This window comes from Phyllobates terribilis, unplaced genomic scaffold (assembly GCF_046119375.1).
Source record: "Phyllobates terribilis strain yellow unplaced genomic scaffold, ASM4611937v1 Scaffold_3__8_contigs__length_932513732, whole genome shotgun sequence".
Taxonomy (NCBI): Eukaryota; Metazoa; Chordata; class Amphibia; order Anura; family Dendrobatidae; genus Phyllobates; species Phyllobates terribilis.
Window position 1 is genome coordinate 922,878,276 of NW_027362763.1, and position 62,637 is coordinate 922,940,912.

Sequence of the window (62,637 nt, forward strand, 5' to 3'; positions counted from 1 at the left end):
CTCCCTGCATACCCTATAACTGTATAGCAGACCCTTTCCTTTCTAATGGGAACATGTCATACCTTGTTACTGTGGCCCTGCTCTATGTGTCTTTAACTTCTTAGTGTGGTTTTTCCTAAAATTGGTCACCCGTTGGACTCACTGCATACCCTATAACTGTATAGCAGACTCTCTCCTTTCTAAATGGAATTTGTCATTACTGTGGCCCTGCTCTATGTGTCTTTAAATTCTTAGTGGGTTTTTTCCTAAAATTGGTTAGCTGTTGGACTCACTGCATACCCTATCACTGTAAAGCATACCCTTTCCTTTCTAATGGGAACATGTCGTACCTTGTTACTGTGGCTCTGTTCTATGTGTCTTTAAATTCTTAGTGGGGTTTTTCCTAAAATTGGTCAACCGTTGGACTCACTGCATACCCTATAACTGTATAGCAGACCCTCTCCTTTCTATAGGGAACATGTACTTGTTATTCCGCCCCTGCCCTGTGTGTCTTTAAATTCTTAGCGGGGTTTTTCCTAAAATTGGTCAGCCATTGGATTCACTGAATACCCTATAACTGTATAGCAGACTCTCTCCTTTCTAAATGGAATTTGTCATTACTGTGGACCCTATAACTGTATAGCAGACTCTCTCCTTTTCAATGGAAACATGTCGTACCTTGTTACTGTGGCCCTGCTCCATGTGTCTTTAAATTTTTACTGGGGTTTTTCCTAAAATTGGTCAACCGTTGGACTCACTGCGTACCCTAAAACTGTATAGCAGACTCTCTCCATTCTAAATGGAATTTGTCATTACTGTGGCCCTGCCCTGTGTGTCTTTAAATTCTTAGTGGGGTTTTTCCTAAAATTGGTCAGCCGTTGGACTCACTGCATACACTATAACTGTATAGCAGACCATGTCCTTTCTAATGGGAACATGTCGTACCTTGTTACTGTGGCCCTGTCCTGTGTGTCTTTAAATTCTTAGTGGGGTTTTTCCTAAAATTGGTCAGCCGTTGGACTCACTGCATACCCTATAACTGTATAGCAGACTCTCTCCTTTCTAAATGGAATTTGTCGCTACTGTGGACCCTATAACTGTATAGCAGACTCTCTCCTTTTCAATGGAAACATGTCGTACCTTGTTACTGTGGCCCTGCTCCATGTGTCTTTAAATTCTTACTGGGGTTTTTCCTAAAATTGGCCAACCGTTGGACTCACTGCGTACCCTATAACTGTATAGCAGACCCTCTCCTTTCTATAGGGAACATGTCATACTTGTTACTGTGGCCCTGCCCTGTGTGTCTTTAAATTCTTAGTGGGGTTTTTCCTAAAATTGGTCAGCCGTTGGACTCACTGCATACCCTATAACTGTACAGCAGACTCTCTCCATTCTAAATGGAATTTGTCATTACTGTGGCCCTGCCCTGTGTGTCTTTAAATTCTTAGTGGGGTTTTTCCTAAAATTGGTCAGCCCTTGGACTCACTGCATACCCTAAAACTGTATAGCAGACCATCTCCTTTCTAATGGGAACATGTCGTACCTTGTTAATGTGGCCCTGCTCTATGTGTCTTTAAATTCTTAGTGGGGTTTTTCCTAAAATTGGTCAGCCGTTGGACTCACTGCATACCCTATAACTGTATAGCAGACTCTCTCCTTTTCAATGGAAATATGTCGTACCTTCTTACTGTGGCCCTGCTCCATGTGTCTTTAAATTCTGAGTGGGGTTTTCCTAAAATTGGTCAGCCGTTGGGCTCACTGCATACCCTATAACTGTATAGCAAACCCTCTCCTTTTTAATGGGAACATGTCTTACCTTGTTACTGTGGCCCTGCTCTATGTGTCTTTAAATTCTTAGTGGGGTTTTTCCTAAAATTGGTCAGTCATTGGACTCACTGCATATCCTATAAATGTATAGCAGACCCTCTCCTTTCTATAGGAAACATGTCGTACTTGTTACTGTGGCCCTGCTCTGTGTGTCTTTAAATTCTTAGTGGGGTTTTTCCTAAAATTGGTCAGACGTTGGACTCACTGCATACCCTATAACTGTATAGCAGACTCTCTCCTTTCTAAATGGAATTTGTCGTTACTGTGGACCCTATAACTGTATGGCAGACTCTCTCCTTTTCAATGGAAATATGTCGTACCTTGTTACTGTGGCCCTGCTCCATGTGTCTTTAAATTCTTAGTAGGGTTTTTCCTAAAATTCGTCAGCCGTTGGACTCACTGCCTACCCTATAACTGTATAGCAGACCCTCTCCTTTCTAATGGGAAACTTTCGTACCTTGTTACTGTGGCCCTGCTCTATGTGTCTTTAAATTCTTAGTGGGGTTTTTCCTAAAATTGGTCAGTCATTGGACTCACTGCATATCCTATAACTGTATAGCAGACCCTTTCCTTTCTATAGGGAACATGTCGTACTTGTTACTGTGGCCCTGCTCTGTGTGTCTTTAAATTCTTAGTGGGGTTTTTCCTAAAATTGGTCAGACGTTGGACTCACTGCATACCCTATAACTGTATAGCAGACTCTCTCCTTTCTAAATGGAATTTGTTGTTACTGTGGACCCTATAACTGTATGGCAGACTCTCTCCTTTTCAATGGGAACATGTCGTACCTTGTTACTGTGGCCCTGCTCCATGTGTCTTTAAATTCTTAGTAGGGTTTTTCCTAAAATTCGTCAGCCGTTGGACTCACTACCTACACTATAACTGTATAGCAGACCCTCTCCTTTCTAATGGGAAACTTTCGTACCTTGTTACTGTGGCCCTTCTCTATGTGTCTTTAAATTCTTAGTCGGATTTTTCCTAAAATTAATCAGCCATTGGACTCACTGCATACCCTATAACTGTATAGCAGACCCTCTCCGTTCTCATGGGAATATGTTGTACCTTGTTACTGTGGCCCTGGTCTGTGTGTCTTTAAATTCTTAGTGGGGTTTTTCCTATAATTGGTCAGCCGTTGGACTCACTGCATACCCTATAACTGTATAGCAGACTCTGTCCTTTCTAATGGGAACATGTCGTACCTTGTTACTGTGGCCCTGCTCTATGTGTCTTTAAATTCTTAGTGGGGTTTTTCCTAAAATTGTTCAGCCGTTAGACTCACTGCATACCCTATAACTGTATAGCAGACCCTCTCCTTTCTAATGGGAATATGTCGTACCTCGTTACTGTGGCCCTGCTCTATGAGTCTTTAAATTCTTAGTGGGGTTTTTCTTAAAATTGGTCAGTCGTTCGACTCACTGCATACCCTATAACTGTATAGCAGACCCTCGCCTTTCTAATGGGTACATGTCGTACCTTGTTACTGTGGCCCTGCTCTGTGTTTCTTTAAATTGTTAGTGGGGTTTTTCCTAAAATTGGTCTGCTGTTGGACTCATTGCATATCCTATAACTGTATAGCAGACCCTCTCATTTCTAATAGGAACATGTCGTACCTTGTTACTGTGGCCTGCTCTATGTGTCTTTAAATTCTTAGTGGGGTTTTACCTAAAATTGGTCAGCCGTTGGACTCACTGCATACCCTATAACTGTATAGCAGACTCTGTCCTTTCTAAAGGGAACATGTCGTACCTTGTTACTGTGGCCATGCTCTATGTGTCTTTAAATTCTTAGTGGGGTTTTTCCTAAAATTGTTCAGCCATTTGACTCACTGCATACCCTATAACTGTATAGCAGACCCTCTCCTTTCTAATGGGAGTATGTTGTACCTTGTTACTGTGGCCCTGCTCTGTGTGTCTTTAAATTCTTAGTGGGGTTTTTCCTATAATTGGTCAGCCGTTGGACTCACTGCATACCCTATAACTGTATAGCAGACTCTGTCCTTTCTAATGGGAACATGTCGTACCTTGTTACTGTGGCCCTGCTCTATGTGTCTTTAAATACTTAGTGGGGTTTTTCCTAAAATTGTTCAGCCGTTGGACTCACTGCATACCCTATAACTGTATAGCAGACCCTCTCCTTTCTAATGGGAATATGTCGTACCTCGTTACTGTGGCCCTGCTCTATGAGTCTTTAAATTCTTAGTGGGGTTTTTCCTAAAATTCGTCAGTCGTTGGACTCACTGCATACCCTATAACTGTATAGCAGACCCTCTCCTTTCGAATGGGTACATGTTGTACCTTGTTACTGTGGCCCTGCTCTGTGTTTCTTTAAATTCTTAGTGGGGTTTTTCCTAAAATTGGTCTGCTGTTTGACTCATTGCATATCCTATAACTGTATAGCAGACCCTCTCATTTCTAATAGGAACATGTCGTACCTTGTTACTGTTGCCTGCTCTATGTGTCTTTAAATTCTTAGTGGGGTTTTACCTAAAATTGGTCAGCCGTTGGATTCACTGCATACCCTATAACTGTATAGCAGACCCTCTCCTTTCTAATGGGAATATGTCGTGCCTTGTTCCTGTGGCCCTGCTCTGTGTGTCTTTAAATTCTTAGTGGGGTTTTTCCTATAATTGGTCAGCCGTTGGACTCACTGCATACCCTATAACTGTATAGCAGACTCTGTCCTTTCTAAAGGAAGCATGTCGGGGGGAGGGAGATTGGGAGGAAGAGAAAAGAGGGGGTTACAGAATTATTAGGTTTTCAGATTCATGTTGGGTGGGTTAGATTTTTAGTTATTTGGGAATGGGTTAGTCAGTGAGTTATCTTTTGAATCCGTACGTGAGCTTACATCAGGCGTTATTGTTTCCTAGAGGATTAACGTTCTTATAATTGGACATATGGTTTGCAAACATTGTTTCTGGTTAGAGGAGGGAAGCAACAACTGCGTCTTTAGTCAATAGCATTTTTGAAAGAAGCAGCGCCATGGGGACCATATCGCCATAAAGAGAGAGTGTTTCCTATTGTCCCAGGCTGTTAATTCCTCCAGTCTATATATCTGCTCCACCTTCTGTTTCCACCGGTCCAAATTAGGGGGATGGCTTGATTTCCACATTGTGGGTATCAACAGTCTAGCAAAAGCCAAAAGATGCCTTTAGTAGAAAGATTTCTTTTCTGGAGAGGTCATCAGACCCTCTCCTTTCTAATGGGAACATGTCGTACTTTGTTACTGGGGCCCTGCTCTATGTGTCTTTAAATTCTTAGTGAGGTTTTTCCCAAATTTTGGCAGCCCTTGCAGTCACAGCATGGGCATTACCACTATAGGAGACCCGCTCCTTTATAATGGGAACATTTTTTTACTGAGACCCTCCTCTATGTCTCTTCAAAGGGGTATTGGGTTGCGTCCAAATTTTTGGCAGCCCTTGCAGTCACTGGATACGCAATAACAGTATAGGAGAACCACTTGTTAGTAATGGGAACAACAAAGCATAGCCGGCTGATGGCTCCTTAACAATAGCGAGGGCCGACTGCTGGCCTTTTAAGAATAGTAAGGGCCGTCTGATGTCCCTATAAAAATAGGCTTTATGACTTTCAGAGTCTCTCCATCATAAATAAAACAGGATGTGTCTGATGATGTGTCACACACCACATTGCCAGATAAGGCACATTGGTGACGGAGAAATGACAGCCGGAGTAGATACGGTTACCCTCTATGCCAGTCCTTTCATCAAGCTAAATACAACTTTCAGCAAAAAAAGCTGTGGACTGGCTCCGTACCGTCCCTGGCCACATTCACCTGTCCACGTGTTTGTCGTTAGGCGGTCCTTCCCAGTAAGTGCACTGGGGAGGGCACGGGTAATGTTGTGGGACCCGTGCTTGTGGAAGGTGGAGACAATACCGGGAAATATAGTGGCGGCTGGGGACCTAGTATGGACACCCGGCCGCCACCGGCATGATGTTGTGAAAAGCTTCCGCCTCCACGAGCCTAAAAGGCTCGCCCAGGGGAATATGGGGAACTCGGTACCCGGGCCTTTACCTCCTTGGGATGTCACGGCAGTCGGCTCCCGGGCCCGTACTCTGGGGTCACTCTTTAAAAGGGGTTTGTTAACAGTTTTGTCTCGTGACACCACCTGTGGTTCCCGGTAATGGGTACCGGCGCTGCTGCAGACCTCCAGGGGGTGATGGGATGGCAGCTGGGATGTTTCTGCTCCCCACAGGCAGAGCGGACCCCCGGGGCAGGGTTGATGGCAGGGATGCAGGTGAGAGGTGGCCCGGTCAGGTCAGGGGAATGACGGACACGCACACAGGGGATTCGCTTCAGTACTTTTACTGGTGTAATGGCAGGTATGGTCCAGGGTACCTAGTAGGAAGGGTGCACTTCTGGACTCTCCCCAGTGAGCGGGTAATAGGCCTCCTGGTCCGTTTCTTCCTCTCTAAAGCTTCTGGCCAGCCTGGAACTAGGCCTATCTTCTACGCTGTTTCACTCTCTCACCTGTCTGCTTGGTAATAGAACTTTTCTCTGGCAACCACTATCCCTGGACGCTGGGGCCTTCGTGGTTCCTAGTTCTGTAAAATGATGGTAGCTTCAGGTTGACCAGGGATCTGGAATCCTCCTGGTATGCCGGTTGTCCCTACTGGGTGTGGAGGACCCTGTAGGCGAGGACCTGGTGTCCGGCTTGTGTCCTGGGGTGAGCTTCAGATGCTCCTCTGCCCCCTTAACTCCTCTCTCCTCTCTCCTTGCCTCGGCCACACTCGGGGCCCTCAACACAGCAGCAGACGTGCTGCTCCTTCACTGATCTAAAGTGTCAGCACACTCTGACTACCTAACTCCACCCTCCAGTATATATATCCCTAACAGGGCTCCCTCTGGTGGTATGAGGTGGAAGGGTGGAGGTGTCTGTTATGTAATGAGGGCCTCTGGTGGAGAAGTCCATCCATGCACCCTTTTGTAATAGCAGGGTGCCACATTCCCCCCTAGTACAACTCAGTACTCCTGGACTGAAGCATTTTTGTAAAACAAGTAACAATTACAATTATAATAACAATAATACATAGAAGATTTTCAAACAGCTTTTCAAAGTTACAGTGAGTCCCATAACCAGGTGTCCATCTCACTGGTGAAGGTGCAACATGAGGGACCCGTCTGAAACCCTCAACGTAGGCCCTTGGCGTGGCTACAGGGCATAAGTGATCCAGGTGTTGAACCACGTCTTCGGCCACGCCAAAAGGGTTTTTGTTCAGTGGTCTTTTGACATGAAACCAATAGAGGGCACTTTAATAAGTGCTACTATTTACAACGGACAGTTTTTGGCTGCTCACAGTCCTCAGCCTACAAGTCTTTATACCCTCCCGGGTAACTAAAGGCACACATATAAATTTTTCAGTTCATACACATGAACAAATTTAAAAAAAAATTTCTGTACCCTTACGGGTAACTATTTTACACTGTAGGCATTTTGCACCTTATTCCCTATACCTGGTAGGGATTTGGCCTTGTGTGCTGAGTGTGGATCTACGTAGCACTGGGGTGATACTGGTGTCTGTCTCTAACGTGCGTGCACTATCTGCTAACCTATCAGGTCTACGTGCGGGTAAGTTATAGAACTGCCTCAACATCTCTATAGGACTGGCAAGTGCACTGTTTACTGGACCCTCAGGCTCGGCTTCAACTGGTGATCCTCCTCTTACTGGGGATTCTTCCTGTTCCTGAGCAGGTTCTCCTAGGGTGTTCACAGGTTCTTCTTGTGGTGGAGGTTCTTCTGGTGGCTGACAGAAGTGTATCACTGGTATGATAACTGCTCCATTGAGTTGAGGCCAGTCCGCAGGGAAGTCTCCTAGAACTGTATGAATTACATCTTCCTTGGGTTTTTCCGGTATTATAAGAGGTACTTCTTCCTCCTGTGTCTTCAGTAGACCTGGGCACAATTTAAAGTGGTCTCTTGAGACTGTTGTGGTTGTCCTACCTCCATCCTTGCTGATCAGACAGGTTTTGGTGTTGTCAAATCTGGAATTTAACACTGTGTAGGGCTCTCTTTCCCACTGGTCATCGAGCTTGTGACCTCTTCTTTTCCGCTTTAGCACTATTTCTCCAGGTACCAAGGGTTCTGCTGGTGCATGCTTGTTATACTGGTCTTCTTGTCTTTCCCTGACTTTGTTTAGGCTGTCTTCAACACAGGCCTGTACTTTCCTGTACTGCTCTTGCCGATTTGTGTCCCAGTCTTCAGTGGACATATCTGCAGCAGGTTCTACCACTCTGAGCTCCAGGTCCATGGGCAATTTTCCAGGTCTTGCTCTCATGAGGTAAGCTGGGGTACAATTAGTAGAACTCACAGGTATGTGGTTATACAGGTCCACTAGGTTAGGTAGCTTTTCTGGCCACTGGTTCCTCTCTTCCAAAGGTAGGGTTTTTAATAGGTCAATGATGATGTTATTCATTTTCTCGCACATACCGTTGGTTTGAGGGTGATACAGTGTAGTCCGGATCTTCTTGCATCCGTACAGGTGACAGAATTCTTTAAACAGCTCAGCTTCAAAGGCAGGGCCTTGATCTGTTAGCACCTTGCCCTGGTATCCATGGGGCCTGCAGAAGTAGGCTTGGAATGTTCTTGCTGCAGTTTCTGCTGTCAGATCCTTGACAGGGGCTACCACCAGAAACTGGGAATAGTGATCCACCATGGTCAGGGCATAGGAATAGCCTGACCTGCTGGGCGACAGTTTGATGTGATCCAGAGTGACAATCTCCAGGGGTTGGGTTGTTTTGATGGACTGCAAGGGTGTTTTCTGGCTTCAGTAGTCTTTTCTTCTGAGGCTACAGGGCCCACAATTCCAGCACCACCTTTCTATGGAACTCCGCATTCCAACCCAATAGAACCAGTCCTTCAGCAGGGTTTCCAGCTTCTTCCAGCCAAAATGACCTGCTTGGTCATGGTAGGCCTCTAGCACCATCTGGATATCCGTCCTGGGCACTACAATCTGCCACACCATTTCATGAGTTCTAGGGTTGACATACCTCCTGCACAGCTTTTCTCTGTAGATGAACAGACGGCTTCTCTCATTCCACAGGTGTTTGGCTTGTGGAGGAGCATCCTTCTCCAGGTGAGAACCTTCTTGGGTTATCAGTCCTTTGATGAGGCTGACAACCGGGTCACTGTCCTGGGTCTACTTCCAGCTGTGATGAGGTAAAGGGTTTATCGTCTTACCATGACGTCTTCTGGAGGTGTGTTGCTTGTGGACCATTCCATTTCTGTGGAAAGCAGGTAATTCAATTTCTTCTAGGTCTTCCACTTCATCCTCGGTGTCCGACTGGTGGGGCATTCTTGACAAGGCATCAGCATTGGTGTTCTTGTGACCTGCCTGGTACTTGATTGTGAACTGGTAATTCGACAATCTGGCCACCCAACGCTGTTCCATGGCTCCCAACCTGGCTGTCTCCAGGTGTGTCAAGGGGTTATTGTCGGTAAAGGCTGTAAATTTAGTTGAGGCTAGGTAATGTTTGAATCTTTCAGTGATAGCCCAAACCAAGGCCAGGAACTCCAGCTTGAAGGAACTGTAATTCTCTGGGTTCCTCTCAGTAGGGCGAAGCTTCCTACTGGCATAGGCAATTACCTTTTCTCTGCCGTTTTGCTTCTGGGACAACACAGCTCCCAGTCCCTCATTGCTGGCGTCTGTGTATAACAGGAAAGGTTGGCTGTAGTCGGGGTAAGCCAGGATTTCCTCACCGGTTGGGGCTTCCTTCATCAATGCAAAGGACTCAGTCTGTTCTTTGCCCCACTGGAATGGGGGACTTTTACCTCTTGTGGACTGTCCTACTAGGAGATCTTGTAAAGGTGCTGCCTTTTTGGTGTAGTCCTTAATGAACCTCCTGTCGTACCCGACCAGTCCCAGAAATTGACGTACTTCTTTGATGTTCCTTGGTTCAGGCCACTTCTGGATGGCAATGACCTCTGGTTCTGGTGCTACCCCCTCTGAGCTGACTATGTGTCCCAGGTACTGAACCTTCCGTTTGAGCAGGTGGCACTTGGAAGGTTTTAGTTTCATCCCATACCGGGACAATGCTTCAAATACTTCCGCCAGGTGCTTTAGATGGTCTTCATACGTCCTCGAGTGCACAATAACGTCATCCAGGTATAGCAGCACTGTCTCAAAGTTCCGGTGTCCCAAGCAACACTCCATCAACCTCTGGAACGTTCCGGGTGTGTTGCAGAGTCCAAATGGCATGCTGTTGAATTCACATAATCCCATCGGGGTGGTGAAGGCTGTCTTCTCCCGGTCTTCCTCAGCAACAGAGACTTGCCAGTACCCGCTAGTGAGATCCAATGTAGAGAAATAATTGGCAGATTTTAGTGCGGCCAGGGACTCCTCTATACGGGGCAAAGGGTATGCATCTTTATGTGTTATTCGATTAATTTGTCTATAATCTACACACATCCTCATGCTACCGTCCTTCTTTCTGACCAAGACCAGGGGTGATGCCCAGGGGCTACAGCTATCCCTTACTACCCCTGCCTTTTTCATGTCATGCAACATTTCTTTTGCTTTTTGGTAATGTGCTGGTGGTATGGGTCTGTAACGCTCCTTAATCGGTGGATGGCTACCTGTGAGTATGTGGTGTTGTACCCCTTTGACCCTTCCAAAATCAAGTGGGTGTTTACTAAACACCTGTTCATATTCCTGAACCACTCTGTAAACACCGTGTTTTTGATGGACAGGAGTGGCGTCAGTTCCAACATGGAGCTGTTGACACCATTCCTCCAGCTGGATTTCGGAGTCATTGTCCTCCACTGTATCTGGTGGGGTCAAGGATTCCATGGTGTGTATGGCATTATTATTCACAGTATACAGTCTTGCAACAGTGGCGTATCTTGGCAATTTGACTTTCTCCTCCCCACAATTTAGGAGGCGTATGGGTACCCTCCCATTGCGCACATCAACTACCCTTTCTAGCAGTTAGGAGTGTAGGTCTGTGCTCTGAGTTTATGGGCTCTACTACTGCCTGGTAGTTCTGTCCCTTGAGACCTATTGCTGCCCTACACCAAATCAGCATTTCACTCATTGGGGAATCACAATGGGTATCGGGTCTGTCACCCGTACATTACCAATCTCACCACCTGTTAGTTTTACCTGTTGCTGGTACAGGAGAGCTCGAATGTCTCCCTGGAGCACCTTCCTCTGCCCTGGTTTGGCAGTGTCAGCAATCTGTTGGAGTAAAAACAACACTTCTCCCAAACAGTTACCAACAACATAACAACATTTGTGCCAAGTATCATATATGGGTTTGTATCACCATGGTTAGACTCTATTACAATCAGTCCTTGGTCCTTTAGTTCCACTCTTCCCACCTTCATTGTCACGTCCTTAACCCTGACTAGGTTAAGAGGAAGGCCATTGGAGGCATACACAGAGAGGTTTGGAGCTGGCGGGTGGAGTTCATCTATGGACCAGTACCTTTTGTAAAGGAAATCAGGTATGATGGCTACCTGTGAACCGGTGTCTAGTAGTGCGGGTGTTGCTATGCCATCCAGCACAATGGACAGGAAAGGCCTTCCTCCTACAAACCGGTCGGACCAGCTCGATAGCAGTATCTGATGTTTCCAGGGGCTGAAGGCCCTTAATAGCCATGTCCTTCAGGGCATCAAAGGTGGCATTTGGATGATCTAAGGCCCACCACCGTACAGTTCTGCTCTCCTCCTGGGAGCTTAACCCCCGGATGAATTGTTCTATCAGCATTTTGTCTTCATCATGTACGTATTCTGGCTGGACTAACCTGTTTCAGGGCCCGCAGGGCCTCTTGTAAACGCCAGGCATAGTCCTGGATACTGTCCTTAGGTTTCTGGGTACAGTGGTAGAACCTCATCCGAAGATCTGTCTCAGTGAGGTTTTCAAAGACAGTTTGCAGTCTCTTAAATATAACAGATACTGATTCCTGGTCTGCGGCTGGCCAGGTTTCAACTTCCCGCTTTGCGGCACCAGCCAATTGTCCCAACACAACAGCGACTCTCTGTTTACCAGTCATTGAGTACCTGTCCAATACACCGCATATTTTCCTTTTGAACCCAGACAGGGTGTCTTGGTTTGCCGTCATACTGGGGAAGCCATTTCGCTCCGGGGACGTACAGCAGGGACATGGGTATCACTGGAGTCACGACCCCTGCTGGTGGGGCGGCTTCTCCGGTCTGAGCAGCGCCGGGCGCGAGTTGAGCATCGAGAGTGTTAACCGGTGCTCCGGCGTCTTGGTGGTCGTCGGCCATGGTTGCACCCCCCTAGTAAACCGTGGCCTACCTTCTTTACTTTTATATGGTAGGCCGCAGCTCCGCAGATCACGGTCTCCTTCCAGGACCTGACGCTTCCTGGTGCTGCGTCAGAGTGCGAGGCGGGGCTTGAGCTTCGCGCGCTACCAACGGTCACGCCTCTCTGGTTCCCATGGTAACGCCCCTCTTCTTCCCGTGCGGCGACGCGGTAATGGCGGTGATGTTCACCACAGTTCAAACACAGTTCACATACGGCACACAGTACCCGGTGGCAACGGGCACGAAATCCTGTTCGTGACGCCAGGAAGAGCTGACTTGCCCAGGGGGGTATGGGGGACTCGGTACCTGGGCCTTTACCTCCTTGGGATGTCACGGCAGTCGGCTCCCTGACCCGTACTCTGGGGTCACTCTTTAAAAGCGGTTTGTTAACAGTTTTGTCTCGTGACGCCACCTGTGGTTCCCGGTAATGGGTACCGGCGCTGCAGCAGACCTCCGGGGGGTGATGGGATGGCAGCTGGGATGTTTCTGCTCCCCACAGGCAGAGCGGGCCCCCGAGGCAGGGTTGATGGAAGGGATGCAGGTGAGAGGTGGCCCGGTCGGGTCAGGGGAATGACGGACACGCACACAGGGGATTCGCTTCAGTACCTTTACTGGTGTAATGGCAGGTATGGTCCAGGGTACCTAGTAGGAAGGGTGCACTTCTGGACTCTCCCCAGTGAGCGGGTAATAGGCCTCCTGGTCCGTTGCTTCCTCTCTAAAGCTTCTGGCCAGCCTGGAATTAGGCCTAACTTCTACGCTGTTTCACTCTCTCACCTGTCTGCTTGGTAATAGAACTTTTCTCTGGCAATCACTATCCCTGGATGCTGGGGCCTTCGTGGTGCTGCTCCTTCACTGATCTAAAGTGTCAGCACACTCTGACTACCTAACTCCACCCTCCAGTATATATATCCCTAACAGGGCTCCCTCTGGTGGTATGAGGTGGAAGGGTGGAGGTGTCTGTTATGTAATGAGGGATTCTGGTGGAGAAGTCCATCCATGCACCCTTTTGGGTCCTGTGGTACCTATAATAGCAGGGTGCCACACAAGCAGCTGCCCAGAAATCTGGCAGTTTAGTGTTGCGGCCTGTGGGTGGATGGGTGGCTGCATACTTGCGCTTGCATTCCAAGTAACAGATAACTAAGCAGATGGTGGCTTCAATCATCATCATGGTCTCACCTCGGCACTATGAACTCTCCTGAAGGAGAAGCCAGGGCCCACCGGAGGAGTCTCCGGTTCACTGGTGGGCCCATACAACCCTGCCGAGAAGCAGCCCTGGCTAAGAAAAGTGTGTGGGAAGGTTCCCGGACACTCTATGGCTGCTTTTTCAATGTGGATCGGACATACTTATGCATGTTATTTCTTAAACCGTATTGCAGATCAGGCCATTGTCCGACTCTGTATTCATGAAATTAAATGCGGAAAGAAAGATGTTTGTGTGTCAAAGCATCGCCGACAAGTGCGAGTTGATGTTGGATGGGCTGCCATTGCTTCTGCAACAAGCTGCATTAGACGACTTCCTGGGAGAAATGACACCGAGGGTATATACGGTTTCCCTCTATGCCAGTCCTTTCACCGAGCTAAATACAATTCTCAGCAAAAAAAGCTGTAGACTGGCTCCATACCGTCCCTGGCCACATTCACCTGTCCACATGTTTGTGGTTAGGCGGTCCTTCCCAGTAAGTGCACTGGGGAGGGCATGGGTAATGTTGTGGGACCCGTGCTTGTGGAAGGCGGAGACGATACCGGGAGAAATAGTGGCGGCTGGGGACCAAGTATGGACACCCGGCTGCCGCCGGCATGAGGTTATGAAAAGCTTCCGCCTCCACGAGCCTAAAAGGCCACATTTCAAGTGAAAGCAGCTTTAGAGGACTTCATGGGAGAAATGACAGCTGGGTAGATATGGTTTCCCAAGTCCTTTCACCAATCTAAAGAATATGGCTCTAGTGAAATACAACTCAGCAAAAAAAGCTGTGGACTGGCTCCGTACCGTCCCTGGCCACATTCACCTGTCCACGTGTTTGCGGTTAGGTGGTCCTTCCCAGTAAGTGCACTGGGGAGGGCACGGGTAATGTTGTGGGACCCGTGCTTGTGGAAGGCGGAGACGACACCGGGAGAAACAGGGGCGGCTTGGGACCGAGTATGGACACCCGGCCGTCGCCGGCATTAGGTTATGAAAAGCTTCCGTCTCTACAAGCCTAAAAGGCCACAGAAGGAGAGGTGACTCTTGGTCTTCCTTCCCTGGGGCGGTCCTCATGTGAGCCAGTTTCTTTGAAGCGCTTGATGGTTTTTGCAACTGCACTTGGGGACACTTTCAAAGTTTTTCCAAATTTTCGCACTGACTGACCTTCATTTCTTAAAGTAATGATGGCCACTCGTTTTTCTTTACTTAGCTGCTTTTTTCTTGCCATAATACAAATTCTAACAGTCTATTCAGTGAGACTATCAGCTGTGTATTCAGCAGACTTCTGCACAACACAACTGATGGTCCCAACCCCATTTATAAGGCAAGAAATCCCACTTATTAAACCTAACAAGGCACACCTGTGAAGTGAAAACCATTTCCGGTGACTACCTCTTGAAGCTCATCAAAAGAATGCCAAGAGTGTGCAAAGCAGTCATCAAAGCAAAAGGTGGCTACTTTGAAGAACCTAGAATATAAGACATTTTCAGTTGTTTCACACTTTTTTGTTAAGTATATAATTCCACGTGTGTTAATTCATAGTTTTGATGCCTTCAGTGTCAATGTACAATTTTCATAGTCATGAAAATACAATACAGAAAAATCTTTAAATGAGGTGTGTCCAAACTTTTGGTCTGTACTGTACAAGTTATTACCCTGGAAAGAATGTTCCTTAATGTATTTCCCAGGAAAATCCATTTTGTTTTTGTTTTTGTATGTTTTATTGTGAATCCTTAAAAGTGGTGTAATACTCTGACAATGTTGTTGACAGCAGTGACCTGGGAGTCAGAAATGCTTACAGGGGTCTTCCCCATGCTGTTCCCATGTCATTTGAGCACTGTTCCCATCGATTTGGGCAATTCTTAGGCCCTCTACAGACCGTCGGGGGGAGCCGCCTGAAAAATGCTCGAGTTTCCCATAGACTTACCTTGGGCTCGTTGCTCGGGTCGAGCACCCAAGTATTCCAATTTGCTTGACCAGAGCAACGAGTACCCGAGCATTTTAATGCTCGCTCATCACTATTAATGAACAAATTATGGACGTTTTTTCTGAAAAGGATACCAAACAACTGAGAAAAACTTTTCATGAACTTGAGGATTCACTGTAAGAAGAGCTACATTATGGCTTGAATGCAAGATTTTTGGGAATTTATATGGATGAAAAACTATGCCCTAGAGGACTTAGGTTTGTGCAAAATTCACCTTTTCCCCATGACACTGACTTTACATTAGAGTGGGAAATCAACCTGAATATTTGCATGTACAATATGTTGGCCCATGGTCAGTGAGACAATGAATAAGGACATATCTCAAACCCCTAAAATAATTGATCCATCTACTTACAACACTAATAATGTGACTCATTTGGGATCTCTCAATAAAATCTCATCTGAATATATGGCCACCACAAAATTGACATAATTTTTAGATACAAAAAAGCAAATTTAGAATATCAGGAAACAAATCAACAAGATACATAGTGCAAGGAAAATTCTCCTTCAAACAAATAACACCACCACTTCTAGTGCTTTTCAGTATATACCTATTACATGGTAAGTTTTGTTTATATTGTATATTTAGAAGTGCTTATAACACGCTGCTAAAATAGGACATTCTTGATATAGATAATTCATCTGTAGGAACAAATGCCCTGGTTCCATTTTTTACTCCACGCACTCTGCCCCAAAAAGGGTCAAATAAATAATTGTATTTTTCCCTTAAAGCCAGGAAAAAGAAAAAATAATGCAGGGGATCCAGAGGAGGAAAAAAGGGAACAAAAGAAAGGGAAATAACGCTCTCTCCCAACCACAAATAGGTCAGCCTTCTAATATATATAATTTATCATAATATGAACTGTAGAATCCTCATTATTATCCCAAGGTCTCTCCTTTTGCCCCACTTTTCATCCTAAAGATTTTAACCTTTTCATTGACCTGCAAGTATTCGTTAGGAAAATGACGCTGAAACGACATTTTATTATTGATAGCGAAAAATATAAATCCACTCTTCCCACACCACAAGATAATACTGGTTATCATGTAGATATAAGTGGGAAGTCCCATTTTTATCCCACAGAGAATAAAGTTCATCATCTTAACACTTTCAATTACCTAGTCCTTAATAAATTCAAATCTATCACAGAAAGACCAAGGAACAAAATAAAAAACCTGACTAAAGGAGAAAGGGAAGGCCTCTGGTCATTAAGTAAAAACAATAATATTGTAATAAGATCGGCTGATACGGGTGGAGTTAGGCCTAGTACCCATGAAGCAGAAATGCTCTGGATTTTTTCTGCATCTCCCTGGCAGGAAAAACGCATGCGGTTTTTACATGCGTTTTCCCGCCAGGTAGAAGCGTTTGTCAAGCGTTTTTGCAGGCATTTCCGCGATTTTAGCATCGCTTGGAAAAGTGCTTGACAACTTGTTCACACTATATAAATCCATGCAACCGGCATGGATTTATATAGTGTGACCAAGTTAACAGTTAAAAAAAGAATAAAAATGGTAATATATATATATATATATATATATATATATATATATATTATACTCACCTTCTGATGGCCCCCGGTCTTCTCTCCGGTGCATCCGGTGTTTTGGGCGGATCGCGGTGGTGTAAAAGGATCTTCCATGACGTCATTTAGTCATGTATCAGATCACCCGACCGCCGACGTCAGCGGTCGCATGACCTGTCACATGACTAAATTACGTCATGGAAGATCCTTTTACACCATCGCGAGCCACTGGGGAGCCAGGACGCACCTTACAGGAGACCGGGGGCCATCAGAAGGTGAGTATAATGTATATTTTTTATTTTAAATTCTTTTTTTAACAGTTACTATGGTACCCGGGTCTGGATGAGAGTCTTCTCTTCTCCAGACCCAGGTACCATCCGCACATTGAATCGCTTCATATCCGCATGTGCACATGTAGTCATGCGGATATTAAGCGACTCAATGCAAGTCAATGGCGGCAATTACGCCGCGTATCCACAAATATAATGGACATGCTGCGGATTTTTCCGCAATGATAATCCGCAGCAGAAATTTCCGCAGCATGTGCACAGCACATGCGGATTATCATTGGGGACAATGGGGCACGTATTACCTAGCGTTTTTTAAGCGTTTTCACTGCGGAAATTCCGCGGCAAAAACGTTTGAAAAACGCATAGTGGGTACACAGCCTTAAGGTTATACAGAACCGTGATGATTATTGTGAGGAAGCACGGTGAATCCTCTCTGATAACAATTACTATGTCAAAATAACCTTTGACGCAATTACTAATGCAATCCCGCGATATAAAACTCTAATTTCTAAAGCCTTTGTGAATGGTGTATTAAATCAAGCAGAGAAGAAATTCCTATCTGTGAAAAATCCATCAACCCCCTTTTTTATCACCTACCCAAGATCCACAAAATCCTTAATAATCCCCCTGGGAGGCCAATTATTTCAGATATTGGATCCCTTACAAGTAATTTATCGGAATACCCCGATAAAATTATGCAAATCCATGTTCTTAACCTTGAAAATCATCTCAGGGATTCCTTTCATCTAATTCAAATATTGCAGGTTATTGAATGGAAACCCATTTATGTGGCCTAACTTTACTCAAATATACAACATGATACTGGTCTTATGTGTTTCAAGAAATATCTGAATAAGGATTTAAGACTTTCTGAACATCAGAAAGACTTTTTATATGAAAGTCTATTCTTTATCATGCATAATAATTTCTTTACATTCCAAGGAGAATTCAGCGACATGGAACTGCCATGGATTCAAAGGTCGAGCCCACGTACAAAAATTTATTCATGGGGATTTTTGAAAAAATATTCAGTTATAATATATTTTTTGAAAAAAAAAACATTATTTATAAAAGATTTATAGATGACCTGTTATTTATATGGGATAATTTTAGGGGGGGTATTCAATCCTTCATCCAGGACATTAATACCAATGATTGGGGACCTATCCTTTGCTCCCATCATCAATACTGAAAGCATTGACTTTTTGGACGTTACAATTTTTATTTTGGATAATCGCATCTGTACTCGTACATTTTTTAAGAAAGTGGACAGTAATAGTTACATACACTATATGAGTGGACATTGCACCAAGTGGTTAGACAATATTCCTCAGAATTAATTTATGAGAATTAAAAACAATTGTACATTAGATTCTGACTTCAATGTCCAGGCTAATGTCCTAAAAGAAAGATTTCAAAACCAGAAATATACAAAAAAATTATTAAAACGTGTTTTCATCAAAGTTAAGCGGCAGGATCAAGAATCCTTACTTACAACCAAAAACAAGACATCATGTGTCAAATATGAGTCCATTTTCATCACCACATTCAGTGCACACCATAAAGAAATACGGAAAACTATTCAGGACTATTGGTATATTCTCCTGAATGATCCTATCCTAGGAAAATATCTTCCCAGGAATCCAGCTTTGACTTTTCGCAGAACTCCAACTATTAAAAATATTTTAGCACCCAATAGATTAAAAAATAATATAAACATGATGAACCCCAAATATTGAGCATGCGGTATTTATGAATGTAATACCAAGAATTGCCTATGCTGTCAGTCTATATGTCATGGTTCCACCTGTGTTATTTCCAACAGCTCGAATGAATCAATTTCTATTTCTCAATCATTGACCTGCATGACTAGTTTTGTGATTTATATGATTGAGTATCCCTGTAACAAGCAGTATGTTGGCCGTACAACACAACCCTTACACAACGGGGTTAACCCCCACAGAGCTAACATACGTAAAGGCTTTCTTCTTCATGGGTTATCAAGACATTACACCCTAAAACACAACAATGGCAGCAATAAAATGCATATTAACCCCATTGAACACGTCCCTATGGAAACACAGAATCGTGTACAACAACTCAATAGAAAGGAAATATACTGGATAAACAAGCTAAATACATTAAAACCCAATAGACTCAACAAAATCATGGATGTTTTTCTTTGAGGGGATATGAAAATTGTTTTTAAAAATTTCTCCCCTATCAGTCCAGTATCACCTTGTTTTTCACAACAGAGAATAATTTTTAAGAATTAATTTATAATAATTTGGTTGTGCTACATTATATGCAACTGCTAATACCCTTTGCTGCTTTTATGCTTTTAAATACTTTGTTTTATACATTTTTTTTTTGCTTCTGGATATCTTGTCTCTCCATTGTTCACACGGGTCTTGAATGGTCATCTCCCTGTCGACACCCTTTGGTATATGAAGCAACTTCATTCTATCAAAATTTTCCTTTCCTTTTTTTTTCTTTTTTTTTTTCTTTTTTGTTTTTTTTGTTTTCCCCACCCCAAGATTTTTTAATGAAAATATTAATTAAAAATCATATATTTTCTAACTGGTTTTATAATGATTATAGTTTTGTATACATTTTATCTGTGTTTTATCTCCCTACACACAAAATTTTATGATTTATCTTTTAAATATTATATATTACAGACCTCTAATATATAGTAAAGGACTGTCATTATTATTTTTTTTTTGTTTATTTATTTTTTTATTCCAGATATCCTGTCTCTTCTCTTGAACGGGCATCTTCCTGTCCACACCCTTTGGTATATGAAGCAACTTCACTCCATCAAAACCTTCCTCTTTTTTTTTTTTTTCTTTTTCCTGTTTTTCTTATGTTTTTTCTTTCTCACCATGGGATGTTTTTCCACTCAGCTAAATCAAGGTACTAAAGGGAAGTATCATAAACCCCTTAAATTTATTAAAGTAATATGGCACATATTCAAAGATATTTATTTCACCACATAAAAATAGCCAATTAATTAATTACTATATGGGGCAGCACGGTGGCTCAGTGGTTAGCATTGCAGTGCTGGTGTCCTGGGTTCAAATCCCACCAAGGACAACATCTGCAAGGAGTTTGTATGTTCTCCCCATGTTTGCATGGGTTTCCTCCGGGGTCTCCAGTTTGCTCCCACACTCCAAATACATACTGATAGGGAATTTAGATTGTGAGCCCCAGTGCGGACAGTGCCCAAAGTAAAGCACTGTGGAATTAATGGCACTATATAAGTGAGATAAATAAGTGTATTTTATATTCTAATTCTTTTTTTATATATACACATTTTTTTCTGAAAAAAACGTTCCAATGAATTTTCTTTCACTTCACATGAGACTATGAATTTTTCTTTTTAATGTCATCTAACGTGGCTCTCTGAGTTCAGTGCAACATAAGATTAGAACATATTCCCCTTCTAAGTTTGAATCCATTTAATCTACACATGTATAATTTTTTTATTACTATTTAAATGCAAATTTTTTATTTTTTTCCTAATGAACTGTGATGAACTTTGACACATCATGTGTCCATCATGTGTCGATCATGTATAACATTTGAACTCTTATCACTATAAATGTAACTGTATTGTGGTGTGAGCTGTGCTCTTCTTGTCCTGATGAAGAAGTCTGTAGTACTTCGAAACTCATTGACTAAATAAAGAAAAACCGCATGTACTTTCGGTCTGGAGTTGGATTTATTATATGGGATACCAGCAGCGCAGATTATCTGTAAATCCTCCTTATCTGTGTTTTCCCGGTCTGTCGACCTGTTGGACCTGCAGCAGCTGAATTTATGAGTGATTACACAACTAAATCAGGTTAGTATAATATTATTTAAAACACCTTTATCTCCCGTGGATAAAACCCTATTGCGCTGTCTTTTTTTTCTAGTTTTATTATATTTTAAATTAAGGTGCTATGTTTGTGATACTTCCTGGTACAGTCATGTGCGGATCACACATGTTTTTAGGGCATTTCCACAGTAGAAACAAACTAAAAAGGCATGTGTGTTTAAATTTATAGATTTTAAGCACCTAATGAAATTCTATGGGGAAAATCTGCACATGAAAATCAGCATAACCACAAGAGAGATTGACATGTTGTGAAGATCAAAAACACACGGCAGGTCAGTTATGCAGCATAAAAAAGCACAGTGGACATGAAATTTCTATAAGGCTGTGTGCCCACTATGCGTTTTTAAGCGTTTCCGCAGCGGCAATTCCACTGCAGAAATGCTTAAAAAATGCTTGTTAGTAGGTCTGCTATGTTCCCCAATGATAATCCGCATGTGCTGTGCACATGCTGCGGAAATTTTCGCTGCGGATTATCATTGCAGAAAAATCCGCAGCATTACCAATTATTTTGCGCAATCGCTGCGTTTTCGCCGCCATTGACTTGCATTGAATCGCTTAATATCCGCATCACTACATGTACAAATGCGGATATTAAGCGATTCAATGTGCGGATGGTACCCGGGTCTGGAGAAGAGGAGACTCTCATTGAGATCCCAGTACCATAGTACATGTATAAAAAAAAAAAAGAATTTAAAATGAAAAAACACATTATATTCACCTTCTGATGTCCCCCGGTCTTCTATCCAGTACGTCTTGGCTCCCCGGTGACTCACGATGGAGTAAAAGGACCTTCCATGACTTCATTCAGTCATGTGACAGGTCACGCGACCGCTGACATCAGCGGTCGCGTGACCTGTTACATGACTAAATGACGTCATGGAAGGTCCTTTTACCCCACTGCGAGACACCGGGAAGACCGGATGCATCGGAGAAGGAGACCGGGGGCCATCGGAAGGTGAGTATAATGTTTTATTTTTATTTTTTACCATTTTTATTCTTTTTTTTAACCAACTTCGTCACACTATATAAAATCCATGACGGTTGCATGGATTTATATAGTGTGACCAGGTTGTCAAGCACTTTTCCAAGTGATGCTAAAATCACTTGGAAAGCGCTTGTCAACCTGCATGTGAAATCGTATGTGCAAAACGAGTGAAAAACGCTTGTCCCTGGCAGGAAAAATGCATGTACAATCAGCATGTACAATCTGCATGCATTTTTTCTGCCAGGAGATGCAGAAACGCTCAGGAAAAATCCGGAGCATTTCTGCATCGTGGGCACTTAGCCTAAAACCCATCCACTTTGCTGGAAATGTAAAATGCTGCCTTTTTGCACAGCAAAATTACACAGATTCAAAAACTTGTCATGGGAACTTAAAATGACAAGTCTCACTGCTAAATAAGTTGTTAGAACTGTAATTATTGAATGGTCTGTACCTAAAGAAGTGCAATTTTTCCCATCAATAATGCAGGAAAAGTGCATTGCAGTAGCACTCTGTGTGCACTAGGATGTATGGATAAAATAAATAGTAAGACGCTGCATTTTTTTCAAAAGCAAAAATACACAGTGTCAAAAGATCATCGTGAGAACTTAACCCCAAAATGTTACTTAGAATTGCTGACATGTGATCATGGTGTTATCATCTTCACCAACAGCTGTGAAAGGGGAAAACAGAAGGAGGAATACAAAGCCAGTAGATACAGAACAGCTATTCAAATGCTGATTCTCTTCCTTCAACCTGATACAGGAAGGTCTACCTTGTATGAGTGAAACACAAGATTGGGACATCTGCAAGGTGTGCTGCAAGCTGAAAAAGAGTACTTGTGATTTAATTAATCATGTGTGATAATTGTACTGGTTGTAATTAGATACAATTACACTGAATATACAGTTTACTTTTATTTCAGTGCACAAAGATAATGTTTGTCATGATCATGTGTCAGATTATAATTATTGGAAAACATTTGAATACTGAAGGTAGTTCATGATACATGTATGGTTGTAAGGATATACATGTATGTACACAATATCAAATATAAGCATTTCGTGAACATACAGCCTGACACTGACACTTCTGGATCTGAGAACAGCAGAATGTTAAGACAGCAGTTCCTTTTCAGACATGTCTACAAAAAGATATTACTTCCCCCTATATGACTACATTCACACAACTGTATTATCGGTCCGATAATATCCATGGAACAGATGACAGCACTCAGGCCAATGTGATTAAATTGGGCTGTACAGATGACAGTTTTATCTCATCACCAAATCTGCATTTGAAAAATATTGAAAACCTAAATTGGTCCTATGAGTTTAACGGGAGTCTAGTCAAGTGGTGAAAGAAAACTTCAGCGACTATCTGAACAGTCTCTGCACTTTATTGAGATAATATGCATTGTTTTGTGATTAACCCACATGGCTCCACTAGAGGGAGACATATACACATGAATTGATATCTGATCTTCATACATGGTACTTTTTTAGCTTTTTACATATGCACTAGACACTTTATATGAGTTTACAGGCACACTATACTGTACAATCCCGTCTGCATCTATTTGAGCCCCACTATGGGATTATACAGTAAAGTAGTTCTGTGATGTTATTTGACCTATATGCTTGCATATGACCTGTATTGATTTATATGTCTGTGTATGATGTTCTATTTCTCCATGTGGATTTACGGTTAGGTCCATATATATTTGGACAGAGACAACATTTTTCTAATTTTGGTTATAGACATTACCACAATGCATTTTAAACAAAACAATTCAGATGCAGTTGAAGTTCAGACTTTCAGCTTTCATTTGAGGGTATTCACATTAAAATTGGATGAAGGGTTTAGGAGTTTCAGCTCCTTAACATGTGCCACCCTGTTTTTAAAGGGACCAAAAGTAATTGGACAGATTAAATAATTGTAAATAAAATGTTCATTTCTAGTACTTGGTTGAAAACCCTTTGTTGGCAATGACTGCCTGAAGTCTTGAACTCATGGACATCACCAGACGCTGTGTTTCCTCCTTTTTGATGCTCTGCCAGGCCTTCACTGCGGTGGTTTTCAGTTGCTGTTTGTTTGTGGGCCTTTCTGTCTGAAGTTTAGTCTTTAACAAGTGAAATGCATGCTCAATTGGGTTGAGATCAGGTGACTGACTTGGCCATTCAAGAATATTCCACTTCTTTGCTTTAATAAACTCCTGGGTTGCTTTGGCTTTATGTTTTGGGTCATTGTCCATCTGTAGTATGAAACGACGACCAATCAGTTTGGCTGCATTTGGCTGGATCTGAGCACACAGTATGGCTCTGAATACATTAGAATTCATTTGGCTGCTTCTGTCCTGTGTCACATCATCAATAAACACTAGTGACCCAGTGCCACTGGCAGCCATGCATGCCCAAGCCATCACACTGCCTCCACCGTGTTTTACAGATGATGTGGTATGCTTTGGATCATGAGCTGTACCATGTCTTCGCCATACTTTTCTCTTTCCATCATTCTGGTAGAGGTTGATCTTGGTTTCATCTGTCCAAAGAATGTTCTTCCAGAGCTGTGCTGGCTTTTTTAGATGTTTTTTAGCAAAGTCCAGTCTAGCCTTTTTATTCTTGATGCTTATGAGTGTCTTGCACCGTGCAGTGAACCCTCTGTATTTACTTTCATGCAGTCATCTCTTTATGGTAGATTTGGATATTGATACGCCCACCTCCTGGAGAGTGTTGCTCACTTGGTTGGCTGTTGTGAAGGGGTTTCTCTTCACCATGGAGATTATTCTGCGATCATCCACCACTGTTGTCTACCGTGGGCGCCCAGGTCTTTTTGCATTGATGAGTTCACCAGTGCTTTCTTTCTCAGGATGTACCAAACTGTAGATTTTGCCACTCCTAATATTGTAGTAATTTCTCGGATGGGTTTTTTCTGTTTTTGCAGCTTAAGGATGGCTTGCTTCACCTGCATTGGGAGCTCCTTTGACCGCATGTTAACTTCACAGCAAAACCTTCCAAATGCAAGCACCACACCTCAAATCAACTCCAGACCTTTTATCTGCTTAATTGAGAATGACATAATGAAGGGATTGCCCACACATGTCCATGAAATAGCCTTGGAGTCAATTGTCCAATTACTTTTGGTCCCTTTAAAAACAGGGTGGCATATGTTAAGGAGCTCAAACTCCTAAACCCTTCATCCAATTTTAATGTGGATACCCTCAAATGAAAGCTGAAAGTCTGAACTTCAACTGCATCTGAATTGTTTTGTTTAAAATTCATTGTGGTAATGTGTAGAACCAAAATTAGAAAAATGTTGCCTCTGTCCAAATATATATGGACCTAACTGTATAAGACATTGGCTGCAGTGGTGGTGGGATTCAGGGGGAACTCCCCGGTTCTGTGGAAACGCTTGTTAAAATGGCAAGCAGTTGCTCAAACCAGCAAGAAGCGGCACCCCGATCTGTTTCCCTGGCCCGCAATTTTCAACTGATTGTGCATATGAGGACGCATATTCGGTTGAAATATATTGCTCTACAGAAGCCACCGGCTTCCTGCACGTCAACACTTAAAAGCCACCAGCCAATCACAGGCCGGCAGCTGAAATGAATGAGGGAGAGGACACTACTGGACCGCGGTCAGGTAAGGAGAATTTTTTTTTTACTTTTTTTTTGTACTGAAAGCCGCAATATGGGGACAGGATGGAGACACATGGGGCAGGATAAATTGCACATGGGGCAGGATGGGAGACACGTGGGGCAGGATGGGAGATCATATGGGGACAGGATGGAGACATATGGGTCAGGATGGGAGACACATGGAACAGGATAGGAGACACATAAGGCAGGATCGGAGAAACATGGGGCAGGATGGGAGATCATATGGGTTGTAAGGCGGCGGTGTTCACACCGTGCAGTAACTGAGGCAGTGACCCAAGCAAGTACAACATAAGCAGCTTTTATTCAGCACTCAACGGTAAAACAGAAAGTCCTCCAGTTCGCAGCCGGGTTAACATAAGTCCATAGCAACGGTGTCCGCGGGCAATGGCTGCGCCGGGCCGCTCAGAGCCTGATGGGTGCAGAGCCTTCCCAGGCGTAGGTTAAGCTACACACAGGCCCGCCAAACTTTCCTGCTATACTCCTAGCAGGTCCCAACACTCAACAACACTAATCCTTAATGCAGGATTTTTAAAGGACCTGTGGCAAGAGCCACTGGAAAACCCGAGTTGGAGAGAGGAGGCTGCCCCACTGCCTTCCTGTAGCCTCCTCCAAGAAATGAAGGCCCTGCCGGGTTTTACTAATCTGCCTTTGCCAGATAGCCTGACCAGGTCAATGCTCACCTTCATTCCTGCATTGCAGCCGCAAGTGTGTCTGTGACTGCAATGCACTTCAATGGGTTTAATAGGTCTCTGTACATATTCTGGGGGATATATACCGTCCCTCGTATAAGATCCCCGTCACTGCCTCACAGGGTCAAGATGGAGACAAATTGGGGCAGAATGGAGACACATGGGGCAGGATGGGAGATCATATGGTGCAGCATGTAGACACATGGGGCAGGATGGGAAATCATTTGGGGCAGGATAGAGACACATGGGGCAGGATGGGAGATCACATGGGGCAGCATGGCAGATCATATGGTGCAGGATAGAGACACATGGGTCAGGATGGAAGATAACATTGGGCAGGATGGAGACACATGGAGCAGAATGCAGACAAATGAGGGCAGGATGGGAGAACATATGGGGCCAGGAATGAGACACAATTGGGCCAGGATGTGGGACATTATTACTGTAGGGGCTAATTAAGGGATATTATTACTGCTGTGATGTATTTTATTTATGAGGATACTGTTTGCAGTGAGGAGGGGGGTCCTGCTACTGTGTAGGGCGGCACTTTTTTTTTATCTGGTGTAGTGCAGAAGTTGGGGAAAAGCTGGGGAATTTGCTCTGGAAGTGGTGCTCTAGATAACTGTGTGTTATTTTCTGCAGAGATGATTCCTGGCTGGAAGAAGTGATGGCAGTCTGTTCCAGATGAAGAAGAAAAGGAAAGATGAGCAAGTTCAGAGAAGAGCGACCAGAATGGTGACTGGTCTGCAAACCATGTCCTATGAGGAACGGTTGCAGGATTTGGGAATGTTTAGCTTGCAAAAAAGAAGACTGAGAGGAGACTTAATAGCTGTCTACAAATATGTCAAGGGCTGTCACATTGTAGAAGGATCATCTTTATTCTCATTTGCACAAGGAAAGACTAGAAGCAATGGGATGAAACTAAATGGGAGGAGACACAGATTAGATATTAGAAAAAACTTTTTGACAGTTAGGGTGATTAATGAGTGGAACAGGCTGCCACGAGAGGTGGTGAGTTCCCCTTCAATGGACGTCTTCAAACAGAGGCTGGACAGACATCTGTCTGAGATGATCTAGTGAATCCTGCTTTGAGCAGGGGGTTGGACCAGATGACCCAGGAGGTCCCTTCCAACTCTACCATTCTATGATTCTATGATTCTATGAAGGACAACAACTAGTGGTGAATCAGTGTATTATTTGTACACTTACACTATACACTTTATACAGAGCTCCTGTGTATAATGTCACTGGTGATCACTGTATAACCTGTACACTGACACTATATACAGAACTCCGGTGTATAATGTCACTGGTGATCCTTGTATTACCTGTACACTGACACTATATACAGAGCTCCTGTGTATAATGTCACTGGTGATCCTTGTATTACCTGTACACTGACACTATATACAGAGCTCCTGTGTATAATGTCACCGGTGATAACTGTATTACCTGTACACTATACACTATATACAGAGCTTGTGTGTATAATGTCACTGGTGCTCACTGTACTACCTGTACACTGACAGTATATACAGAACTCCTGTGTATAATGTCACTGGTGATCCCCGTATTACCTGTACACTGACACTATACACTGTATACTATGTACACAGCTCCTTTGTATAATGACACTCATGGTAATATTAGTGTTGTTTTTTTTATTAATGATCAGTATTGTAGTATTCAGTCACTATTTGGTGGTAATATGTGATCTGGTCATGGTATGGCAGTATTTATCCCCTGTATGTGGTATTATTCGGTCACTATGTGATGGTAATAGGTGGTCTGGTTATGGTGAAGTGGCATTTATTCCTTGTATGTGGTATTATTCGGTCAGTATGTGGTCATATGTTATTTGGTCATGGTGTGGCGGTATTTGTTCCTTGTATGTGGTTTTATTCGGTCACTATGTGGTGGTAATATGTAGTCTGGTCATGGTGTGATGGTATTCCTTGTATGTGGTTTTATTCGGTCACTATGTGGTGATAATATATATGGTCCGGCAATGGTGAGACAGTATTTGTCCCTTGTATGTGATATTATTGGCCATTTCAAAAAATGTATGTGACACATTCCAATAAAGAAAAATAACTAAAATAAAAATATACCTAAAAAGAGTATTGGATATTAGAAGAAATGTTTAATAGGTTACAGTAGAGTAGGGCCCGGCAAGAAGAGTCTACCGTGTTGTGGTGGCGGCTTAAAAAATCTTTTGACCAATAAAAAATCTGATGGCTTTGTATATGATATGTGTTACGGATCCGGGTGGTGGAACCTCTGTGCTGCGGTGCAAGGAGGGACAAGAGGGGCGTAACTAGGTATCAATTCATACTGACCAAGGTCACACGGCGGCTCAGTCGACTCCGTGAACCAGGGAAGGACCGAGCAGAGGGACCAGGTGCTACTCTGGGCCAGTCCTTGTATGAGAGCAGGTGACTCCCACGGGTCAGAAGGCAGGGACTGACCGGCACAGCAGATGAGCATGGCAAGCAGACTGACAGATGATCCGGGTAGACGGACGGGCAGACACCACAGGTAACTGGCAGGAGCCTCCAGGTAGGCTGGCTGGTAGGCACGGCCGGTAACTGGTACGTTCTCCGGGTAGGCAGGCAAGCCTGGCCCATAGACAGACTGGCGGGTTTGGACCGTAGGCAGACAGTCGGGCTGGAGAGTGCACTTGGCTGGCGAAGACAGGTAGTCAGGCTGGCGGACAGGACTGGTAGTCGGGCTGGCGGACTGGACTGGTAGTCAGGCTGGCGGATTGGACTGGTAGTCAAGCTGGCGGACTGGACTGGTAGTCAGGCTGGAGGACTGGACTGGTAGTGAGGCTGGCGAACTGGACTGGTAGTCAGACTAGCGGCGGGACCTGAGGGCTGAAGCAGAGTTTAGAACACAGAGCATCAACCTTACACACGCACCTCCATTTTGGAGGAGGTGCCTTTTATATGAGAAGTCCTCCGGCCATTGGCTGGGGACTCCTTAGGATGGCGCACGTGGCCCCTTTAAGAGGGAGGGAGCACGCATGCGCCTTAAGCAAAGTGGGCGGTAAGCTGAGCACGCCGGCAGCAGTAGCAGCAGGAGAGTTGGAAGACGCCGGGCCAGGAGAGCAGCGGTAAGGGGGACGGCGTCTCTGCCTGTCAGGGGGCAGAGAAGCCGATGCTACAGTACCCCCCCTTTACGCCCCCTCTTTTTTAGGCCTGAAAGAAATTTGTTAAGTGGAAGAGGGGCGTGGATGTTCTCCCTGGGTTCCCAAGTTCTCTCCTCTGGGCCAAACCCCTTCTAATCCACCATAAAAAAGGTTTTTCCTCTTACCCTCTTGGTGGCCAGAATGTTCTCTACCTCGTAGACATCCTCAGCGGAGACCGGAGCTGGGGAGGTACCTGGATCGTCGGAAAAAGAATTAAGAACAACTGGTTTGAGGAGAGATACGTGGAAGGAGTTGGGAATCCGTAAGGTGGCCGGGAGTTTTAACTTGTAGGCCACTGGATTGATTTGCTTGAGGACTTCAAATGGACCGATGAACCGTGGACCCAACATATAGGAGGGTATTTTGAGACGAATATGTTTGGAGGAGAGGCAAAGCTTGTCTCCCGGACAGAATTGAGGTGGGTCCAGACGTCTCTTGTCGGCATGTCTCTTCATCCACTCGGAGGATTGAAGAAGTGCGGATCTAGTGTCCTCCCAAATGGTGGAAAATTCGCTGACGAGAGACTCCGAGGCAGGGTTGTCCACTGAAGCGGAGACGGGAAACGGAATCCGGGGATGTTGACCGTAGACCAAAAAAAACGGGGACTTGGAAGAATATTCGCTCTCATGGTTGTTATAGGAGAACTCAGCCCATGGTAGGAGCTCTACCCAATTGGTATGGTGAGTATTGACGAAGTGCAGGAGGAAGCTGGTAAGGATCTGGTTGATACGTTCCACTTGGCCATTGGACTGTGGATGATAAGCAGAGGAGAAATCCAGGGAGACATCCAGCAGCTTACACGTAGCTCTCCAGAAGCGCGAAGTAAACTGGACCCCGCGATCAGACACAATGTGGAGGGATAGGCCGTGGAGACGAAAGATGTGATGGATGAAGTCCTTAGCCAGCACAGATGCAGATGGGAAACCAGGCAGAGGGATAAAGTGGGCCATTTTAGAAAAGCGGTCAGCGACCACCCAAATGACAGTACAACCGGCAGAAATAGGGAGATCAGTAATAAAGTCCATGGCAATGTGTTGCCACGGGGCAGCAGGTACGGGAAGAGGCAGGAGACGGCCGGCTGGAAGATGTCTGGGAACCTTGTTGTGGGCACAGGATGAACAGGCCGCGACAAAGTCTACAACATCCTTGCGCAGGAAGGCCACCAGTAATGCCGGTAATGAGCAGAGAGGTCTTCTTCTGGCCAGCATGGCCGGCTAGTTTAGATGAATGACCCCAGTGAAAAACCTTCTTACGATCCGGAACCGCTACAAACGACTCACCGGGTGGGAGATGAGACAGGTCCAAGGGAGCCACATTCATCACATTGGAGGGATCGATGATATGCTTAGGCTCCTCCTCTTGATCGGAAGACAGGAAGGATCGGGACAATGCATCGGCTTTAACGTTCTTGTCCGCAGGGCGGTAATATAGGGTAAAGTTAAAACGGGCGAAGAACAAAAAACACCGGGCCTGACGTGGATTGAGTCTTTGGGCATTTTGTAGATATGCCAGGTTTTTGTGGTCAGTGTAGATGACCACCGGGTGCAGAGCCCCCTCTAGCAGGTAACGCCACTCCTCCAGTGCCAATTTGATGGCTAGCAGTTCTCGGTCTCCTATGGAATAGTTGCGCTCGGACGAGAAGAGCTTGGAGAAGAAGCCGCAGGTTACCATTCTCCCGGACGGAGATTTCTGAGTGAGCACCGCTTCGGCTCCAGAAGAGGAAGCATCAACTTCCAGAAAGAACTGTTTGTTGCAATCCGGACGGTGCAGCACCAGGGCAGAAGAGAAGGCTTGTTTTAAGGACGTCCATTCCTTAGGATTTGCTCCCTTACGGGTGAGTGCAGAGATGGGTGCAGTCCGGGAATAGAAATGTGGGATGAAGAGACGGTAATAGTTAGCGAAGCCCAGGAATCGCTAAATCGCCTTCAACCCCTCCGGTCGGGGCCACTTTAAGACGGCAGAGACCTTCTCGGGATCCATCCGTAGACCAGTCTTAGAGAAAATATAGCCCAGGAACGGAAGAGATGTCTGCTCGAAGATGCATTTCTCAAAATTTGCGTATAGGTGATTCTGCCTGAGCCTAAGCAGCACCTGATAAACATCCCTCCGGTGTGTGGGAAGATCCGGAGAGGAGACCAAGATGTCGTCCAGGTACACCACCACGCATGAATATAAGAGGTCACGGAAGATATCGTTAACTAGTTCTTGGAAGACGGCTGGAGCATTACAGAGGCCGAAGGGCATCACACGATATTCATAGTGGCCATCCCGGGTATTGAATGCCGTCTTCCACTCGTCTCCTTGGCGGATGCGGACCAAGTTATATGCCCCACAAAGATCGAGCTTGGTGAAGATCTTCGCACCTTTAAGGCGGTAGAACAGCTCAGAGATGAGCGGCAGGGGGTATTTATTTTTGATAGTAATCTGGTTGAGTCCTCTATAATCGATACAGGGGCGTAGTGAACCGTCTTTCTTTTTTACAAAGAAGAATCCAGCTTCAGCTGGGAGGTAGATTTCTGGATGAATCCCCTAGCCAGATTTTCTTCGATGTACTCCGACATGGCCCGGGTTTCGGCTAGCGACAAGGGGTAGATACGCCCATGGAGTGGAGTGGCACCGGGTACCAGGTCGATAGGGCAATCATATGGCCTATGAGGTGGCAGTGTCTCTGCTTCCATCTTGTCGAAGACATCTGCATAGGACCAGTAAGGTGCCGGTAGACCAGGTAAATTAGCCAGAGTAGACGGAGGTCAAGCCGGGCGAACCGGAACCAGGCAGGTCTCATGGCAATCCTGCCCCCAATGGAGCACCTCACCGGATTGCCAATTCAGAACGGGTTCATGTCTCTGTAGCCAGGGTAGACCTAGCAAAAGGGAGCGAGAGAGTTTGAATAGCACATGGAAGGAGATCCTCTCTGAGTGCACATTCCCACCTGAAGGGTTACAGGCTCAGTGACGAGCAAGATGGTCACCGGAAGGAGTCTTCCATCCACGGAAGCAACTGCCAATGGTTCAGCCAGAGGTTTGGTAGGAATCTGATACTTCTCTACAAGGGACTGAGAAATGAGATTCCCAGCGGCTCCGGAATCCAGGTGGGCGGTTTCAAAGAAGCGGTTCTCTCCACAGGAAATAGAAATGGATAAAGTCAAGAACAGAGAGGATTTACTCTTGCCTAGGACGACCTCTCCGAGTGGTCCTAGACACTGGAGTTTCCCGGCTTCACCGGACAGGAATGGATCAGATGCTCCTTACTACCACATTAGAAACAGCTCCCCTCGGCTCGGCGTGTTTCATGGCAAGACTTGACCACCATGGTCTGGTCGATCTGCATAGGTTCGGGCGGACGTGCCCGGGGAGTTGCTGGTTTGGAGGCAGGTTTCTGGAAAACAGGAGCAATATGAGGAAATCTTCTCTCCCGGGTAGTCTTCTTAGCACGTTCCAGGAAACGGATGTCAATCCGGGTAGCAAGTGACACCAGGTCGTCCAGGGTGGTAGGAATGTCCCGGCCGGCTAGCTCGTCCTTAATCTGACCGGAAAGACCCTCCCAGAAGGTGGACACCAGGGCCTCGTTTTTCCAGGCAAGCTCAGTAGCGAGGGTACGGAACTGTATGGCATACTGACCCACGGTGAGACTCCCTTGGCGGAGACGGAGCAATGAGAAGGCAGTAGACGTCCTTCATCTGGGCTCATCGAAGACCCTCCGGAAGGCAGTGAGGAAAGCCAGAAGATCGGACACCAGGGGATCCCCTCTCTCCCATAGAGGGTTTAGCCATGCCAATGCTTCCCCAGTGAGGTGAGACATGATGAACGCCACCTTGGCCCGGTCGGAGAGAAACTGATGTGCCAGTAGTTCAAAGTGCCTTCACTGCCCTGCCTCCTATTTTACCTAGCCCCACACTACTAGATGCATTATGTAAAATAGGAGGTAGATCAGTGAAGGCACAGTGAGCTGTCATAAGAGCATACAGATGAATATGTAAGCAGAGCACCAGATAGAATGCCCTCACAGGCCCGCCCCGGAGCATGAGCATATCATTATCTCCAAACTGAAAGTAAAGATTACACAAGAACCACAGGATGGATGTCATCAACCAAGGTGTAATTTTAATCAGTGTAAACTGAAAGTAAAGATTACACAAGAACCACAAGATGGATTTCATCAACCAAGGTATCATTTTAATCAGTGTAAGGCTATGTGCGCACGTTCAGGATTTGAATGCAGAAATTTCTGCAGCGTTTCTGCATCTCTTGGCAGGAAAAACGCTGAGGAAAAAACTTGGGCTTTGCAGCGATATTGACGCATTTTTTATGCGTTTTTAATGTGTTTTTTATGCGTTTTTGGACATCAATGAATGCTTTTTGGAGCTAAATAAAGATATTTGAAAAAAGAAATGTGGGACATTTCTTCAACTCTTGGATTACCATCAGACCTGGGGTGAGTATATTGGTTAATTTAAATTATTAAAGAATGTGTCTGTTAGACTTTAGTCTGTGTCCATCACCTTAAGTGTGTCCATTGCTTAAGTATGAGAAATATGAATTAATCCTGAATTGAACCTGAAGTGAATTGAAGGTAACTGGATACTAAGTCACAGTAAACAATGTTTGCCTTTGTTTTCACTCTCACCCCCTTAATCCTTCACCTTTTCCACCCACCCCTAATCCCTAGTAATGCACTATTCATCTCTCCCTCTATCCTCCCCATTCATCTCACCTTCTCCTCAGAACTATTCCTCAACATTCAATCCTGGGTCTCCAAACACAGACAGCCACCTCATGCCCTCACCTGCTCCTGTCAATGTAAAATATATTATAGAAAATCAATTAGTTTCTTTTAATAGATTACCTAACCAGTGTGAATCAATATAGCGATGATGGAATAATCTATGTGTATGTATGTATGCAAATGTGTATATGCACATGGATTATGTTAATAGTTAATGAATATATAACTAACAGTTTCTATTCTTATTGTAGAAATCATTTCCTGGGAATGACGTATACATGTGCATGGCTGATAACAGAGAGATTCATGTCGAGTTGGTCAAGATGGCGCTGAGAGACGAACTCACCCCCTCCCATCGGAATTCCTAAGGTGTTACTCAGACCAAGAGATACATAAATGAGCAAATTACAGTGTGCCGAGTTATCAGAAAAGAGTAGTGTTGAGCGAACATGCTCGACACTGCTCGGTACTCGCCCGAGCATCACGCTACTCGGGATGTTTGGCGAGCACCGAGCATTTCCGGGTTACTCGGGCAGGAGCTCGGGTCTCCGCCCTGCATATTTGTCGCTCTTTACAGAGCCAATGAACATGCAGGGATTGCCAGCCAGTCACTATAATGCCGCAGCCATGTTGGTTGTGGGCATTACATTGATTGGCTGGCCGCACAGCGTCACCTCGAGTATTTAAAACCGGGCGCCGCCATCTTGGACACAGACGGCTGGGATCAGACAGTGTAGGGACAGCGCTGCTGATTTAGGGAGAGATATATACTGCGAAATAGTTAGTGTAGGGTCTGTAAAGGCTGCCAGATCAAACAAACAGTCCTTCTCAGGACTAATATCCATCCCAGATATTAGGCAGGCAGGCAGGCAGTATAGGAGATGCAGTGGTTATACCAGCAAACGCTGCATTACAGTCCTGTGTGCTCCTGTTGCTGAAATTGCTGGACTTGGCTCCAGGTCTAGGGGGCAAGGAAAAATCCTTTTTTTTTCATCTAAATCCTCTTTTTTTTTTCCTCCTTCACACTGTACAAATACCCATCTTATTAACCTTTTGGTGTCCCACCCCCCCCCCCCAAAAAAAAAAAAAAAAAGTGTGTCTGTGACAGTTCAGACACAAATATATTTTTTTAAAAGAGTCTGGTGTAGGCCAGAGAAACAGAAGTGTGGTTTTGCAGTTCCACGGTTCAAACCTCTGTATTATCCACTTTTGGGCCATTTTTACCTAAAAAAAAAACAATTTGAGTGTGTCGCTCACTGTTCAGCGGCAAATATATATATTTAAAAAAGTCTGGTATACACCAGTAAATTATAACTGTGGTTTTGCTGTTCCACGGTAAAAAATCTCTATTATCCTGCTTTTGGCATTTTTTGCCATAAAAAAAAACCTGTAATAGTGTCTCCCTGACTGTTCAGACACAAATATATTTGTTGAAAATAGTCTGGTGTAGGCCAGAGAAATAGGAGTGTGGTTTTGTAGTTCCACGGTTCAAACCTCTGTATTATCCACTTTTGGGCCATTTTTACCTAAAAAAAAAAGAGTTTGAGTGTGTCGCTCACTGTTCAGCCGCAAATATATCTATTTAAAAAAATTTGGTATACACCAGTAAATTATAACTGTGGTTTTGCCGTTCCACGGTAAAAAATCTCTATTATCCAGCTTTTGGTATTTTTTCTGTAAAGAAAAACAGTAATAGTATCTCCTGATTGTTCAGACACCAATATATCTGTTTAAAAGAGTCTGGTATACACCAGTAAATTATAACTGTGGTTTTGCCGTTCCACAGTGAAAAATCTCTATTATCCTGCTTTTGGCATTTCTTGCCGTAAAGAAAAACAGTAATAGTGTCTCCTGATTGTTCAGACACAAATATATCTGTTGAAAATAGTTGTAGCGCTGGCGTCCCTGCCCTCTGCTAGGCAGGGACGCTGCTCCCCTCACCGCTCTGCTCCGTGCCCGGCGTCCTCTCCCCGCTCTGCTGTCAGCGCGCGCTCCTTCCCGGCGTCCTCCTCCCGCTCTGCTCTCAGCGCGCGCTCCTTCCCGGCCCCTGTGCTTAGGGCGCGCGCGCTCCCCTCCTCTTAAAGGGGCCGCGCGCGCCGTCCTAAGGAGTCCCCGGCCAATGGCCGGAGGACTTCATCATATATAAGGCACCTCCTCCAAAATGGAGGTGCCCGAGCAATGTTGTTTGCACCTGTGTCTCACCTGTGCTTCAGCCCTCAGGTCCCGTTGCCAGTTTCCTGTCAGTTACCTGCCAGTTTCCTGCCAGTTACCTACCTGATTCCTGCCTGAATACTTGTTACCTGTCTGCCAGTCTGAGGTCCGACGGTCTGCCTTACTACTCCTGTCAGTCTGTCTAAAGGACCAGCCTGCCCGCTCACCTGGGAGCGCACATCAGCTACCTGCCTACTTTCCTGAGGTCCGACGGTCTGCCTTACAACTCCGGTCAGTCTGTCTATGGACCAGCTTGCCCGCTCTCCTGGGAGCGCTTCTCCGTTACCTGCCTGCTTGCCAGCCCGGAGGCTCCGTTGTAACGTGCTGTGACCATCAGCTACTTCAGACTCTTGTCCGCTCACCTGGGAGCGCTTCTCCGTTACCTGCCTGCTTGCCAGCCCGGAGGCTCCGTTGTCACGTGCTGTGACCATCAGCTACTTCAGACTCTTGTCCGCTCACCTGGGAGCGCTTCTCCGTTACCTGCCTGCTTGCCAGCCCGGAGGCTCCGTTGTCACGTGCTGTGACCATCAGCTACTTCAGAGACTCTTGCCCGCTCACCTGGGAGCGCTTCTCCGTTACCTGCCTGCTTGCCAGCCCGGAGGTTCCGCCGTCACGTGCCGTGACCACCTGTTATTCCAGAGACTCTCGCTTGCTCACCTGGGAGCACACATCTACCATCTGCCTGCTAGCCTACCCGGAGGCTCTGCCATCACAGGTCGTACCTACCCTTTACCCAGAGACTGCCCTGATCACTTGCCGTATCTCCCTGTCCGTTCATCCAGAGACTGCCACCCGCTCCCTTACAAGGGCTGCCCCCTTGTATAGTAGCTCAGAGGTTCCGCCTCCCAGACCCGTTACAGTTTGCTCGGGCCATGGAACCCGGTGGCACCCAAGCTCCCTCGCTCTCGGACCTCTGTCTTGAACTGTCCCGTCAGAGGTCCCAACAGGAGGCCATCCTGGGTCACCTGCGGAATGTTAATACTCGCCTGAACACTCTGTCTGATCCACCAACAACCTCCGCCAGTGCCATATCTTGCAATCCGGCAGCTCCGCTGCCCACTAATACCATGGTTTCCTACCCCGGACCCCGGCTTTCTGCACCTCCTCGCTTCGGAGGCGACTCCGTCCAGGCTCGGGGCTTCATAAATCAGTGCACCCTGCATTTTGAACTTTTGTCCTACCAGTTTAACTCCGACCGGGCCAAAATTGCCTTCATCATGTCCCATCTCACCGGGGAGGCCCTGGCCTGGCTAAATCCTCTATGGGAGAGAGGAGACCCCCTGGTGTCCAACTTGCCTGCTTTTCTCACGGCTTTCCGGAAAGTCTTCGACGAACCCGTACGGAAGACCTCATCTGCATCATCGTTGCTACGCCTCCGTCAGGGGAGTCTCACCGTGGGCCAATATGCCATACGGTTCCGTACCCTTGCCTCGGAGCTGACCTGGGATAACGACGCTCTGGTTTCCGTCTTCTGGGAGGGTCTGTCCGGCCGTATTAAAGATGAACTTGCCGGTCGGGACACTCCTACCACTCTCGATGACTTAATAACTCTTGCCACCCGGATTGACCTACGGTTCCAGGAGCGTGCCAGAGAGGTCACCCGTGAGAGGAGGTTACCACGTCTAGCTCCTACTTTTCAGAAACCCGTCACTCCTTCTGTCTCTAACCAGGTACACCCTCCTGAGCCTATGCAGGTCGACCAGACCAAGATGGTCAAGACCCGTCAGGACTTACGCCGTGCCGAGGGGACCTGCTTCTACTGTGGCAGTAAGGAGCACCAGATCCGTGCCTGCCCGGAAAGGTCGGGAAACGCCTGTGTCTAGGTTCGCTCAGAGAGGTCCACCTAGACAAGAATAAATCCTCTCCATCCCTGCTGTTGTCAGTTTCAATCGTCTACAGGGAGAACCGTTATTTCGAACTAGCCCAACTGGACTCTGGAGCAGCCGGGAATCTTATTTCACAGTCCCTGGTAGAGAAATACCGCATCCCCACCAAACCTCTGGCTGTACCCTTGTCTGTGGCTGCCGTGGATGGGGGGCTCTTACCACGCCCCATCCAACTCATCACCGAATCCATTACTCTGCAGGTGGGAATGCTGCATTCTGAGAGTATCTCCTTTCATGTTCTGCCTGGACTCTCTCACGCCCTCTTGCTAGGTCTGCCTTGGCTCCAGAGACATGCACCCGTGCTTGACTGGCAAACCGGAGAAGTCCTTCGCTGGGGACAAGACTGTCATAAGACCTGCCTGGTTCCCGTCCATCCCGTCCGTCCCTCTCCTACCCCAGCTAATCTACCTGGACTTCCAATTCCTTATTGGTCTTATGCTGATGTCTTTAATAAAAAGGAGGCAGAGACATTACCCCCTCATAGACCATACGACTGTCCCATCGACCTGTTACCCGGTACTACTCCTCCCCGTGGGCGTATTTATCCTTTATCCGCTGCTGAGACCCGGTCGATGTCCGAATATATTGAGGAGAATCTGGCCAGGGGATTCATCCGGAAATCTACCTCCCCGGCGGGAGCAGGCTTCTTTTTCGTTAAAAAGAAGGACGGCTCTCTCCGTCCCTGTATAGACTATAGAGGCCTAAACCAGATCACGGTGAAGAATAAGTACCCCCTTCCGCTCATTCCAGAATTATTTGATCGTCTGAGGGGGGCTAGAATCTTCACCAAACTAGACCTCCGTGGGGCGTACAACCTGGTTCGTATCCGTCAAGGGGATGAATGGAAGACGGCATTCAACACCCGGGACGGCCACTATGAATACCTGGTAATGCCCTTTGGTCTCTGTAACGCTCCTGCCGTTTTTCAAGAGTTGGTCAATGACATCTTCCGGGACCTTCTCTACTCCTGCGTAGTGGTGTACCTGGACGACATCTTGGTCTTCTCTCCGGATCTCCAGACTCACCGGAGGGACGTTCGTCAGGTCCTGCTCAGGCTCAGGCAGAATCACCTCTTCGCTAAATACGAGAAGTGCCTCTTTGAGCAGACCTCGCTTCCGTTTTTGGGCTACATTATTTCTCAGACCGGCCTACGAATGGATCCAGAGAAACTGTCTGCCATCGAGAAATGGCCTCGACCGGAGGGGCTGAAGGCCATTCAGCGGTTCCTGGGCTTCGCCAACTACTACCGCCTCTTCATACCACACTTCTCTTCCCGGACTGCCCCAATTTCCGCGCTCACCCGTAAGGGTACTAATCCCAAAGAGTGGCCGCCCGAAGCAGAAGAAGCCTTTCTTTCCTTAAAACAGGCCTTCTCTTCCGCCCCGGTGCTGCATCGCCCGGACGGCAACAAGCAGTTCTTCCTGGAAGTGGACGCCTCCTCCTCTGGAGCTGGAGCGGTACTTACTCAAAAATCTTCTTCCGGGAGGATGGTAACTTGCGGCTTCTTCTCTAAACTCTTCTCCTCCTCAGAGCGCAATTATTCCATAGGAGATCGAGAGTTATTGGCCATCAAACTGGCATTGGAGGAGTGGCGTTACCTGCTTGAGGGGGCTCTTCACCCGGTAATAATTTACACTGACCACAAGAACTTGGCTTATCTCCAGCATGCCCAGAGACTTAACCCGCGCCAAGCCCGGTGGTCCTTGTTTTTTGCTCGTTTTGATTTTGTCCTTCATTTTCGCCCGGCTGACAAAAACGTCAAGGCGGACGCCTTGTCTCGATCCTTTCTGGTATCTGATCTCGAGGAAGATCCGAAACACATCATCGATCCCGCCAGAGTAATGCAGGTGGCTCCCGTGAGTCTAAATCGTCTTCCTCCCGGAAAGACGTTCGTATCAGTACCTGATCGGGAGAAGATCCTTCACTGGGGTCACTCGTCTAAACTGGCTGGCCACGCTGGTCAGAAGAAGACCCTCCAGCTTATTTCCCGGCACTACTGGTGGCCTACCCTGCACAAGGATGTAATAGACTTTGTTTCTGCCTGTGTGTCCTGCGCCCGCAACAAGGTTCCGAGACATCTGCCAGCCGGTCGCCTCCTTCCGCTCCCAGTACCTGCTGCCCCCTGGCAGCATATTGCAATGGACTTCATAACTGACCTCCCACTCTCTGCCGGTTGTACGGTCATTTGGGTGGTCGCTGACCGCTTCTCCAAGATGGCTCATTTCGTTCCCCTGCCAGGCCTCCCGTCTGCACCCGAGCTAGCTAGAGACTTTATTCGTCACATCTTCCGTTTTCATGGCCTGCCCCTCCACATCGTGTCGGATCGTGGGGTACAGTTCACCTCACGCTTCTGGAGAGCCACTTGTAAACTACTAGACGTCTCCCTGGACTTCTCTTCCGCTTACCACCCACAGTCCAATGGTCAAGTGGAGCGGATCAATCAGAACCTGACCAGTTACCTCCGGCACTTCGTTAATGCCCACCATTCTGACTGGGTGGATCTCCTACCATGGGCCGAGTTCTCTTACAATAATCACGAGAGCGAATCCTCCTCCAAATCCCCGTTTTTTGTAGTCTTTGGTCAGCATCCTCGGATTCCTTTTCCCGTCTCCACCTCGGTGGACAACCCGGCTGCGGAATCTCTCGTTAGCAAATTTTCCTCCATTTGGGAGAGTACCCGATCCGCACTCCTTCAGTCTTCCGAGCGTATGAAAAGACACGCTGACAAAAAACGTCTGGACCCTCCTCAATTCCGTCCTGGGGATAAAGTCTGGCTCTCGTCCAAATATGTCTGGCTCAAGATCCCTTCCTATAAGTTAGGGCCTCGGTTCATCGGCCCACTGGAGGTCATCAGTCAGATCAACCCGGTGGCCTATAAATTGAAACTCCCGGCCAACTTACGGATCCCTAACTCCTTCCATGTATCTCTCCTCAAACCTGTGGTACTTAACTCTTTTTCCAAGTCTACAGGTACGCCTCCTGCTCCGGTTTCTGCTGTGGACGAGTTTGAGGTAGAGAACATTCTTGCCACCAAAAGGGTAAGAGGAAAGACCTTTTTTCTGGTAGATTGGAAGGGGTTTGGTCCTGAGGAGAGAACGTGGGAGCCCCGGGAGAACATCCATGCCCCTCTCATCCTAGCTAAATTTCTGTCTGGCCTAAAAAAAGGGGGGGCCTAAAGGGGGGGGTACTGTAGCGCTGGCGTCCCTGCCCTCTGCTAGGCAGGGACGCTGCTCCCCTCACCGCTCTGCTCCGTGCCCGGCGTCCTCTCCCCGCTCTGCTGTCAGCGCGCGCTCCTTCCGGGCGTCCTCCTCCCACTCTGCTCTCAGCGCGCGCTCCTTCCCGGCCCCTGTGCTTAGGGCGCGCGCGCGCGCGCTCCCCTCCTCTTAAAGGGGCCGCGCGCGCCGTCCTAAGGAGTCCCCGGCCAATGGCCGGAGGACTTCATCATATATAAGGCACCTCCTCCAAAATGGAGGTGCCCGAGCAATGTTGTTTGCACCTGTGTCTCACCTGTGCTTCAGCCCTCAGGTCCCGTTGCCAGTTTCCTGTCAGTTACCTGCCAGTTTCCTGCCAGTTACCTACCTGATTCCTGCCTGAATACTTGTTACCTGTCTGCCAGTCTGAGGTCCGACGGTCTGCCTTACTACTCCTGTCAGTCTGTCTAAAGGACCAGCCTGCCCGCTCACCTGGGAGCGCACATCAGCTACCTGCCTACTTTCCTGAGGTCCGACGGTCTGCCTTACAACTCCGGTCAGTCTGTCTATGGACCAGCTTGCCCGCTCTCCTGGGAGCGCTTCTCCGTTACCTGCCTGCTTGCCAGCCCGGAGGCTCCGTTGTCACGTGCTGTGACCATCAGCTACTTCAGACTCTTGTCCGCTCACCTGGGAGCGCTTCTCCGTTACCTGCCTGCTTGCCAGCCCGGAGGCTCCGTTGTCACGTGCTGTGACCATCAGCTACTTCAGACTCTTGTCCGCTCACCTGGGAGCGCTTCTCCGTTACCTGCCTGCTTGCCAGCCCGGAGGCTCCGTTGTCACGTGCTGTGACCATCAGCTACTTCAGAGACTCTTGCCCGCTCACCTGGGAGCGCTTCTCCGTTACCTGCCTGCTTGCCAGCCCGGAGGTTCCGCCGTCACGTGCCGTGACCACCTGTTATTCCAGAGACTCTCGCTTGCTCACCTGGGAGCACACATCTACCATCTGCCTGCTAGCCTACCCGGAGGCTCTGCCATCACAGGTCGTACCTACCCTTTACCCAGAGACTGCCCTGATCACTTGCCGTATCTCCCTGTCCGTTCATCCAGAGACTGCCACCCGCTCCCTTACAAGGGCTGCCCCCTTGTATAGTAGCTCAGAGGTTCCGCCTCCCAGACCCGTTACAATAGTCTGGTGTAGGCCAGAGAAATAGAACTGTGGTTTTGCAGTTCCACTGGTCAAATCTCTGTATTATCCTGCTTTTGGCATTTTTTGCCGTAAAGAAAAACAGTAATAGTGTCTCCTGATTGTTCAGACACAAATATATCTGTTTAAAAGAGTCTGGTATACACCAGTAAATTATAACTGTGGTTTTGCCGTCCCACGGTAAAAAATCTCTATTATCCAGCTTTTGGTATTTTTTCCGTAAAGAAAAACAGTAATAGTGTCTCCTGATTGTTCAGACACCAATATATCTGTTTAAAAGAGTCTGGTATACACCAGTAAATTATAACTGTGGTTTTGCCATTCCACGGTAAAAAATCTCTATTATCCTGCTTTTGGCATTTTTTGCCGTAAAAAATTAATAGTGTCTCCCTTATTGTTCAGACACAAATATATTTGTTGAAAATAGCCTGGTGTAGGCCAGAGAAATAGAAGTGTGGTTTTGCAGTTCCACGGTTCAAACCTCTGTATTATCCACTTTTGGGCCATTTTTACCTAAAAAAAAAGAGTTTGAGTGTGTCGCTCACTGTTCAGCCACAAATATATCTATTTAAAATTGTCTGGTATACCCCAGTAAACAATAACTGTGGTTTTGCCATTCCACGGTAAAAAATCTCTATTATTCAGCTTTTGGTATTTTTTCCGTAAAGAAAAACAGTAATAGTTTCTCCCTGATTGTTCAGATTGTTTAAAAGAGTCGGGTGTAGGCCAAAGAAATAGAACTGTGGTTTTCCTCTTCCACGGTTCTAATCTCCTTTTTATTACCCTTATTCATTGATAGTGCGAGTGAAAGCTATTTTACTTCCTTTACAATGGGCAAGGCGCGTGGCAAGGGACGTGGAACTGGACGTTCTGGTGATGGTGCGTGCAGAGGACGGGGCCGGGGCCAAGGTGAAAGTGTGCCACAACCAACAGCCACATCTTCTCGCTCCCACTTCTTGACCGAATTACCAGGGAAGCACAGAACAACACCAGTATTGCGAACTGATCAGTGTGAACAGGTTATTAATTGTATAGCAGATAATTCTTCCAGTTACCTGGGCACCACCACCTCCGGTCTGTCTTCCACACGGTCACCTCTTAGTAGCCGTGAGTCTCGACCGCATACTCCTCCTCACCCTGATGCTCCTTCCTCCCACTATGCCGAGTGTCGTCAGACAGCAACTGATCCCACTCTTGGACACTCTGAAGAGCTGTTCACTGGTCCATTTCCAGATTTGTGCCCCTCGCCTGCTATGCTTGAAGTGGTGGAAGAGGAGATACCATGTAGCGATGCCCAAATATTTGAACAGCCACGGCCACAGGAAATCGACGCTGACATTTTGTCACAAGAGGTGGACGATGACGAGACACAATTGCCAGGAAGTGAGGAGGAGGATCATGGTGCGCAAGTGGAAGAGGAGGAGGTGGTGGATGATCTAGTAACTGACCCAACGTGGCAGGAAGAAATGCAGAGTGAGGCAGGCAGCACACAGGGGGAGGGAGGCAGAGAACCCCAACAGGCAGAAGGCAGGCAACCGTTCCCCGTAATACTAACACGAGGGACGTTGCCAGTATAACCGGTAGGTCTTCCAGAGTCCGGAATTTTTTTAAAGACTCTGCTGATAACCCAAAAAGGCCATTTGTACCACCTGCCATACCAGCATCAGCAGGGGTGACAAAACTACCAGCCTGACCACCACCAGCATGATCAGGCACATGGCAGCAAAGCACCCGACTTTGTGGGGTGAACCTCAGGGTCCACGACCAGTGTCAGCGGGTGTCACCACTGCTTCTTCCGCTGTTGTGCGTGCAATACAACCCCCTGTTGTGTGTGCAAGGCAATCCCCTGTCCATACTGCATGCAAAGATGCCCCCTCCTCTCAGTCTTCACTTGTTATCGCAGTTTCTCAAGAAACAGCATCAACGTCCACGTCCACGTCCCACCGCAGCGTTCAATTGTCCATATCCCAGACCTTTGAACGAAAGCGGAAATTCGCAGCCAACGCCCCACAGGCCACAGTCCTAAATTCGCACATTTCACGACTGCTTGCATTGGAAATGCTGCCTTTTAGGCTGGTGGAGACGGAATCCTTCCGCAATCTTATGGCGGTGGCCATCCCTCGGTACTCGGTCCCCAGCCGACACTATTTTGCCCAGTGTGCCCTCCCCGCACTACACAAGCACATGTCCCAAAACATCTGCCGTGCCCTCAACAACGCAGTTACTGGGAGAGTCCACCTGACAACGGACACGTGGACAAGTGCTTGTGGCCAGGGACGGTACATCTCCCTGGCACACTGGGTAAACATACTGGAAGCCGGGACCCAGTCGGACCTTGGGACGGAACAAATGCTCCCCACACCGAGGATTGCGGGCCCTATGTCAGTCAGAGTTTCCCCGACAGAGTACAGCTCCTGTGCATCATCCTCCTCCTCCTCCTCATGCTCAGCCTCCATCTCAGATATCACCACATCAGTTACAAGCTGGAAGCACTGCAGTACTGCCTCCGCCAAGCGGCAACAGGATGTGCTGAAACTCATAAGCTTAGGTGAGAAACCTCACACTGCTTGTGAGTTGTGGACAGCTGTGAAAGAGCAGGCAGATCTGTGGCTGAGACCGCTGAACCTACATCCAGGCATGGTCGTGTGTGACAATGGCCTTAAGCTGGTGGCGGCTCTGAGGCGAGGCGAGATCACACATGTACCATGCCTGGCTCATGTGCTTAACCTCGTGGTTCAGCGGTTTCTTAAATCGTACCCCGAGTTGCCAGATCTGCTCATCAAAGTACGCCGCCTGTCAGCTCATTTTCGCAAGTCGGCTACAGCTTCCACCGCCCTTGCTGTGTTGCAGCAGCGTTTGCAGCTTCCATCATACCTACTGCTGTGTGATGTCCCCACACGTTGGAACTCTACCCTCCACATGTTGCAAAGGATTTATGAGCAGAAGAGAGCAGTTGTGGAGTACCAGCTGCAACAAGGCCGTCGATATTCAGGTCAGACTCCACACATAAGACCTTAGGAGTGGACTTGGATGTCTGACATATGTACCATCTTGACAAACTTTGAGAAGTCCACCAAGATGGTGAGTGGCGATGACGCCATCATTAGCATCAGCATTCCACTTGTCTGTCTTTTGCAACGCTCTCTGCAGAGAATTAAAGAGGAGGCATTGCAGCCAGAGTATGATGAGATGGATCAAGAAGCAGTAGCGGTCGATTACACACAGCCCAGCCTCATCTCATCCCAACGTGCATTGGAGGACAATGAGGGAGAGGAGGAGGAGGAGGAGGAAGAACAGGAGCTTGTATCGTGCACTGTAGACGGTAGTACCTGTACAACTGTCATACCATCGGTTCAGCGTGGGTGGCCTGAGGACAGGGGGGAGGAGGAGGAGGAGAAGAGCATGGTCAGTCATCATCTTGGTGAGGACACGGAAGTCTTGCCCGTTACCAGTCTGGCACGCATGGCTGACTTTATGTTACGCTGCCTTAACCGTGACCCTCGCGTTGTCAAAATGTTGAGTGACAGTCATTACTGGTTAGTGACACTTTTAGACCCCCGCTACAAGGAGAACTTTCACTCTCTTATTCCTGAGGTGGAGAGGTCTACAAAAATGTGGCAGTACCAGGAGACCCTTGCTGCAGAACTGTTAAAAAAATTCCCATCTGAACACGCTAGCGGCAGAGGTCACAGTTCGTTGCCCAACCAAGGCGTACATGCAAGAGAGACCCAACTCCAATCCAGCAGAGGCAGGGGAACACTGTCAACGTTCTGGGACAGTTTTCTCAGACCCTCCCTTCGGACAGACCCTGAGGCGCGGGGTACTCTCACAAGGAGTGGAAAGTTTCAAAAGATGGCGAGGGAGTACCTTGCCGACCGTACCAATGTCCTCGGTGATTCCTCTGTGCCTTTTAATTATTGGGTATCCAAGCTGGACACTTGGAATGAACTCGCTCTGTATGCCTTGGAGGTCCTGGCCTGCCGTGCCACTAGCGTGTTATCGGAGCGTGTTTTTAGTGCCGCTGGGGGAATTATAACTGATAAGCGCATTCGCCTGTCAACTGACAATGCTGACAAGCTGACCCTTATCAAAATGAACAAGGGTTGGATTGGGCCAGACTTCTCAGCACCACCAAATGACAGCAGAGTAACATAAAGTCAAATCCACTGTGTTATTTCGGAAGGTGTATTCACATGCATCGCTTCACACCCACACATGGGTATACGCTTCCTCATTTCGGCTGTTTTATGTTCTTCTCCTTATTCTCAGCCTCCACCACCACTATATCACCAGGGTGACCGTGGTCCGTGTTACCATTATTGAAAGTTCCTCCGTCCTTATTTTTGTCAGCTTTTGCTTGGAAGGCATAAGCAAAGACTGTGGGAGACCCACTCCCCAATAATGGGAATAATATTTTTAAGATGCTGTACTGTATGGCTCTTGTAAGGGGCATTAAAACAGTCTTGTTAAGCTACTGCGACCTCCACCACTTTTCCAAGGGGCATTAAAACCATCTTGTTAAGCTACTGCGACCTCCACCACTTTTCCAAGGGGCATTAAAACCATCTTGTTAAGCTACTGCGACCTCCATGTCTCTTCCGAGGGACATTAAAAGCATCTTGTTAAGCTACTGGGTCCTCCGCGTCTCTTCCAAGGTGCATTAAAACCGTCTTGTTAAGCTACTGTGACCTCCACCACTTTTCCAAGGGGCATTCAAACCATCTTGTTAAGCTACTGTGACCTCCACATCTCTTCCGAGGGGCATTAAAACCGTCTTGTTAAGCTACTGGGACCTCCACGTCTCTTCCGAGGGGCATTAAAAGCGTCTTGTTAAACCACACTGAACTCCACAGCTCTTCCAAGGGGCATTGAAATGTTGTTTTTAATTAACTCTAACCTCCACGACTCTTCAAATGGGCATTGCATTACCTCCTAATTTTTGGCAGCTTTTGCTTGGAAGGCATAAGCAAAGACTATGGGAGACCCACTCCCCAATAATGGGAATAATGTTTGTAATATTCTGTACTGCATGGCTCTTGTAAGGGGTATTGCAAGTTCCTCCGTTCTAATTTTTGGCAGCTTTTGCTTGGAAGGCATAAGCAAAGACTATGGGAGACCCACTCCCCAATAATGGGAATAATGTTTGTAATATGCTGTATTGCATGGCTCTTGTAAGGGGCATTGCAAGTTTCTCCGTCCTAATTTTTGGCAGCTTTTGCTTGGAAGACATAAGCAAAGACTATGGGAGACCCACTCCCCAATAATGGGAATAATGTTTTTAAGATGCTGTACTGTATGGCTCTTGTAAGGGGCATTAAAACCGTCTTGCTAAGCTACTGCGACCTCCACCACTTTTCCAAGGGGCATTCAAACCGTCTTGTTAAGCTACTGTGACCTCCACCACTTTTCCAAGGGGCATTAAAACCGTCTTGTTAAGCTACTGCGACCTCCACGTCTCTTCTGAGGGGCATTAAAACCATCTTGTTAAGCTACTGTGACCTCCACCACTTTTCCAAGGGGCATTCAAACCATCTTGTTAAGCTACTGTGACTTCCACCACTTCTCCAAGGGGCATTAAAACCATCTTGTTAAGCTACTGCGACCTCCACGACTCTTCCAACGGGCATTGCATTTCCTCCTAATTTTAGTCAGCTTTTGCTTTTCAATGCATAGGTGAACACTAAGGGAGACCCACTCCCCAATAATGGGTAGAAGGTTTTTAGTACGCTGTAATCCACGTCTGTTTCAAGGGGCATTGCAGTTCCTCATAATTTTTGGAAAGCCTTCCATTCACTGCTTAGGCCAACAGTACACAGGAGACCCAGTTGCTATAAATGGAAAAAATGGTTTATTTAAGGCCCTCTGACCTCCATGTCACTTCCAAGGGGCATTGGAGTGCCTCTAAATTTTTGGTAGGCATTGCACTCACTGTATGCCCTATAACTGTGTATCTGAACTGCTCCTTTTGGTACAGAAACATATCCTACAAGACATGTGTGGTTGACTGGCCTGATATTGATGTGAATGGTCCCTGTTCCTCCTGCTCTTTCTCCTTTGCCACCACCTCATCCATCATTTATCACCTGAAGCTTTGTTTTAACGGGAGTCATAGAACTGGGATAGTAGCAGGAAAACATCCAGCAATCCTCGCAGGAGGTAGGATATGCGCCAAAACGCTGACCACCTCAGGCCTAGCCGCTACTACATACATGCGCTTGAATTCCAAGAAAACAAAGCAGATGCTAACTTCTATCATCTCAACTCCCCTAATGGAGAAGCCAGGGCCCACCGGAGGAGTCTGGTTCTCTGGTGGGCTCGTCCAATGCTGCCCTAAAGCAGGCCAGGCTAAGAAAAGTGTGTGGGAAGGTGACAGGAGAAATTGGGGTGGCTGGCGACCGTTTATGGACACCAGGCTGCCCCCAGGCGGGTGGGGACCGTGTGTGGACACCCGGCTGCGGCGCGGCTGGGGACAGAGTGTGGACACCCGAGCGGCTGGGGGCTGAGTATGGATACCAGGCCACCGAATTAGCCATGAGGTAGTGGCCAGCTTCGGCCTACTCCAAACTAAAAGGCCCCATTTCAAGTGCTAGCTAGCAGAATGGCATTGCAGCCTGGGGGTGGGTGGGTGGGTGGCAGGCTGTACACTTACACTTGCATTTAAAGAAAACAAAGCAGATGCTAACTTCTATCATCATCATCATGCTCCTCACCTTGGCACTCTCAACTCCCCTGATGGAGAAGCCAGGGCCCACCGGAGGAGTCTGGTTCTCTGGTGGTCTCGTCCAATGCTGCCCTAAAGCAGGCCAGGCTAAGAAAAGTGTGGGGGAAGGTGACAGGAGAAATAGGGACGGCAGGGGACCGTTTATGGACACCCGGCCGCCCCCTGGCGGTTGGGGACCGAGCGTGGACACCCGGCCGCCGGGCGGCTGGGGACTGAGTATGGATACCTCGCTGCCGAAGCAGTCATGAGGTAGTGGCCAGCTTCGGCCTCCTCCAAACTAAAAGGCCCCATTTCAAGTGAAAGCTAGCAGTATGGTATTGCAGCCTGCGGGTGGGTTGGTGGTTGGCTGCATATTTGCGCTTGCATTGCAAGGAATGGGGGAGGTACAATTGAACACTGCCCTGGGACAAGGACTTGCACGGGGATAGTTGCAAATCTGCATCTTCTGATGCGGCAAGGATCACTTCTGATGGGCACACTTTTAGGCAGTGACCTGGGAGTCAGAGATGCTTCCAGGGGTCTTCCCCATGCTGTTCCCATGTCTTTTCAGCACTGTATGCATGTGTCACACAGCACATGGCCAGATACGGTTGTAAAATGTTAAAATGACATTTCCCGGTGAATGCATTTGTCACGGTTGAAAGCAATACAAAAGTGCAAAAACGCATGAAAAATCCTACTTGTGATCATAGCCCAAGGTGTGGAGGAGTATTTTTGTTTTTGGTTATTTATTTTACCTTATACACAAGTCTTTATCCTGGAAAGGAAATTCCTTAACATATTTCACAGGAAAACCGTTTCAGTTTCGTTTTTGAACGTTTTATTTTGAGCCCGTAAAAGTGGCTTAATACCTCTGACCACGCTGTTGACAGCAGTGACCTGGGGGTCAGAAATGCTTCCAGGGGCGATCCCCATGCTGCCCCCATGTTTTTTGAGCACTGTCACTATCGTTTTGGGCACTTTTTAGGCTTTCTACAGATTGCCGGGGGTGCCGCCGCAAAAATGCTCGGGTCTCCCATAGACTAACATTGGGCTCGTTGCTCGGGTCGAGCACCTGAGTATCACGGTGAGCTCGGCTCGAGCTTCGAGCACCCGAGCATTTTAGTGCTCGCTCAACACTAGAAAAGAGCAATAAATTTTACTAATCCCACATAGATGGAGAATACTATTTAAACCCATGTCTACGTAATAAAGTATGCCATTTGTGTGGTTCAGTCTCTGAATGAAGTTTTTCAACCAGATTAGCAGATTTGGTTAATTAGCTTCTATGCATGCACTCGGACATCTTTAATTTGGAGGAGAGCAGTTACCTAGTGTATCTTAAATTGATGAAACCTCCATAAATGGTGCCGTGACTCGGATCACACTCAAGGGGACTCTAGGTCTTGGGGTGCCCATCACCGAACCACCTACGGACAAGTCGGGACTGCTCAAATCGGGAGCCTGATCAACTCTCATCATTGAATACGGTAAGTCTGCAGATTTAATGAATCCGTAGTGCTTACTCGTATTTTGAGCGGTCTCTGGTGATTTTGTGGTGTCTAGATTGGCCCTTAGGGACAGCCCGTGCGACTGGGCGGGTCCCCGCTGTGTGATTCCAAGAACTCTGGTGTGTAGTCGCTCCTGGCTAACTGCTGCTCTGTGGTATCTTAGGTGTCCCGTCCCATTAGAACGATCTTTGTATGCAGGGGCGTACACGTATACACTTGAGAATTTAGGAAAATTTCTTTGTTTATAACGCGGGGGTTAACTTATCCTCTATTAAGACCTGGAATACGCGGGGAGCCGACTGCATCGTTAAGCCATATATTAAGACGTCACTAGGACGTGGGTGCGCGGGGTGTTCAGTGCTTCATTAAGTCGTAAAGAATTAATTCAGTGCTTGGTAGGGAGTGTAGGGACTTGTTACAATTCTACTTGTGTATCAGCTGTCTGGTATAATCATAAGTCTAAGGGGACAGAACGCCTGGAGCCAAAATCATGGAAAAAAATAAAGACATTGTTTGTGTTGCAGGGGTCACTCGATCAGGAGCGACAGGACTCCAAAGATATAGTTGCTAGAAGAGAAAGGAGGAAATATGTAGAGAAAACCAAAAGGGTAATGTCATTGTGTGGGTTGTACCCGGGGGGGGGGTAGATTACAGTACGAGATGTTTAATGAAGCAATTTATGAAAACTGGAAGATAATGGGTTGTTGCAAAGTGCATGCATGTAGAAAAAGGTTGCGCTGAGTTTGTCAAAGGAATGGAAAAACTATGTGCAGAAACTTAAACAGTTAACTAAAATATGCGAGCAACCAGATAAGGGCCGGTTACAGCTGATAAAATGGCAACAAATTATGAAGAAGAAAAAGGGCAAGCTAGAAGATAAAGGATTGTTACAAACAGCTTTGGCTTGGTATAGAACAGCAGAGAATTTGTCAAAAGAAGGGTGGGTGGAGGAATAAAATACAGACAATAAGGGAAAGACGCCTTGTTATGTGTATTACAAAGATTGTGCTCTCCAGCCACCGCCCGATAATGGCGGACAGGGGGTATGGACCTGTACAAATTGCAGTCAGCAAAATCCTGATAATAGAGATACTTGTCTTGCATGTGGGGTACCACGTCCCAGACCTCACACTGTTCTTCCCCTCCCCACCATGCCTTCGCCACCTCCCTATAATGGCGGCGCAATGAATTGCTGGGTGTGATCAAATTGTGGCCAGCAAAATCCATTGTCAGCAGATTATTGTGTTGCATGTCATGCACCCCGTCCAGGAGGCCCACCCCTTGCTACTACAAAAGCCACTCCTAGTGCTCCATCCACATCTGTTATACCTATGTCCGCCCAAAGTTACAACCATTCCTGCAGCAGCCTTGCTGCTACACCCATTGCATCACCTCCGGCCACTGACCAGATGTCCCTTTGGTGGAGGCCATCTTGGCGCACCCTTCCTGTAGTGTGCTTCCTTCCGGTCGCGGCCATCTTGGTGCACCAGGAATACAGGCCGCAAAACACACTACACACGGAACGTGTATGATGAAGATCATCATGATCAGTGTGTGACACAACTTAGAGCTACAATCAACAATATTCTGAACTATGCTGGAACAAGGAACCTTACTTCTATTGCTCTTCCTGCTATAAGTTCTGGTATGTATGGATTTCCTATGCAAGCCTGTGCCCAAGCAATAGTCCAAGCTATAGGGGAGTATAGAGGATTAACTATGTTGGAGGAGATAAGACTTATCTGCAATGACTATCATAAATCTCAAATTCTCTCCTGAGCTGTGGAAAGTGCCACAGCTAGATCAGACCCACTCAGCCGCCAGATGACCTCAGAAGATAACCCAAATGAACTATTTCCTGGACAAACAAGCCCACCTCCTGTTGCTATGTTGCCAGTATCTCCCTCAACATCTTCTCAGTCAGAATCTCCAGTGCCAGATTACCATAATAGATATGTGGCATTCACACCCTCGCAAGTTAATCAAGTGATTAGTCAACTACCTGACCCAGACAGACACCCTATGGCGTTCTACAGAAGAATCAGACAAATTCAACAAACTTATTCAGCCACTTGGAAAGATCTTCATGAAATCGCTATCATTAAAGTGGGAGATGCCTTCTGGCCAATAATTCAAGTAGCTCTGAATGAGAGCCAAGTGACTGACAAGGAGACTTACCAATTAGGAGGAGCTTTTTGTCAACAACTTCAGCAATGGGCCAAGGAGCAGCTCACAGACTCATCTAGCAAGTGTATTGGACTGTACTCAAGAATCAGGGGAGAATGTCGAAAAATTTTACACCAGAATTCATACTCTGTTCAAGGGTCAAGAGATCGATGAAGGTCAGAGGATCCAACAAAATCTGCTAGTCACTTCATTTGTTAGGGGACTCAGAGAGGAAATCTCAGTGAAGCTTACAGACTCCAGGCCAGAATACATGGACATGTCCCCGCGAAAGGTACTCCTCATTGCTAAAGCTATAGAGAAACAATTGAATGCTGTACCAAAGCCTGCTCCAAGGCCTACTCCAGAGCCTACTCTAGCACCCACACCAACTCCTGTTCCTGCTCCTGCTCCAGCTGCTCTAGCAGCCTATCAACCTGCAGATAATCAACAAGAACAGTTGCCATATCCCCCAGGATACCCACAATAACTATACCGCTCAACCCCATGATGGATGGGTCCTCAACAAATGTACAGAGGACTGAGTTTAAGACTAAGGGAACCAATCTGTCACCGTTCTAACCAACCAGGTCATTTCAGAAGAGAATGTCCAGAGAATAGAGGGGATCCTTTCTATGGCTTGATGCCACTCTCCTACAACCCGCAATTTGAAAGAAGAGATTCTTCACGCTACCAAGGGAATCCACGGTACTCCCACCAAGAGTATAGACAGCCATCACGGCAGCCACCACAGAGAGAATATGAGACAGCGCCAAGAGAACCTGTGCAGAATTACAGAGACCAGCCACTGCAACAGATGTACCAAAATAACAGGGACCCACCATGCTGGTTTGCGGGGGAAGACCAGAATTACCCCGCATAGGATAGTGGCAAACCCGTGCTCACCTTGACCTCAGTTGAAAACGTCCCCACTATATCTGGACTGGTTTCTACTGTCAAAATTGATGTAGAGGACAGAACTTTACCTTTCCTAGTAGACACGGGTGCAGTCAGATCAGTAATACGGTCAAGAGATTTACCCTATGAATCGCTTATAGCTGATGATTTCCTTTCATGTGTGGAAGTTGATGGAAAACCACACTCATCCCGACTAACATTTCCATTGCCTACTGGGAAAGAATAGAAGCTGCTGGCCAGATTGCTTGTTTCAGACACCTGCCCGCTTAATTTGTTGGGAGCAGATCTACTCCAGAAGTTAAATGCTCAGATATCATATGATGAGAATGGAATGCATCTAGATGTCTCTACTGGTTATCATTAGAGGAACAAACAAAGGTACATGCCCTCCCATTGTATGTCATCCAATTTGCAACAACAACCGCCATACCACAGCATTATCTTGACTGCATACCACCTGAACTCTGGTCTCAAGATCCTGATGATATAGGCCGGCTGCCTGTCCCACCAGTCCAAGTTTTCCTGAAAGAAGGTGCACGGATTCCCAGACTCACACAGCACACACTGAAAGCAGCCCAAGAAGCATCATTAGATGCCCAGATCCAAGATTTACTCAAGAAAGGAGCATTAATTCCCTGTGTTTCTCCTGCTAATACTCCATTGTTTCCAGTGAAGAAGAAAACTGCAAGAGGAGAACCGGATAAATTCAGGATGGTGCAAGATTTGAGAGCTGTGAATGCAGTTACAATCCTGGAGACCCCAGTGGTGCCAAATCCACATACATTACTCAATGAAATTCCCCCTGAGGCAACGCATTTTACAGTAATCGACTTGGCAAATGCCTTCTTCAGTGTGCCTCTGCATCCAGACTGTCAGTATCTTTTTGCTTTTACACACAGAGGAGTACAGTACACCTGGACCGTTATGCCTCAAGGAGCTCAGAACTCCCCTCATCACTTCACACTGGCCTTAACTACCTGTCTCCAACCCTGGAAGAGTGAGAACCTTGAAGTCACATTGATACAATATGTCGATGATGTACTCCTCTGTTGTCCCGATGACCAAACTTGCCACAGGTTCAGCTATTCTTTGCTCCGATTTCTGGCCACCATCGGATGCAAAGTTACTCTGCAAAAGCTACAATAGTGTTGCACCAAAGTTGTGTTTTTGGGTCATTGCATATCCCAAGGTACCAAGCATCTCACTGAAGAGCGGAAAACTGCCATCCGTGACATCCCGTACCCGAGAACTGTCAAACAACTCCAAGTTTTCCTGGGAATGGTCACATACTGCAGGCAGTGGATCCCTAACGCGTCAGTTCTCATGCAACCTCTATATGATCGGGTCCACTCTTCTGAGCTTGACCTGCATTTTGACCAAGAAGCTGAAGATGCAATGGACCAGTTGAAAGAACTCATCATTTCAGCCCCTGTACTGGGAATTCCCAACTATGAATTTCCATTCTTTCTATTTGTCTCTGAAGCATGTGGCCATGCCTTAGGAGTTCTGGCACAAAAACATGGAGGCCACATGAGACCCATCGGATATTATTCCAGTAAATTGCATCCAGTGGCGCAAACAGCTCTAACATGCCTCAAAGCAGTGCTGGCAGCTACAGAACTCCTCCACAGAACAGCAGATGTTGTACTTGGCCATTCTACAACTATACTGGCCCCTCATGATTTGAAAGACATGCTTGCACAAACCCAGCACAACCATCTATCTATGCAACGTTGTGTCAGAATCCAATGTGAGCTCCTTTTACCAGAAAATATAGCTCTTCGGTGATGTACTGTCTTGAACCCCTCCACTCTGCTTCCTCTGTCAAGGGGAGACTGCTCAGCAGACTTAGGGGGTCCTCAGAAGACCAAGAATACCCTGATTCTAGTGACCATGATTGTTTTGAGGTCATGAAGGCAGAAACCTCTCAACTACCTACTGTTTCTGAGCAGCCACTGCCTGAAGCGGATCTGATACTGTATACTGACGGGTCCAGATACACAGATAAATATGGAACTTACCATACCGGATATGTGGTGGTGTCCCCACCAACGGTAGTTTCTGCTGGACCACTGCCATCTTATATGTTAGCTCAAGAGGCCGAACTGTATGCTCTGACCGAAGCCGGCAAGTGCACAGAGAGTCAAGTGGCCAATACCAAAGCCTGCAAGTGCGCAGAGAGTCAAGTGGCCAATATCTACATGGACTCGAGGTACGGATTCAGGATTGCCCATGACTTTTGCCTGATATGGGCCCTGAGGGGCTACAAGACAGCCAGTGGAGCTCCAATCCGGAATGCAGCGGCAGTGAGAAGTCTGCTAGAAGCTCTGAAGTTACCTAGGCAAGTGGCTGTGATCAAAATTAAGGCTCATGGGAAACTGAATTCAGAGGAAGCCAATAGGAATTGTCTGGCTGACATTACAGCAAAAGCAGCAGCTATGGAACTAATATTTCCAGAGGAAGCAGAGGTGTCGGGGGGTACGGAGGTGTTTGTGCTCACCAGAAGTCAGAGACAACGAGGGGATGAGGAAGAAATGGGAATGAGATATTTGGGGTTGGAAGAAGAAGAGGAGGAACATGAAGAGGAGCAAAGACTGGAAGAGAATCCAACACACAGGACTTAAGTGGACCGGCAGAATGCAGTAACAGAAGAAGAAAAACAAGGATGTATCGGACGGGGAGGAACGTTTTGGAAGGACAGAATCTGGAGAGTGGGAAGAAGAATATGTCTGCCAAGAGAACTGTATCCTGCAGTGGTTCAGTGGGCTCATGGAAAGTTACATAGAGGGAAGAATCAGATGATTTCGGCCATCAATAAACTCTATATTGCACCCGAGATCTCAGCTCTTGCTACAAACTATACTAGGAGCTGTGAGATTTTTAACACTTGTAAGCCCGGAAGAACAGAACGTGCATCCAAATTGATCATATGCAATTACCCAAGAGTGGAAGATATGAATATGTTCTGGTGGTGGTGGATATGTTTACCGGCTGGACAGAAGCATACCTAGTAGCCAACATGATTGCTAGAACTACAGTGAAAAGGCTTCTGACAGAACTTATCTGCAGATTCGGGATTCCAGAAGTAATTGAAAGTGATCAAGGACCCACCTTCACTGCAGAAGTTACCAAATCAATCTGGGAGGTGATTGGGGTGGATTTGGGCCTGCATACTCCTTATCATCCTCAAAGTAGCGGAAAAGTTGAAAGGATGAATGGCACTTTAAAAAACAAAATTCTTAAAGCCAGTAAAGGATTGTCACTTCCATGGCCGGAGGTGCTGCCTATTGCCCTATACTCAGTCCGAAACACCCCGAGACAACCCACAGGGCTCACACCATATGAGATCTTGTTTGGGGGGCCACCTAGAATGGGTTGATATTACCCAGAGCAGCTTAGTTCAGGGAATGATAAACTTGTGAATTTTGTTGTTGGACTTGCTAAAGAGTTAAAACTAACACATGCTACAGTGTTCTCTTCTATTCCAGACTCAGATCTTGAACCAGGTACTCACAGCATCCAGCCTGGAGATTTTGTCTGGATAAAGAATCACATGCGAGGCACACTGGATGCCAGATTGAAGGGCCCTACCAAGTGTTGCTTACATCACCGACGGCTGTGACGGTCGAAGACCGAACATCATGGGTCCACGCATCCCATTGCAAGAAGGCGGTCTCAGACCCACAACCCTGATGTTCATTTTTCTGATGACAGTAGCTGAGGGGGAAGCCTTTGTTACAGTAAGACGTGCATTCCAAACAATTATTACTAAAGAGAATGATATTCCAGTTTTCTGGTACAACACTTCCTTGAATGTGGTGACATGAAGATTAGGATTAGACTGGAGGGCAAATGGACTGGGGAATGTGCCTTAACTAAAGCAATAATGTCTGTTTACCTTATATCTGAGTCCCAGGAATCCTAAAAGGAAATAAAGGCTGCGTTTTCAGGTACATACAGGGCCAATAGAGAAGTTAACCCGAAAGGCAGTTTTGACCCACATATATATATTGATGTTCTCGGAGTGCTTAGGGGGGTGCCAGACAAATTCAAGGCCTGAGACCAAGTGAAGGCGGGATATGAGTCCATAATACCCATAATAACCGTTAACGTAGATTGGATAAATTACATATATTATAACCAACAAAGATTTGTCAATTACACCAAAGATGCCTTACAAGGGATAGCTGACCAACTAGCACCCACATCTACCATGGCCTTCCAAAACAGAATAGCTCTGGATATGTTACTTGCAGAAAAAGGAGGGGTATGCAAAATGATAGGTGAGCATTGTTGTACTTTTATCCCAGACAATACCGGCCCCACAGGGAAAGTTACTAAGGCTCTCAAAATCTATGAACAAACAGTTCCCCTTAGAACAAAAGTGTTGTACCAGAGAGATTACTGGAAGTAAATGGGTTTGTAAAGTTAATATCCATATTTCTGTGTTACGGGTGGCCCTCGATTACCCAGTCACTAGATCTTTTATGGTCTCCATCCCTTTCCTGTAGGTCTTCGTATGAGTTAGATTTAGGAACGTCGGTGGGTCCGTCTACAAGGGACGGGGCGCCCGTCACATCGTAGGGTTCCAGAATAGCCTTAACATAGAGTCAACTCTTCTCCCCCTCTGATTTTTAGCATATGGATATTAACCCCTTTACAACCCAAGGTGGTTTGCACAGTAATAACCAGGCCAATTTTTACAATTCTGACCACTGTCACTTTATGAGGTAATTACTGTGGAACGCTTCAACGGATCCCCCTGATTCTGAGATTGTTTTTTCGTGACATTTTGTACTTCATGATTGTGGTAAAATTTCTTCAATATCACTTGCGTTTATTTGTGAAAAAAAACGGAAATTTGGCGAAAATTTAGAAAATTTTGCAATTTTCAAAATTTGAATTTTTATGCCCTTAAATCAGGGGGTCTAGTTTCCAAAATGGGGTCACTTGTGGGGGAGCTCCAATGTTTAGGCACACAGGGGCTCTCCAAACGCAACATGGTGTCCGCTAACAAATTGAATGGAAAATCAGCTCAAATTGTTAGCGGACACCATGTTGCGTTTGGAGAGCCCCTGTGTGCCTAAACATTGGAGCTCCCACACAAGTGACCCCATTTTGGAAACTAGACCCCCCAAGGCACCTATCTAGATGCATAGTGAGCACTTGGAACCCCTAGGTGCTTCACAAATTAATCCGTAAAAATAAAAAAGTGTTTTTTTTTCTCACTTTTTCATTTTTACGAATCAATTTATTCTGAGAGCTATAACTTTTTGATTTTTCAGATGATGGAGCTGTATGGTGGTTTGTTTTTTGCGGGACAAGATGGCACTTTCAGCGGTACCATTTTTATTTATATTTGTCTTTTTGATCGCGTGTTATTCCATTTTTTGTTCGGCGGTATGGTGATAAAGCATTGTTTTTTGCTTTGTTTTTTATTTTTTTTTTTTACCGTGTTCACTGAAGGGGTTAACTAGTATGACAGTTTTATAGGTCAGGTAGTTCCGGACGCGGCGATACCAAATATGTGTACTTTTATTGTTTGTTTGCTTTTTTTTCATAATAAAATTTATTGATGGGCACATTATATTTTTATTTTTGGTGGATTATTTTTTTTATTTTTTTTAAATATTTTTACAATTTTTTTCTTATTTTTTTTTCACTTTCTGAGAGTTTTTACACTTTTTTACTTTGTCCAACTCTGGGACTTTAACTTTTTTTATTCTGATCGCCTGTACAGCATAGGGATGGAGCACCATCCCTGTGCTATGCAGGCAGTCAGCGCTGCACAGTGAGAACATTGTGTGGTTGTGCACTGCGCATGACCAAACAATGTTCCTGCTGCCTGGTGACCCGGATGTTGTCATGACGACATCGGGTCGTCATGGCAACACCCGGGAAGCCGTGGCAGACAGCGCTGGAGGCCGGAAGAGGAGGTGAGTATACGGATCACCTCCCCTTGCCACCGCAATGCTGCGATCAACTTCGATCGCAGCATTACGGGGGTTAATGTGCCAGGACCGCTCCCTGCACATAGTACCGGGTGTCAGCTGTGACAATCAGCTGACACCCGGCGGCGATCGCGCCCGCACAGCCTGTGTGCGCACGCGCGATGACGTACTAATACGGGTCAGGCTCTTAAAGCCCAGGGCACTGACGCGTATTAATACGTTAAGGGCTGTAAAGGGGTTAAAAGAAAATAATTGATTTTAGGGGGGTCTGTCAAGGTAAAATATATATATTATAGAAAATCAATTAGTTTCTTTTAATAGATTACCTAATCAGTGTGAATCAATATAGCGATGATGGAATAATCTATGTGTATGTATGTATGCAAATGTGTATATGCACATGGATTATGTTAAAATTAATGAATATATACAGTAACTAACAGTTTCTATTCTTATTGTAGAAATCATTTCCTGGGAATGACGTATGCATGTGCATGGCTGATAACAGAGAGATTCATGTCGAGTTGGCAAAGATGGCTCTGAGAGACAAACTCACCTCCTCCCAACGGAATTCCTAAGGCGTTACTCAGACCAAGAGATACATAGATGAGCAAATTACAGTGTGCCGAGTTATCAGAAAAGAGCAATAAATTTTACTAATCCCACCTAGAAGGAGAATACTATTTAACTCCATGTCTACGTAATAAAGTATACTATTTGCGTGGTTCAGTCTCTAACTGAAGTTTTTCAATCAGATTAGCAGATTTGGTTAATTAGCTTCTCTGCATGCACTCGGACATCTATAATTTGGAGGAGAGTAGTTACCTAGTGTATCTTAAATTGGTGAAACCCCCACACTCCCACCTACTAACACTTTCTCTGCTCCTCCTCACTGCCCGCGACATCTCTCCAAATCCTGGCCCTTCTCACCACATCCCTACAATTCCCCAGTCCCTCTAACAGGAGCTCTATGGAACGCTCGCTCCGTCTGCAACAAACTTTCCTACATTCACGATCTCTTCATCACTAACAAGCTTTCCTTCCTCAGCATCATTGAAACCTGGTTCACCCCCTCCGACACGGCTTCTCCTTCTGCACTTTCGTACAGTGGATTCCACCTTTCGCCCACCCCCCACCAGCAAGCATGGTGGAGGAATACGTTTCCTCCTATCAGATAACTGCTCCTTCACCCAAATCCCACTGCCGCCCTCCATTACTCTCCCCTCTTTTGAGGTGCACTGTGTGCGCATCTACTCTGCCTCCAACTGGCTGTCATTTACCGCCCCCCAGGATCAACCACCACCTTCTTTGACCACTTCACCACCTGGCTACTTCATTTCCTCTCCGTTGACATCCCCACTATCCTCATGGGTGACTTCAACATCCCAATTGACACTTCCCTCTCAGCTATCTCTAAGCTTCTATCCCTCGCTTCCTCCTTCGGCCTTACTCAGTGGTCTTCTGCAGCCAATCACAAAGACGGCCACACACTGGACCTCATCTTCACCCCCCTCTGTTTCCTATCTAACCTTTTTAACTCACCTCTCCCTCTTTCTGACCACAACCTACTTACATTCTCTACCCTCTCCTCTCCAAGGCAACAATCCCCACTCCACAAACTTGCACACCCTCACAGAAATCTTAAACACCTTGACCTACACTCACTCTCTGAATCCCTTCTCCCTCTTACAGACATTAGGTCCTTACATGATGCAGATGTTGCTGCCACTTTATACAACACCACAACAGCTGCAGCTCTCAATTCGGTCGCCCTCCTCACACATACCAAAGCTCGCACAATCAACAGACAACCCTGGCACACCAGCCTAACTAAAGAACTGCGACTGCCCTCCAGGGTTTCCTGAGCATAGATGGAAAATGTCCCACTCCAATGAGCACTTCATTGCATTAAAACAGTCCCTCACTACCTTCAAGTCCACACTCACTGCAGCAAAGCACATGTAGCGCCCCAAGGGTTCGGTCGCTACAGAGGTATTGCATCTCACCCAGAGGTGTGATATCTCACTTCCAGGTAAGGATGGAGTATGGCTCAGGACCCTAACACCCACATTCACTACACCACATTTCCGGGGGACAGGGTGATAATGTTCCCGAGTGTGAGCACAACTGTGCCTGTCCCTGGCTGGAGTGGGGGGAGGTAACACCTAGAAAGGGGGAACCTGGTAGTGTGTGGGTGGGGAGAGTAGATCCCGGGTGCACTGTATAGAGGAGTATATATGGTGGGCACCATCTTAGAGGCAGGGAGTAGAAGAAGTAGAGAGAGCAGAGGGAGAAGGAGACTGGGAGCAGAGGCTCTGCATGGGCTCTGCTCTGCAGGCAGGCCAAGTCTCAAGGCCTGAGCCTGGAGGGAGGAACCAGAAGGAGAAGGAAGGAAGGGAGAAGAATGGAGGAAGCTCTAAGAGAAGACTGAAGGGACCCCAGAGGTGCGGACCGGCCAGCCGCCACCGCACGCCCGCCGCTACCAGAGTAGGGGGGTCAGGCCAAGAAAAGGGAACCGGATCCCTCATCTAGTGGAGGAGAGCAACTACCCTCAGCTAGTAACCGGAGGCCGTGGCATTGCAGATGTTACGGCCCCTCACTACATTCGTTAGGAAGGCACCACATAGGACCCAGGGAAACGGAACATACGTTTGCCCGCCAAGGCCCGAGGCAGCTGGACAGAAACGTGGTCAATTGTGGGGTACGA

The 62,637-nt window shown here is 46.5% G+C and overlaps 1 long non-coding RNA gene across 3 annotated transcripts; it reads left to right on the plus strand.

Moving 5' to 3' along the window:
- The first annotated feature begins 20,703 nt into the window (after nucleotides 1-20,703).
- On the plus strand, nucleotides 20,704-60,597 carry LOC141258395 (uncharacterized). Of its 3 annotated transcripts, XR_012318320.1 has the most exons (7): nucleotides 20,704-20,915; nucleotides 21,121-21,223; nucleotides 22,607-22,746; nucleotides 34,447-34,564; nucleotides 51,423-51,506; nucleotides 57,468-57,719; nucleotides 60,392-60,597. It is a non-coding gene; the product is annotated as an uncharacterized lncRNA (long non-coding RNA). The 3 variants fall into 3 exon arrangements; XR_012318319.1 differs by lacking the exon at nucleotides 21,121-21,223; XR_012318321.1 differs by lacking the exons at nucleotides 21,121-21,223; nucleotides 51,423-51,506.
- Nucleotides 60,598-62,637: the final 2,040 nt, after the last annotated feature.